General features: G+C 33.9%; 2 pseudogenes; one reads left to right on the plus strand and one right to left on the minus strand.

Moving 5' to 3' along the window:
- Positions 1-11,498: 11,498 nt before the first annotated feature.
- Positions 11,499-13,470, plus strand: LOC149578494 (DNA (cytosine-5)-methyltransferase 1 pseudogene; annotated as a pseudogene).
- A 13,386-nt stretch (positions 13,471-26,856) lies between these two features.
- LOC149578495 (DNA ligase 4 pseudogene) lies at positions 26,857-28,148 on the minus strand (annotated as a pseudogene).
- Between the last annotated feature and the right edge of the window lie 43,941 nt (positions 28,149-72,089).

The raw sequence follows: 72,089 nt of genomic DNA on the forward strand, positions 1-72,089 counted from the left end.
TAAGATTTCTGAGGAGGTCACCAATCCCAGTACTACTCCAACTCTAACATGCTCAACTAAAAAGTTTCCTACATGGTTAAACACACCCTACTTGAAAAATTATTTACAAAAGTGTTGTGTCTCATTAACCATTCATTATAAATCCCCTTAGTCTCATCAATCGATAAGTAGGAGATATTTTTTCCACAAGTCAAATTGTGATATTGCTACAAAGATATTATGAAGATAGATATGTAATCTAAATAATGGAAATTTGTATTAAAATTGCAAAGGAAAGAAGACTCCCCTTGTAAAATACTAACCTATAAATAGGCTATCAAATGTTGAATCTTAGATTTTGGATCTGAAATAGCTAGATTTCCATAACCAAAAAACCTTTTTGTCTTCTAGTAGAGTTGATCTAAGGCACAAGGGTTTATCTAAGGCAAAATTGATGATTTGGTAGGGTTGTAGTGTGTCCCTATGTGACAATGTCTAATAGTTTTTTGAATCTCCAAAGTTCTACAAAAAGAGTATCTAAATCTGCACTTTGTTCTATTTTTTGAAATACACAACCTACAAGAAAAGAGGTTTTGGTTTGGTTGATGGGGGGCTGCCTTGGTCAAAACCAAGTTTAGGAATTAACCTTGGAATTGAGATAGAAAATATAGAGTGAAAATAAGTAGAAGAAATAGATATAACATGAACCAATGAGAATTGTAGAATATGCTTTTGAATTTAAAATTTAATTAAGTATGTTGATGAAATAGTCTTGACTCAACTCTAAATAGCATAGGAAATAAAATAAAAGTAAATCAAAACCTCTTTGAATGAGTATTCTTGAATTTTTTTTAAAGAATGAATGTAGATCTTAAAGAGATGAGTTTACAAGATGTAAAAAAGGATCTTGAATGTATGAAAGAACATATTGAATTTTTCAAATGCTATGATGAATCTTGAAGGAACTCCTTCAATTGTTTCAATGCTTGAATCCTTGATCTTGAATGATGGGTTTTCTTAAATACCTTGAATGCTTGAATGATTATGTGTGTAATTTATGGATGGATTGTAGATAGATTTTTTGGATGTAAAAATGAGGCAAATGGATGGGTTTATAAAGGACTCAAAATAAAATTTCTCTTTTCATCCGATTGGACTAAAATTTAATGCCCCAAATTAACCCAATGTAAGGCCCAAGAAGGAGACCCAAAAAATGGGTCCTTGGTAGGGATGCAGTGTGTCACTGCTAATGAGGTCCCAAAATCTCTTGGATTCCCTTGGGGTCCCATAATAGGCCTCAATTTTGAGAATTCAAATACACATTATGAGAAAACTCAATTTTAGAGCAAAAACAAGATTCTGAGTAGTTGGAGGACGGGAAGGGGGGACCCAATTCAATATGTACCACCTTCATCTTTGCTCCATGAAAGAGGAATACCAAGGAGGATTTATTAGGTCCTAGTTCAATTTTTTCTAGAAGAAATAAAGAGAGATGACAAGAAGGAGGAGAATGCAAATTAAATGCAAGACTCCCACTAAATAGGTGCTAATATGTCTTTATTGAATTTCTTCCAATTTAAGATGCTAGAGTCTTGAATATAACAATGTGAATACATTAAAGCATATGTAGTTGAATGAGGTTAGGAACTCAAAGCCTACTCTTTTAATTAGTTAGTGAATGATTCTAGATGACTCTTGGGCTCCAAATATTATGGTGGATTTCTCATCGTGTTGTCAATGAGTGGGAAACAAGCCTAGTATAAATTATCTTCATTACTTCATTTGGATTCCAAATTTCTATTTATGTCAATGGTTTTGCCTAGCACCAAGATCACTAAGCTAGGATAACTATTATTTTTGAAGGCTTGTTAGTTTCTATAGTGTACAACTTCTATTTGAACTTAGAAAAAATGAAAAATATGTTGAGGTAGATTTAAGATTTATAATAAAGTGAGTTCTCAATGATACTTCTAGTTCCAATGTTTAAGAGGTTTTGATCTTGGAATATTTTTTTAATAAACTAAATTGTTGATGTGATCATTTAAATCTAGGTAGGTCAAGTCAATAGATTGAAAGATAATGATAATAATCTATCTTCCTCAGAAAAAAAAATGTGACCAAAGGATTCAATAGTAGGTGAGAGGATTCATTAGAAAATTAGGGCAAGTCTTCTTGAGAATCATAGTAAGTAGTAACCATGATGGTGGTTCATAGAGATTACTTCAATGATTTATTAAACATCTTTTGACAAAAATTAGTTATATATCCTTTTGTATTTACACAAGTAATATTTATACAAATCATAAATTATTTTGTATTTAAGTCCAAAATTCATGATAATTAAAGCATGATACATAATAACTGGTGGAAGGATAATTTTTTATGTAGTCGTGAATGTGTGATTTTTTGTTGAAACTCCCCAACTAATAAATCTTTTGATTAAGAAAATCATGTTGTGATTATTACTAAGCTAGTGATTGACAATTTATTTGTTCTATTAAATAATTTTACTTTTCTAATTAATAGTAGCTAAATTTTTTTGTCTCTAGAAATAACATGAATAAATAATACACTATATTTTCTTGTTGCAATTTAGATGTCTTTATTGTTAAGGAAAAAAAACCAGTCCACAATGTCTATCAATTTAGATAGTGTTACACAAGGTATTGAATGTTGATTCTTGCACACACTTTCCTCTACTCCCCCACAATAGAAAAAAAATCCAACTCCTCACAAACCTTGTTAGAATTGCAACCCTCGATACATGACACAACCACCAAGCATAAACAATTGAAAGCAAAGGATATGATACATATCACCAAATAAAAAGAAGATGGGTGGTGCTTTATTGTTTTTATTGATATAGAGGAACATAAAGGTAGAGTGGACATGCGATCTTATTCTTGTTAATTATTTAGTCATTTTGATTATTACTTCATATAATTACAATTCATTATGCAAAAAAGTCACCAGACACAAATAAGTGAAGAAAAATAATATAGTACATCACTACACAAAAAGAGGATGGATGATATTCCTATTATTATTTGTAATAATATAGAGGAAGGGTGAAATAAGTAAGGAAATAATGTTAACACCAAAATGAGAGGATTGTATATAGTAAACAACCTCAAAAAGTATTTTTTAATGTAGAATATTTCTATAAACATATAAAATTTGAGAATGGTCATGAAAATGATGCTTAAATTGAAGCATGCAAAATGATAATGTTAAAAAAACTAATCATAAATGAGATTGGGAATAGGTCATGCAATAAAATACCCTATAGAGATTTGTTGATCCCAATTCCCTAACCCTAGACTAATGATAACTATGTTTAATTTTTAAAAATAATTTTGATTAGGGCCTCATTACTCAACATTTTGCAAGTCAAGGTCCACCATTTTGAAATATTTACATGCTCATTGGTCACTAATTTCACTATAAAGTATGGCATTCAATAGCTTTTTCATCTTATGATTAATGAATTGGTGCAACTGCGTGCAATAACTAAATAAGAGACACCATACAATTGACTAAATTGGTCAACCCACTACCCTACTTGTGCAACAAGTCAAACAAGTGTAGGCTAAGTGGAAATTCATTTTATCAAAATGTAAAATGAAATAGGCCAAGGTATAAGGTCTAGAAAGATAGCTCACCATAAATAGTTATGAATTGAAGGATTTTTTCTTATGGTGTACAAAACTTAAGACATTGATTACCTACATTCATTATACAACTATTGTTTGTCTCATGTATCCATATTTTCCTAGGAGAAACAATGCAATAAAATCACACAATCTATTTGACAACCTATTCCAATAAATTATATGGACCATGGTTCATGCACTCTTTTCCCTACTTGCACTAGTAAAAATGATGGATTAGATGATAAAGCAATGGTAATAATAATATCATAATTATTTAATATGATGAAGTCTAAACATTGCAATTAAAGAGATAACAACAACCATATCACTTCTATGGGAATTACAATTTTTTAAGGGTATTGTGCTAGTCTCTTCCCATTGGTCAAATATTTTTCATATATCCCCTCTCTTATTTCGTATATATACTCATTCCTTGCCAATGTCATTTCTTTCTATTGCATTGTAAAAAAATTGCTCTTGCATTCTCCTAATATTATTATTCATCTTCAACATTTATAGTTCTCTTGTGGATGGTAACTTTGTATTGTTAATTTGAACGTATGTTATTTACATTCATAGTTTTTATTTTTGTTCATATGTACTAGCCTTTTGGAATTATTATTCTTTTTCAAATCCCAACTCTTCCCCCTCTATCATTTTAGGCAATGAAACACAAACTTAGTATTGCGGCATCTCAACCTTGCTTAACCATGCAATTGGTGAATTAAATGTACATTTAATATTTTGCACCCTTGGATGAGTTGTATTAGGGGCTTGATAAACTTTAGTAAAGATGATAGTGAAAAGATCTCCCAAAATTGTAAGTTCTTGAAAATGGATACACATAACCCTGTGTGGTCAAAAAAATGAATATAAAACTTTTTCTCAATAAATGTCCTAGTAAAATAGAAGTGTTTGGTTGACCTTAAGGACTTCCATTTTACCTTGTTTTATATTTATTTTCTTATTTATTAAGGATGTACTTCTAGTTGTCATTTTTTTCTTCTTCTTTTGAGTAATAAATTCAACCCTGTTCTATCAATTAACCCTCAATAATTACATAAATGTCTTGATAAACTCATGTTTATTGTCATGATCAAATTGTTTCTAAAGTGGGTGAAATTTTGTGTTATTTTTGTCTCAATAATTTTGTTTATTGCACCTATTTTTGTACTATTTTCATATTTAAACTTTATTTTTTCTTGTTTAGACATACCCAACATAATCAAACTATAATTACATGTGTTGATCACAAATAACATCTAACGATAAGGTTTCAGTAAGCCTTTTAACAAATGTTCTTATTTCCTTGAACTTTTTAGCCTTCTTTGCCTATCGATGTTGAAAAAACTTGGAAGTATAATTTGAGAAGGAAAATTACCACAATATAAATCATTTAGATCTCTGATGTAGCTCTATTTGTAAACTATCACGTATCTATAACATCTAACCTTACTAAAATAACTTGATTGTATTATTTAGCACTTTTACATATTTTGTTAGATTATAGTTTGTGGTGTTCCTTATATCTTCTTTCCATTAATAAAGGAATAAACCTAGTTGACAAAAAATAGAAGAATAGGTGATGATTGAATTTCTAAGCAAAAAAATTACCTTAATTATATATCATCCTTCACACTTTGGATTCTTGATATCTTTTGTGTAGAAATTATAGTTACACTCACTTTTATTTAAATGTGTTTGTTTTATTGTAGTCATTTCATTTTTATAATTTTATATCACTTTGTTTTCCATTTGGATCTATAATAAATTTAGTTCAATATTTTGAATAGATTAATTAGATTCAAAACATCAAAATTTCTTCTTCTTCAAATCTTAGAAAGTGACCAAACAAAATTGGCCAAAAAAGTAAACAAATCATATTTTATCATTGTAGAAAATAAAATAATTAGATAATATAACTAATAATAAGAAAATCATAGTTGTAGATGAACTATACAACTATAAGAATGACAGATTTGAACTTTTCTTTAGAAAAGAACTCAAGGAATGGTGGTTAGGCTTCCTACATGGGCAACTTGTAGGAGAATCCAGGAGGTAAGGTCAGTAGGTTGAAGAGAAATATGGTTGGTAAGGTTAGTGGGGGTAGTGGTTTTGTTGGCAACAAGGAAAAATCATCGGGGTTGGATGCCCCTAAAGGTGATAAGTCAAATGGGGACATGTAGGATGGTATTTTTCCCATTGAACTAGGGGGTCACAGGGGGGGATCATGTACTAGTCTCAAAGGAAATAAATAACTTGAGGCTCATATTCCCCAATTTAAATGGTCTTCCATTTTTTAGGTTAAAACCAGTAGTAAATCCTCTTTTCCACCAATATCTTATAAAATTAACAGCCACAAAGGTGAGTTTGAAATATTCATCATTGATTCTTTGGTTGATCACTCTATTTCTACTATGGATCTTACCCTAATTCAATTTTTTTTGGGACCTAGACCAAATATTGAGATGTTAGGTTTATGGTTAAAGGGAAATGGAAGTTAAAGCACCGGGTTGATATTGTTTCCCTTCTTTGGGGTTTTTTAACTTTCATTTCCTCTAATAAAGAGGACCTAGAATATGTTTAAAATGGGGATCTAGGATGTACGAAAGAAAATCTCTAGCTTTTAAAAAATGGGGGCCTTAGATGGAATTCTATGATAATTTCTTCCATACAACTCTAGTTGTAATTTGTTTCCTTAGTCTTAATATGGAATTTTGTAATAAATATGTGCTAAAAGGCCTAGTATTTTCTTTTGGAGAACTATTTTCCATTGATCCTATGACTGCCACTAAATCAAGTCTAGTTTATGCCCATGCTTGTGTCAATGTTCATCAACTGTCAAATTCACCCAATCTTATTCATATTATTTGCAAAATTGGAAAATGTGCTCAAGAAGAGGAATTTTAGGATTTACCATTTGCATGCTTTTATTGTAAGAAACTAGGGCACTAGGTAAGAAAATACCTAAAGAAGTTGAAACATGAAGCTATAAAGCTAGAGGAAGTTGGGAGGAAGTTAGAGAAGAAAATTTTTTAGAAATAGAAGAACTAGAATGAGGCCTTACTAAAAGTAAATAAATGTCACAAGTATTACTCTCCTTGTTGGGGGTAAGGATTTAGACCCTTTACCTATCACTAAAATTCAAGTTGTTAATGAAAAAAATCCCCATACAAGAATAGTGGATGGAGAAAATAACTCTAGAAAGATAGTTAATAATTGTATAGGGGAAGAAATTTTTAACACTCTCTCTTCTCCTCCTCATCAAACCTCACCTATCTCAGTAGATATGGGTCCAAGGGTTTTGTTTTCCTCTGTAACCTAGGAGGAGGGTGCAATCAAGTTTGATGGGTTTGAAACCCAAGAGGAAGGGGAAATCAAGGAAAGTAGCTAGAGTACTAGAGGATCTCATAGAATTCCATCAAGATTGAATTATACCTTTGGTATTGGGAGAAAAAATCTCTTGGAATCCTTTAATGGAGCTCAATAATGCAGTATGTTTGGGGAAGGGGATCTGACTATCTTGGTTGATCTAGAATATGTCAAATTTGTCAAATCATCCCTTCTTGATAATTAATTTTGTTCTAGAAACTAAAAGAGTATTTTGAAATAAATATCTCATTCATCTTAGAAACAAGATAATATTTTTTAGAAGAATGGAAAAATGAAGAAGGAGAAAGAATTTCTTTCTTCCTCTTCATTAGGGATGGCTACCTAGGGAATAATAAGAGTTGATGTTGGATCTCCCAATAATTCACAAGGAAGAAGACCTACAAAAAAATAAGGGAGATTGAAAGCATGTATGATACAATAGATAGTAATAAAACTATAATGTTGAACTTCACTATAAAAAATAAAAATAATCTCATGAAATATTTTGGGGCTGAATAGCTCTCACAAGAAGGATGCTTTGAGAAATTTGGTTAGGGATGATAAACCTGATGTTGTGATGATTTAAGAAACAAATATATATATATATATATATATATATATATATATATATATATATATATATATATATATATATATATATATATATATATATATATATATATATATATATATATATATATATATATATATATATATATATATATATATATATATATAGAGAGAGAGAGAGAGAGAGAGAGAGAGAGAGAGTTGAAAATATACAAGTTTTTAAAAACTACGAGGTAGTTGGTAGTAGTTCTAAGGGGGCCTCTAGTGGAACTATTGTGTTTTAGAATCAGAATAGAAATTTTGATTTTCCTCTAATAATCACTAATAACATGGTTATTGTTAATTTGCATCATATTAAGGATAATTTCTCCTGGGTCACCTCTAAACTTTATGCTCCAAATAGAAAGAGGCAAAGGAAGAATTTTTTGAACAATTTAGCTATGGCTAAGGATATTTTTTAAGAACATAGTTGGCTAGTAATGGGAGACTTTAATACTCCTATGAATGACAGAGAGACATTTGGTGGAAGTAAAAACCAGCAAGGTGGCCAATTTGATCTTATGGATTTCACCAACCAACAAGCCTTATTGAATGTGGAGCTTAGTGGATTGAAGATTACCTAGTTTAATAGGTGAATCAGTCAAATCTCTTAACAAAGTAGTCCTAATAGGCTATATTGAAATCCTCTAATAAGGTGCTTAATTATGAGTTAAAGTCCTTTAACCAAGAACACTTCTAATAGGGTGTTGAAAACCTTTAACAGGATAAGACCTAATGGTCTTTGTAAGCCTTTAACAGGGTAGACCTTTCATAGGATAGATCATGTTTCATGATCAAACATTGTAACCTTGATTAGATACACTTTATTACTGCAGTAGTGAAGATTTGTGGTATCATCCCCACCCCATTTTTTTCCAATAGGAAACATGTGAACTCTACCTTGACCATACTAACCTATTAGACTTCCCATGTGATCCACTTAGTTAGAGAGCCTTAGGATGGGTCAAATATCTTGAAATTTATATGCAACCTTTAAGTGGGTTTTTAGAGAGTCATATGAGAACCCAAGGCTGAGTTAGGCATTTTTAGCAAGTCAACTTGGTATACCTATGGGTTAGAGTCAATTTTAACCATAGAACAAGCCTTAGTTGACTTGAAAGGCCTTCCAAAAGTAGGTTTTCCTGGATGGACAAAAATCAACTTTTTAAATCATGACCTTGGTTAGGAAACCTTCCATTTTTGTGCAAAAGACCTTTTTCCTTTTCTAAAGCCACCTTTCTATTTTCTAACATATGACTTATAAGGGTTTGGGAAGAGTGACCAATGAGATCTCACACTTTACCCAAGAGTATTATGGGAAAATTTTAGAACCCTTTATAGTGGGTTTCTCCATGGTCGTAAAAATGATTGTCCACTCTCCAACTTTGGAGGCAAGTCTAGGATGTGAGAGAGTTTTGGAGGTCTAGGAAGGGAGATCTTCATAAACTACCTTTCCATAGCTTGGACCAAGGCTGGTCTCCTTTTCATCTATTTTATTCCATGTTCTTATTGCAAAATGGTATTGTAAATGTTGTTGCTTTCAATGCTTATGAGTAAATTATTGAATATGGTTTTTTGTGATGGGTATGAGAGATTTCTTGCATTGTGTTTATTTTTGTGGTTTTTGGATTGACTATTATTTATAGGTGTAAAGGCATCACTCACCCTTGGGAGGTAAGTAGTAGCCTTGAGTGGAGGGGTTAGTTGGGCTTGACACTGTAGTCGAGAGCCTCTTATCATAGAGAAGAGATGAATTTTGTGGAGTATGGGCTCCATGAAGCCATACTAGCCATTACCATGTTTTGAGGGTGATAAGGGAACATTTTGTGAAGGGAGAATGTGTTTTCAAATCCTTTTGAAGGCCTCAAAATTTCATGTAATATTATTGATAAATCATCCCTTCTTGATAATTAATTTTTTTCTAGAAACCGAAAGAGTATTTTGAAAGAAATATCTCATTCATCTTAGAAACAAGATAATATTGTTTAGAAGAATGAAAACATGAAGAAGGAGAAAGAATTTCTTTCTTCATCTTCATTACGGATGGCTACCTAGGGAATAATAAGAGTTGATGTCAGATCTTTCAAGAATTCATAAGGAAGAAGATTTGCAAAAAAATAAGGGAGATTGAAATGATTCTAATGGTTTTATTCATTCTCTTGTAAATTTCCTATGTTCCACCATTGATGCATCTAATACACATTCCTTTGAATATGGAGCTTCAACACTTTTTAACATTTATATCAACAATAATAGGAATAAACCAACAATCTTAGTTGGGGGTATAGTGCCTCTTTTGTTGGAAATTCTTGATTTGGAGACATCTGAAATAGTTGTAGCTATGTTTCTTATGCTATCTAGTTGGGAAGAGAATAAAGATAGAATTAGTAATTTTGGAGCAATACCTACTATTATTAAACTCCTAGATAAAAATTCTAACTAACTTAGACAAGATGTTATAAATGCCTTGCATAATCTATTTACATATGAGGGTAATAGCTCCCAAATAATATTGGCAGGAGTTATTTTCGAGTATGTTTCTCTTATTTTTTATGGTGATGTTGACTACATAGAAAAACACATTACAATTTTGTATAATCTTGATTCCATAGAAGAAGGTGAAGAAACAATTGTTGCATTGGAGCAATTGTATATCTTCTTGAGACATAAAAATCCATTGGCAAAACCAAGCAACAAATCTTCTTTTAATATTGTGTACAAATAATTTTAATGCAGTTAAATGGGTTTGAGGGAGGATGGTATCCCTTCATTTTTGTTAATGGAGGTCTAAGAGGACAAGATAACACTAGGAAATTGTTATAACACTTCAGGGATCAATGATAATAAGAAGTTTTGTGCTAGTCTTAGGATGTGCATTTACCACCTCAGCCATCAAATAATGGTGATAAACCAAAGTAAATAGAATAATAAGATCACAAGTAAAATTAGATTTCAAAACTAGGTGGTGAAGTGGGATGACACTATTGATGGTACCTAAGATTTTGAGGCAGAAAACCCTACCAAGGACCCTTCCCAAGACCACACTTGTATTTCTACCACTTTCAACCTATTATCTCCTACTAACTAGACAAATCCAAAGTTTGACAAAGCCTCCCCTGAAACTATTTATTCCCCTTAAGGCTTGATCGTCTAGATATCTCAAGGGCTCCCACTAACACTCATGATGTGTAGGATAAGAGGAAGTCTCCTATGAATTGCAGTATAGAACTAAAGATAGGTACTATAGAGGAGGTGGTTATTACTCCCAAAGACGTCGTTCACCCTCTTCTCCAAATTCACTCTGAAGGTGACCCATGAGGCAACGACCACCGTCCAACTATTGGCTTACAAGAACAAGAAGGAAGGCCTTGATAAAGATGATTTGAAACTTCTCTACAATTTCCTTGCAGAGGACTGGGCTAAGGTTTTGCTAGCTGGGAAAGGCAAGACAAAAGATGCCAGTTAGTGGCATTTCTAGTGCTTGGTGTTTTTTGGTTATCTGTTGGTTGCTTCTTTTCATCTAGTTTAGATGGTTTTAGTTTTTCTATGGAACTTGGGTTTGGGATGTGGGTGGTATGATACGCTGACCACCTACATGCCTTTTGTTAATCTATAAAACTTTGTTAGTTTTAAGAACATGAACTCTGGTAGCTTTATTTTACTTATGTTTTTTACGTAATTTGTTAAGGGGTCTGTTTGGTTTTCTATTTTTTTTCTACTAGTAGTTTCACCACTCTTGTATAGGGCCAATCCCCTTGTTTTGAATTCTTTTATATATAAAACAATAAATTTCAAAACTACAAATTACTGACCTTTGTATCAAAGACAATAATTTGGAATCCATAGTATAAATTACATTGATTAATTCTAAATCTGACCACAACATGTGACTTTTATTATGATATGGGCTATGACTTGGCTTACACAACCTTTCATCTTTTGTCACCTAAAACCATACCTACAATAGGCAATTCACCATCAGGTGTGTGCAACAAAACATCTCCCTCTAAATAGAATGGACATATTGAAAGAAAGGCACATAGTAATGGAAGATCTACAAAAGTTTGTAGGGTCAAACCTAAAGTTTCTTCTACTAACACAAATGGACTATTTGAAAGTATGGAATAAACAAAGTGAGGCAAATATTAAGAAAAAAAATTCTTTCAAACCTAAGCTAAAGTTTCTTGATGTATACTTTGGATTTTGTGGCATGTCTATTGGATTATGTTTTGGTGTAAATATTTTAGGCATCAACCTTTTCATGAGATGGGCATTAGATTTCAATGAGGTTTCCTATAAGAGTTTGAAGTACAATCATCAAGAAAAAAAGGTTTGAAATAAATTTGATAATCATTTCTTTGACCTACTCAAGGAATGGAAGAAACTCTATCTAAAAAACTATCAATTTGATTGTTAGAAGATAATAAATTGTCAATGAACACATCTTAAGGCTAAGTAAATGCTAGAGCCCAATTTTGATTATAATGTTCAAGAAGGTAAATTTGAAGTAGAATTCTTTCTTTACATTCGACATGTTAATCCAACCAAAGAGAATGAATTTGGGTTGGAATTCAAGGTGCATTGGAAAGGTTATGATAAGAGTAAGGATACACGAGAACCCTTTTTAAGATTAGGGGAATGTGAAGAAAAAATGAAGGATTTTATGGAAAAAGGCGTAAAGAAAAGTGTTTTCCAATTATAGGTGATGTGAATGTTATTTTTAGTGGCCCTCCTTGCCAAGGAGATAGTGGATTCAATAGATTCAAGAACGTTGAAGCTCATCTTGATGATTCAAAAAACTATCACATTGTTGTTTACATGGACATTGTAAACTTCATAAGGCCAAGATATGTTTTGATGGAAAATGTTGTTGATATTCTTAAATTCTTTAATTGATTCCTTAGTAGTTATTCCTTGATCTATTTGATGCATTTGAATTATCAAGAAAGCCTTGGCATTACGCCAGCTAGATCTATGGACTCCCATAGTTCACATGCGCTCTTTCTTGTGGGGAGAAAATACATCTGAGAAACTTCCCCAATATCCATTACTAACATATGATGTGGTTGTTAGAGGTAGTGTCCAAAATGAATAGGAGCACAACATGGTTTCTTATGATGGAAGCCAATATCATAATCTTGAAAAAGCACTTGTTCTTAGCGATTCTATTTTTGGCCTTCTATCAATTTTATACTTAGAGAATCGAGATGAAATGGTATATTCAAAAGCCCCTTGCACAAAGTTTCATAGATTTATTAGAATGCCTAAATAAGTTATGAAAGGTCAAATGCCATGTGCAACATTCAAGAAGATATCATAGAAAGATATTTGTTATGATGATAGGTCACTTTAGTTGAATGAAGATGATTATTAGCATTTCTACCAAAATCTTAAGAGAAAGGAGCAAACTTTAGGGATCTTCTTGGTGTACTTATTGGACTAGACAATGTTGTAGTATTGGATACCTCTATGGAAAGAGTAATGTTGCCATTGAGAAAGCTATTGGTTTCAGATTATGAAATAAATTTTGTAAAATTTTATTCCATAAAACCTTTTGGTCATTTATGGTGGGATAAAATAGTGACAATTGTGATTACCAGGACTGAGCCTTATAATTAGGTTGTTCTGCATCTTTCATATGATCAAGTTCATTCTATTCATAAGAATGCAAGATTATAGGGTGTTCTTGATTACTACAAGCTTTATGGGGGTGTGAAGGACATATATTCAAGTAAGAAATGCTTTGGAATTTCTTGTTGCACGAGCTTTAGGTGTTGCCTTGGGAATGACCATACATAATTTATATTTAGAGGAGACAATCATGGAGCTTCCAAATGGTGCAAGAGAACCTCAATAGCATTAATCATATCATTTATTTATGTTTCAAGATGATATTTTCCCAAAGGACCTATTTGATTAGAAAAATATTTATGTATTAATGTAAAAAGCACAACATTACAAAATTGGTAATTGTGCAATGTTGTGCAAAGCTGTAAGAAAGGGAATATAAATGTGTATGATGGTTATGCTTTATAACTGCCCACAAATAGTTTTAAAAGTAGCAAAATTTGTTTGTACTAAAATAGAGGTAATTCAAAAAGAGATAAAAAGATATAAGCTCTCTTGCTATTGTTAGCCAAGGCCATCCAAATAAATGCTCAATCCAACAAAGAATGACGACAAGTTTCAGATCTGATTTATCATGTCAAATATGAAGAGATCAATAAAGTTTTGATATTAGTTTGGATTGATATCTGATATATTTATGGTTATTTGAAGTTAATTTTGATTCATGTCTGAGGTATCAATTTTTTAAAAGGAGAGTTTATAAATTCTATCATTTTGTTGATTGTGATTATAAAAGGAAACCCGATAGCAATAGATGTTTCACAGAGTGATTTCATTGAGTTATTCTTAGTTCTATGTATTATTTTAATATTAGATTATGTTCTTCAACTTACTTTAGAAATAGTGAGAAAAATAATTAACAATGTTGAAGTGGAGGTTAGTTTTGAAATGCAAACATTTTTTATTCTATATCAATTTCAAGAATTAATTTCAAATCCAACTTGAATGTGTTGTTCTACTCTCATGAATCAAGACTATTATTGTCTAAATGAAACACAAACCAAATCAAGCATCAGTTGATAGTAGGTTTTTGTTTATGATTTGAATTGATCTTGGTATTCAAAAGAAATCAATCATCACTTTCATAAATTCTTAAGAGATTGGGTTTACATCAATTTGGAATGCATTTAGTTTCTTGGTATGTTTAACTAATATTAATGAATTGGGTTTCAATGTACTGGTTGTTTGATTTAGTAACATCAATGTATGGGAATAAGAATTGACCTTAGAATTGGTTTTATCAGAGGTTTATTAATATTATCAAGTTGGTGACATAAACTCCAATGAATGAGAATAGAAATCAAATTTAAAATCCAGGTCAAAAGTTTAGTTTCAAACCATGTGGTCATCTTTTCTTGCAATGCATCATGATTTTCAATTTTTAGATAAAAATGTGTGTTGTGAAGTTGATATCTACATTGTGAAAATTAACACTATTGTAGTCATTGATTATTAATCTCCTATCATAAACAATTATTAAACTATTGGAAAAAAATTCACAGCTAATATCAAAAAATAACACAACTGCAACTTCACCAATAAAATATAGAAAGAAATTCAGAACACAAAGAACACAATATTTTCAGACAAATCATCCCTGGAAAAACCCCAAGGGAAAACCAGTTCTACAGATGGAAAATATATTAACTTTAGTAAATCAAGAGATACAAAATTCCTTGCCTCTCACTAGTAGAATTTAGAAAACCTCCTAATTTCTCCTACTGATATTCCCCCACTATTATCCTCAACACTATCACTACGCCCTTGGTAACATTGCAAGATTGTTTGCTATCATTGCCAACTCATTTGCTAACACTACAAATGCTTCTACAACTCCTTGTTGTTCTTTATTCTATTCTATTCTTCAAATGCCTCCCTTGACCCCCTTCTATACTACTTAACCAAGAGGTTTCTAGTTGCTTCTTGATAAAGAAAACTCAACCAAGAATTTTCTAGTTGTTTCCTAACCAAGAAGTTTATAGTTTCTTCTCAATTAAAACAACCTAACCAATAGGTTACTAGTGGCTTCTAGAAGGAGTTAATTAATTAACAAATAATTATTTTTTATAACTCTAACAATTATTTTCCAATTAATCACATATGGATGAACAACTGTCAAGCTACCTAAAACTAACACTCCCTCTTAGCGAGGAAGTTGTTCTGCATGACACCCAACTTATTTTTGAAGAAGAAGAATTCCACCTTCCACAATGCCTTTGTTAGAATGTCTACTACCTCCTCCTTTGTAGGTATGTATTGTAGCTCAGTAACCCCCCAATATTGTACATAATCTTTGATGAAGTGATATCTGATGTCTATATGTTTAGACCTATCATGAAACACTAGATTCTTAGACAACTTGATGCAAGTCTGATTGTCCTAGTGTATCACAATAGTCTCAACCTTCTGACCAAACAAGGCTACTAACAACTTTCAAATCCATATAGCTTCACATGTCACCATGCTAGGTGCTATGTTTCTACTTTTTCTGAACTCAGAGCCATAGATTTTTGCTTCTTGCTGAACCAAGATACAACTCTAGATCCCAAACTAAAACAACACCCTGAAGTGCTCCTTTTGTCCATTGTACTTCCTACCCAATCTACATTAGTATAGCCCATCAACCTGATACCTTCACCTTGGACATATCTGATCAATCTACACATGTGGGTCTCTTTGTTGTGTGCTACAAAAACTTTTGGTTGCTCTATGTATATCTCCTCCTTTAACTCACCATTAAGGAATATTGTCTTGACATCCATTTGATGGATCTGCCATCCCATCTGTGCTGCAAATGAGATCATAGCTCTTATAGAAGTATACCTAGCCACTAGAGAAAATTTCTCCTCATAGTCTATTACCTCCTTCTAAGAGAACCCCTTGGCCATGAACCTTTCCTTGTATTTCTTGATGCTACCATTTGCACTATGCTTTATCTTATAGATCCAGCGTGATCCAACTACTGCTCTATCTATTAGTCTAGGAACTACCTCCCACACATCATTTTGCATTATTGAAGAATACTCCTCAAATATAGCATCCTACCATACCTAATGCTCTTCAACCTCTTGATAGCTAGAAGGTTCACTATCTACCAACTAACCAACTAATGCCACATAGTCATTGAACTTTTCTAGTTGTCTCCATTGTCTAGTACTCTTTCTAGGAGCTCCCACAAACTCTTGAGTATCCCTTTGTATCTCTTGAACCTCATGGTTCCTACTACCAACTATAGAGGATGAGATATCAACCTCTAAGTCTTCTAGATGCATTTCCTATTGCACATGTTGCTCAAATCTCTATGAAACTTCACCACCTGAGCCTACACTTGTATTGGTAATTGTACTTGTGCTTTGCTACCCTTGACTAGGCCTTGAAGCTTCTGCTTAATGCTCACTCTGATCATCTGTTGGAAAATCTTTGGACCTTCTAAATTCCTTATCTTCCATGAACTTAACATCATGTTTGACAATAATTCTTCTAGTCCCAGGGATAAAAATCCTATATGCCTTTAAGGTCTCAGTGTACCCAACAAAGTACCCCCTCTCTGCAGTCTGATCTAACTTGGTACATGTATCACCTGGAATATGAAAATATGCCAAACTCCCAAATATTCTAAAAAGGCTAACATCAGGCTTCTTACCTATGAAAGCTTCCTATGGTGTCATCCTCCCTAGCACCTTGTGTCAAACCTTATTCTAAATGTAGACTATTGTACTACATGCTTTTTCTCATAAGTAGCAGGACATATCCTGGTCATGTAGCACGGCTCTTACTACCTCTGACATAGAATGGTTCTTCCTCTAAGCAACTCCATTCTACTATGGCTTTTAAGGAATAGTCCACTGTCTCTTGATTCCTTCCCTGGTACAGAGCTCCTGCAAGTTATTTCCTTTGTACTCACCTCCATTGTTTGACCGAAGAATCTTCATCTTCTTTCCTATTGAGTTCTCCACTAGAGCCTTGAACTCTTGGAATCGACTAAAAACCTCATCCTTGGTCTTCAAGAAGTATATATAGCTCTTCCTTGAGAAATCATCGATAAAAGTAACATAGTACTCATATCCTCTGATAGACTTTGTTGACATCAGTCCACATACATTTGAATGTACTAGATCACAAACACCTTTAGATCTGGTGTCACTCCTTGGAAAAGATGTTTTCTCAAACTTCCCCAACATGCATCCCTTACATACATCATCATGCTCTGTCCTCGCCTTTGGAACACCTATCACGCTCTCATGAAGTAATTTGAGTGCTCCATGATGAATATAGACCATCCTCCTATGCCATAGCTCTCCAAGATCTCTAGGATTACTTCTTCTCATGAGTTACTTAAGAGTATTAAACTACAACCTATAAAGGTGACCACTCCTAAATCTAATAGTTATGGGTGATTTCCAATCCTTGTGCTTAATCAACACATGTGTCCCTCTAAAGAGTATGTTATACCCCCATCCTGAAGAACAGATATAGAAATAAAATCCATACCTAATCCTAATACATACAATACATCATGAACTAGAATTATCTTTCCATTCTCCCTTTGAAACTAAACAGTCCCTTTCCCAACTGGGTTGAGCTTGGACAAGTTTCCCATAGAAATCTAGATATTGGTGCTCTCCTCCTTATAACTAGAGAAGTACTTTCTAACTCCTGTCATATGAAATGACGCCCCACTATCTATATACCAGATAGTCTATGAGGTTGAGCTCACCATACAAGCTATAAGTACAAACGCGTCTTCCATTCTACTTGAGAGTTCATCTACACTTGCTGAAGCTACCACCTAATTCTTTGCCTTCTTCCTTTCTAGGAAATCACTGACATAGTGACCATACTTGTGACATCCAAAGCACTTTAACTTAGAAAGGTCCTTCTTCTTCTCACTTTGTGAGTTTGATTCTTTGCTAGATCCCTTCTTTTCTTTCCCTTTCCCTGTTAGGGCAACATTCTCCTGTTCCACTTCACTTTTCTAACTCTTGTTGGCCCCATTGACAAGACTTAGTCTAAACTCTTGAGTTTCCATAGTCGATCCCAACTCAGTAAGGTATCTCATCCACTAAACTTGAACAAAGACACTCCATGTTTAGAAAATCCATTTAGGGCTATTCTCACTAGCTCATCATCACTGGGACTATCTCTAATAGCTACTAACTCATCCTTGACAATCCTAAGCCTGGTGAGATAACTTGTAACATCTTCTCCTTGGTTCATTTGGGTATTCTTTAGCTTCTCTCTAAGAATCATCTTCCTATTGGTGGTAGCATTCTAGTATAGATTTATAATTGTGTCCCACATCTTCGCCATATCTAGCTCTGAGATATGTGGAACAATATGATCCTTCACACCATCAAAGATAATCCTCCTTGCCTTGGCATCATCCTTCTTATATGCTACAAGCTATGTTGCATCCATTTCTATAGGTACACCACTGGTAGCATAATCCTTGATACCATTCTCTTCCAACAATAAAGAAATTTTGGCCTTGCAAACACCAAAATTTGAGGCACCATCCAATCTATCTTGATCTCTCAAACCAACTGAAGCCATCTCAAGGGATTAAAAAAATAATAATTCTAAAGAGATCACAATTTCTTTCCTAGGGAAAAACTCTTCTACCCTCAACAATGCTCTTATACCATGTGAAAATTAACACTATTATAGTCACTGATTATTAATATCCTATCATAAATGATTATTAAATTGTTGGAAAAAATTCACAGCTAATATCAAAAAATAACACAACTAAAACTTCACCAATAAAATATGGAAAGAAATTTGGAACACAAAGAACACAATATTTTCAGACAAATCATCCCTAAAAAAACCCCTAAGGTAAATCTAGTTCTGTAGATGGAAAATTTATTAACTTTAACAAATCAAGAGATACAAAATTCCTTGCCTCTCACTAGCAGAATTCAGACAACCTCCTAATTTCTCTTGCTGATATTCGCTCACTGTTATCCCCAATGCTATCACTGTGCCCTTGCTAACACTGCAAGACTATTTGTTATTACTACAAACTCATTTGCTAACACTCCAAATGCCTGTACAAGTCCTTGTTGTTCTCTATTCTATTATATTCTCCAAATGCCTCCCTTGACCCCCTTTTACACTATTTAACCAAGAAGTTTCTAGTTGCTTCTTGATAAAGACAACTCAACCAAGAAGTTTCTAGTTGCTTCTCAATTAAAACAACCTAACCAATAGGTTACTAGTGGCTTCTAAAAGGAGTCAATTGATTAACAAATAATTTTTTTTTGTAACTCTAACAATTATTTTCCAATTAATCACATATGGACAAATAGTTGTCCAAACTACCTAAAACTAACATAGAGTGTGTGCTAAAGTGCATGAAGTGCAAGGGAAATTCTATTATGAAGCAGAACTTGTTATAGGAATGTGAATGGGTGTTTAACGAAATATATTTGTGGTGAGGATAATGCAATTTTGATTGAATTTGTAGCCAAAACAAGATTGAATAATTAGTGGAATAGAGTTTTCTTCGAGAGAAAATCTAATTATGATAAAAGTTTTCTCTTTCTATCATTTTTGGGCAATAAATAAAAATTGATACAAAGACTTTGGAAATTATTCCAATATTTTCCTTGAAGGATAATGAGAATGTAGATTGAGTTTTGTAGATTTTGATTTTTTTTGGATGCTCTTCATCACCAAATAAATTTTCTTATTTTTTTAGTGATAAACTAAATGGTCAACTCTTTAAATGATGATTTTGTGGAAGAGTTCTCTTTGAAAAAGAAATATATCACAAATTGTTTTTGAATTGAAAAGCAGCCAAAACAAGGGGGCTGGCCCATTAAATAGTCAAACTGGTGAACCACCAGGAGATTACCACCAACAAAAATTACCCCCTTTGACTTTTAATCACAAAAATATTGATCAAATCACAACTTAAAAAAGTATCAACGGGCATAACACAACTATTGCATGTACTAGAACTTATAGAACTCAGAAAGCAAAAAAACAAAGGCACTACCACCTTAAACCCAACATAGTTCAACAACCAACAAAAAAACATAAAAAACTAGGAGCAAAGAATCCTAAGGCTTCTTGGCATCCTTCCTCCCCAGGAGGATTTTAGCCCAATCTTCCACAAGGAAGTCAAACAGAAACCTACAGTCCTCATTAGTCAAATCTCCCTCTCAGTCTTTCAACAAATATAATGTGGTGGCAGCAACATGCATCACCTTGATAGTATATTTGGTCAAGAGACACATTCTTTCCTCCAAAGCAAAGATTCTCTCCCACATTTTATTGCTAGCCATCTTTTGGACCCCCTTAGTGATCTCTTGCTTGTCGCAATGGCAACCATCCACCTACTCCTTAGTGACATCCTACACAATCAAAGGGTTAGGTATAACATTATCTTTGGAAGAAACCCTCATAAGAGAGGAGATCATAATAGGGTAGGGCACTCTATCCATAGTTTTAGGGAACTGGTCTTGAGTTAAGTCCACACATCCCAACCAATGGTGGTTGAAACATACATCACCTCTTTCCTCCCTTTTATCCCTTCTCCTAAGCCAGACCTTGAGGAATTAGAAACCTCCACTTCCTCCTACTCCATGTTCCCCTCACCAAAATTTGAATCCTTCTCTTTAATCCTTTGTTTAGGATGACCCATCTCCTCTGAATTTGACTCCTCGTCCTGTGAGGCTCCAACCCCTGGCTTCCTTCTAGCATTGGATTTTTCAATCCTCCTTGACCTCCTCCAACCACCTCTCCCCTCATCTTCTAATTCCTCTGGTTCCTTCTCTTTGCCTTTATCTGACTTCCCTTTTTAACCCAAGGCAGTGGTCTTCAACTCAACAAGGGACCCACTAGGCAAAGGTTGTGGGGTAGGAGCTCTAGGACCTGTGATCCTAAGGGGGATCTATTAGGGATGGGGGTTGGGGTGAGAAAGAATATCAATGTCAACAATCCTAGAGGGAACCAAAGAAAGGTGAAATTGATAAAGCTAGAACATCAACTCTTGATGTAGAATGGTATAATTAACTCTCTGCTTCATTTTTTCTTTAACATATGTAACTGTATACACTAAATCATGTAACAGAAAGAATAGAATGGAAATAAAGTCATGGTGGCAAAAATGGTTTAGGAGAGGGAAATGATAGTAATAATAAACACCATACCTCCCTTCTAGAGTTAGGTACTTCATCAACATTAGAAAAACTTCATTCCATGGCTCATGGAGCTTCTCTTGCATAAACCCTCCTCTGTGTCGAATATGTTCCTCCCCTTCCAAGAAGTGATATAAACTCACTTTGTCAGCCACCCTTGTTACTTTTTTCCATTTCCTTCCCCTCATAGCAAGTCCTATCACCAAAAGCATAACTTCCTCTGAGATATGAAACAAGATTCCATTAATTGTGACTCTCCAATCCTCTCAAGAATTGACAAACTACAGGGAACAATTCTCATTGTACCCATTCAACACCTCCATAAATAGGATGAAACCTCCCTCCCTTAGCATGTACCACACCAATGACTTTCTAACACTCTCCTCTATCATGGATGGCTCAATTTGCAAAAGATCACCCCCATCTCTACAATTTTCCCTAAAACTCTCTCTTTCTACCAAACCCAGAGGTGTAGTCACTCTTATGCACAAAAATAATGGCCCTTAAGAAAAAATAAAGGCATTTATTGTTAATAATAGCTATGTCCCATCTAGACATAAATGTCATGTGTCGAATGCCTCTATCTCTTATCTAATCTTTTCCATCATTCCCAATACTCCCAAACCATTTGAAATTTGAAATTTTACTCATCACAGCATACAAGGACATGCACAAAAAAATCATTAAAAAATTGTTCATCTCAAACTTCAAAATTCTTTCTTTTTCGGGCCATACAAATTTATTATCACAAGTACCTTTTCCTCCACTCCTTACCATTTGTCCATAGTGACTCTATCCCATCCACCTACTCAGCAACAACTCACTATAATTTAAAAGGTTCCCCCAACTAGATATCATCATGCTTTATTTCTTTATTCACTAAATCTCTTACCAAGTTTGGCAAGGCATTAAATTCCCTCCAACATCGTAGTCCCTTCACATTTAGACCTAAAGCCGCCATTCCATTAGCCACCCCATTTTTGTCCCAAAAAATATGATGCATTTCAAATCTTTTTAAAATAATTAATAAATTTTTGATGTCTTCTACAATACGTTTGATAGCCCACCCTTCCTTCATTATGCCTTTTACAGCCTCTATAATGATTTTTGAGTCACCTTCAATCTCTACCTTTTCCCATCCAACACTAATCACCACTTCAGACCCCAAAAAAGAGCTATTGCTTCTACAATATTATTGGACACTCTCCCTAGTTGTCCAGTATAGACCAAGAGAATCCTACCCTCACTATCTCTAATTATACCTCCACCCACTGATCCCTCCTTTATAGTAGAACCATCAAATTTGAGCTTAACCCAGTTCTCTCTCAGGTGTTTCCATGGTGTCCTTTTCCTTCCCAATAGATTGGAATTATGGTTAATTCTTGTTAATTTTCTTGAAGCTTCTTTATGGAAATATTAATTGACATATTTGGATCATTCATCTATTTTTGGTATTTCTTCTGGAAAATATTTGTTTCCCTCTTTAGTTCATCCACTTGAACATATGGCATGTAAGTAGTTTTAGATAAATTTGATTAACCTTTTTAGTGTTCATTATAGATATTTGACTTAGATATTTAATGAAACTTTTGTGTGGAAATTTGAAATGGCATATGATATCCTAATTTAAGTTTTTTGTGATGTGGGACAAGCCTTACGTTGAAGTTGAGAATGAAGTAGAGACAATCCATCAATGTTTTTCTCATTTACTAACAAGAAAAGATGATAGTAGTGGAGATCATACTAAATATACCATGCCAATGGAAGGAGAGGGGCCACACATACTAATTCAGTTATCCATGACAAGATGGAAGTAAATAAAGATACAGATACAACCAATATCTACAAGAACATGAGTTCTCATGATACTAGATACAACTATGTTTAATAAATTAATTACAATGTGGAGGTGTAGCTAGCAATATGTTGTTGAAGCATAGGGATAATTTTAAGAAACCCCCTTTTGGAAAAAAGTATAAAATTTTGGCAAATCGAACATAAGTTCAGGGGGAAAAATTAATTTCTATTAGCGAATTTTTATTTTTGAAAAGGAATTTGTTAAATTTTATTGGTGATTGTTTTACAATCATATGAAAATTCTATAAAGTGCTTGTGAATCTTTCATTATTGATGAAAATTGTGGAAAAAACTACACATGCCTAGAAATAATGATTTTATTAGTATTATTATTATTATTATTAAATGGAACCTAATTAATTATCAAATATTAAGGTTAAATTCAACCCACTTTTATCATTACAGTTTCCCTCCAAATTATTGAATGGTGGTTTGGGGGATTCACCCCTATTATTTTTAACCATTGGATGATCCTAAATCAATGGCCTAAATCATATTTGAAGCTAAATTTTTAAAAGCATATAAAGTCTTAAAGAGAGTTCCCAAAGTAAAGACGTGTCCCCAAACAAATTTATTTTGTGACAAAGTGAGAAAGAATAGAAAGTTCCATGAAAAGTCTTCAGAATAAAGATACATGTCAAATCTACATACTTAATCTGTAGTCTAAGTTACATTTTTACCAAATATTGGCTAATATGACTATCAATTAAGACAAGCATTGAAAATTTTAGGTGAAAATATTTAATTTACTACATAGAAAAACTAGATTCCATAGGCAAAGTCATCACTAAAATATAAATACTTATGTATTATTATTGGAGATTAGCTTGAGTATGGGACCCAATTTTGGTAAAGTGCAGGTGACATGGACACCCCAAAAGTGAAAAAAAATAAGCCAAATCTGGGGTCCCCAATGAGTGAGATTAGCCAATTGGTGAATATTAGCCACTAAAGTTATCCTTGTTGCAGCATAGGCTTTTATATCATGGCCCATATGAAATTAAATCCAATTTTAATATAATCACTTTTAGTTTTTGATCAATTATTAATATACTAAATATTTTAAAGAGTTCATTTAGAGAGAGATTAGTAAAGTTAAGATGGTTACGCAATTACCAATAGGATGCAACACATGTACTACTTTAAGAAGTCTCTAGTTGAGTAGAAAACCAAAACTACAATTCTGGCATTTATAATTTATTGGAAAATGATATCATATCTTTCTAACTTTTTATCTTATCTTGCTTATTTTTATAGGAGGATGATATTTTTGTTGCTCATATTGAGCTTGAACAAACCATGGCCTTGGAGGAAGATGAAGATGATAATGATGATGATGTTGAAGAGGTGAAGCTTTTTTTAAAAATATCTAGCAAGTTATATGGATATTAAATATGTTTGTATCTCTTGCTACTATTTTTTGTGTTTACCATTTTGTCTACTTTCATAGATGTTTATGGAGGGACCAACTTCATTTTGTGTTGTGGAACGAGTGGATAGCGTAGACTTGACAGATCTTAATGGTGGAGTTGTAGTGGCTTCAACAATTACTGTTACATGTTATTGATATCAATCAAGATTGCACCTATAGCGAGATGCAAAATCTAGCTATCCTATTAAAACATGGAAACTCTCTCGAGTGGTGGATTGTCCTAAAATGAGAGATGAATCTCTGGAAGTTAGGTTGGTTCCTATATAGTGATCACTTAAAAAATTAATTGTATGTGGGAAACGTGATGAGAAGTGAATGAAAATAATGAATACTAGAAACCTAAACCTAAAAATATGGCATGTCAATCTCATCAATAACCATGCAAAAATGCATAAAAAAGCCTCCAAAATAGACTACATGCAAAACTGGTTGTAACTATTCCATATCTCACCAAAAATAGCCCAATAATTGACTCCAAAGTCTTGAGTCTAAACTACAAGTCCAAAAATAGCCACTAAACTCCTTACCCTTGCATTTGGGTATTCAAAAAATGCAATTCCCTTCTTCAACCCTTAGTTCTAAAAGTAGCCTAATCAACCTTTCTATTACTAGTCACATTTTTTTATTATTACATAGTTGATTATAGTCCATCAATCTATAATAATAATTACAATATAAATCATGCAACACAATAATAAATTATTTAATCAAACTAACAATATAGACTTTTAAACTTAAGTCCTATACTATTACTTTTAATTAAATAATAAATTATTTCCTCAAATGAAGTTACATACCCAAAGAAGAATTCAATTGGCTTGAGGTAAACATAAAATACACAATATTAAGTCTTTGGTTTATTTTTTCATTTGAAAGCCTTGGAGTGAAAATAAAATGGGAGGAGGAAATGTTCACAAGGGTTTTCAAACCCTAACAATCAAATTGAACATTTCTTCTGCATTTCTCTATGCTAGAAATCACTATTTACTATAGCATCTTCTCTATTTTGTGGCTCTGGGTTTCTTTGTTGTTATAGTTTAGCCTATAGTTGTGGTCTTTTTCTCCATGTCATGTCTATTTTAGTTGTTGTTTTTCATGGGTTATTTCTTGCTATAAATGCTAGAGATCATTACTATAAGTTCTTGACCTCCATTTTGTGGCTCGTGTACTTGGTGGGTAAAAGCACAAACCTGTGTCACCTTTTATAAAGAAATGTGATATCAGAATGTGATAGTTCAACATTAACGACAAAAAAAATGGTATTTGTATTTAAAATATGAAGATGATGTAAACTGATGAAATGTGTAGAATTGTATGAATTTTATGCCTATAATTTTAATTTTTTTTTGACTGAGAATTTATTCATTTTATTTTATTTTGAAGTCCCTTTTTTAACTATAAAAAATATAGGATGTAGTTCCCGTCAAACAAGTATGTGCAAATCATCTTTTTTTGTTCTGATTTGAAAATATTTTATAGATGACATGTATAGCTAGTGAACAAAAAAAGAAATAATTATTTTTGATGTATATTTTCTTTGTTATAACTACTCAAGTTCGACCTTGTCAGAATCCAACAATTTTTTCCTCTCGTTAAAACTTCCCTATCAAATCTATACCTTCTTGAAAAAAATTACATATTCGTGAAGAGGATTCTCTCCTCTAGTGATAAATATTATTTTTTTATTTTTTTGATATGATTTACTTTTTTTTTTTCATTTTTTGAGAGAGCATCTTCTGAAATATTGAAATATTGACTTATAATATTTTGAGATTATAACATATTATAACTAATCAAAACACTCAAAAAATTATATAATGATGATATTGAATATGAGATCTATAAAAGGGTATTTTTAGTTTTTGAAAAAAATTGGGTTTTGATAGAGAAATGAGATTTGACCAAAATAGGTTTTTGTATCACAAACGGTGACACAGATCTGTGCTTTTACCCTGGTGTTATTTGGAAGAATAGCTGTGAGTGTTGGTTCATACCTATTTTGGTTATTTCTTTTGGATCTATTTCTTCTTCTCTATTGGGTTATTCCTTGTCTTAAGTTTCTTTTAATTCTTTCTTTCCTATTGTAAGCTTCTTGATCTATGAAGCTGTGAGTATCGTGATAGCTATTGTGACCCTATTGTTACTCTTTTCTGTGGCTAATATTCCATGTACATGGTCATCATTCTCCATGAATTTCAATTTCCATCTTTAACCTTCTTAATAGGAGTCCTGAAACTATTTGAGAATTTTCATTTTATGGAGTGAATAATGCAGTGAAAATTAATAGAGCAATTATGAAACTAGTATCACTTATTACTTGGGCAATACTTCTTTTTGTAATCTCTAGTGTACATAACAGAATTTATAAGTTTAGAATCTTGTAGGTTGTTGAAAAGTTGTTTCAGATCTATAATATCTAAATCCCACAAGTAGTGATCACCAAACTCATCAATATCCTCTTTCATTTTGTCCTTGGTTGACTTTGAAAGATTGAGAAAGTATTTTGCTCGTAATGGCAACGCAAGAGAGACTTCTATTTACAGCAATCAATACCCAAGAGTAATGAATGACATCTTCATGCTTTATCATTTCTTGGTATTTTATTCCTCTCTTCTTAATTTGTAATAGCATGAGTAACTATAACATTATGGTTTAACAACAATGAACACCCCTTTTCCACCACCATTTTGTGAAAACTCTCCAGTGAATATTTAGGAGGAAAATTTACAAAATAGAACAAAAAATTCTTTAAAATTAAGGTCTCCCTCTTAACATCAGATACATCTATCATTAGCATATGGGATGGTACTATAGTAAGAATCCTCTTTTCTCCCTTTGAAGTGCCTTTGATATGTTTTGGCTTTCGCTGATCCAAACTTGTATAGTGATCAACTTTTTGTATTATCCCACTACTTGATTGTACTAAGTCCACAAATGTTTGTACATCAAGGCATTCATTTTGAGGCTTGTCATATCACACCCTCTATATGCATGGGAATCTCAAACTATAAGGAGAGGATAAGACCTTTGACTTAATCATCCACACATCACTTTTTATCTCTAATATACTAACTTTTTAGGTCTTTTAATCCAAACATCAGGTCTCTCCTTGCCATTATTTGTCATTGTATAAAAGCTTGGCACCTTTGAGTTCTTTTCATTTTACCTAAAATATGGTTTCATTTTGTTCACAAGAACACTACATTCTTCATCAGAAATGCCTAATCCAACTCTGCAAAATGAGGGAAATCTTGTAGGGTAGCCAACATGTGTTCAATTCTATGCAAGACTAAGTAAAAATTGTGCAACCTCTCCTCCATGGCATAAAAATCCATAATAACCTCCTATGATAAGAACATTAAGATCGGATCCAATATTTATATAATCCAATTTAAGCTTTTTCCATTTTCCACTTCGATCACCTAGTTCCCAATTTGAGTATAAATCCTTCAAAATTACACCTTCATCTCTTTAATTTTTTCTTGTAGCTTATGTTGCTTAGTTAGTTGATTCCACGTAGTTGCTTCTATAATCATGATATTTTCAAATCTACAATTTTTCTTTAAAAAAAAGGTTTCAAGCCTTAAATTCTTGTCCCTTTAATGTTTAATTGATCTGATCTATATATCTATATAAAAACAAAAGGTTTCATGTAGATATGATCATGTCCCTTTAATACTTTTTTCTTCAATTGTCCTTAATTTCTTCATTATTTGATTGAAAGGTTTTATAGTTGTAATTGATGTACATCCCTTTAAAAATCTCCTCAAATCTTTAGTTAGTTGCTTTGGGTCAACCATAAGGTCCCATACTTGTAACATATACATACCCCCTCAATGGTCTCCCCAATGTCCTTGCACCTGCATGACTTAGTTGAAAGGCTTCATGTGTGTATCTTATGCATGATCCTTCAACAACCTCAAGCTTCATACTTGTATCTGCACATGACACAAATGTATTAGCATAAAACCTACTTTTCTTTTAGATACTTCTCTTGCCTTTGCATCTTTTAATGCATTTATCTAAATAATCATGTTGTAAGAATAGTAAGTAGTGCAGAGATATTTGGAATGGCTTCTATTGCTTAGTTTGTATGAACTAGCCCTCCTCTTTACATTTTGTAGGTCTATTCAAAGATGAATATGTGGGCTCAAATCTTCTTAAAAATCAGATCAATGACCCTTCCATTCAGGAAATGTCTATTTCTCTATTATTTTTCTATTTTTGCAATGTATTTATTCAAATAGTGTATCAAAAGCTACCATGACTTATGTAGTATGTGAATGCATTGTATCAAGTATTGTCTAAAATTTGAACATTTTGTACCTTATCAAAATAGTTCTGTAATATATTTCAATAAAAGTATACTATTTTGGTACTTGCATGTAATTTGAATAAAAATGATCAATTTATCTTGTTTATTGATTTTTGTACTCCACATTTTGCATCCAAACCATTCTGAAATATGCATGATCAGCAACTAAAACACATAGCACAGTATATAAGCAATTTTAACATAGCAATTTAAGAGGTAGGCTAAATTGATAACATTTTTGAAGATGCCATAAGGGTGTTTACCTACTGAATAGTAATAGATTAGCTACCTTCTACATATCCATTGGGCACAAAGTTATCTTTGGCATTAGAAAATTGAACCTTCTCAAAAATTTACAAACCTATCAAACTTGAAAAATTGAAACACACTTTGCTGAAAGAACATACCACACCACACCAAACTAAAACTAAAAACTTGAACTAGATCTGTAAGCTGACATAGGATTCTGTAATGGGCACCCTTGGATGTCCCAAAAAATTAAACCAAATTGCTAAAAGAAATTATGTCAAACAGTTTACATTCAACTTCTTAAAACCCCTTATAACTCCAAAAATCAAACATTTATTTGTTGTTGTGTTTTGTGCATGGAATTGGTATCATACAACATAAACAAGAAAGAAACTACAATAATATGCAAAGTGGAAATGAACGGCTGCTAATAAAATGTTATTTTCAGAATTCATAAAACCAAATACATGGCAGATTTATCAACTCACTAATTACTTCAGCAATATTGTCATAATACTCCAGCCCATGCTTACGAACTTGCTGCTACAATACTTTGTCCTCCAATCAGTCCACTACCTTTATAATACCATTCCCTCCAAGCGGCATAAGCGTCGGACAAGTAGTGAAGAAGATATGAGCAAAATATCAAATCTGCCTGTAGCCAAAAATGCAACTAAACTGCCTGATAATGAAGCCAATAAGAAAGAATTCCAAAGGCCAAACCCCAAGGGAATGACATCTAGAATGTTACAAGAGAGGATAGATGTCCTCAAATGCCAAGAACAAAGCTGCAACTCACACACCAATTTCTTCTCATATTCAACCTGTCTAATGAAGCCACAAATGCTTCCTTTTATTCTATTCCCACGGGTCCGCTCAAATCATATGGGAAATGTGGGATAAAAGATGTATAATATAAAACATATATTAAAATACCCCTTATGTCTCCCTTGGATACACATCGCCATAAAATAAATATTAAAGTAACACTTTAATATTTTACAATTAAATTAGACGTTACTTTAATAAAACTTCAGGCATTAAAATGTATTAGCAATCGGACTCCGAATAATGCGATTGATAGCTCATCGGAAAGTTCTCACCGAGGAGTATCAAATCCAATCACCAAAATTGACCTGCACTATGTCCTGCCGACTTACTAAAAATAGTAAGTATTCCTAAAACTGAGTAAATCAACTTCATTTTGGCCCAAACTGGAAATGACTAAGCCAAAACACTCCAAGATCCCATTAAACCCTTCGTTAGCCCTCGGGACCATGTAGAACAAGGCTAACGCACACACACTTGGTCAACTACTAAAATGGGGACATTACAGTCCGCCCCCCTTGAAATTGCTTGTCCTCAAGCAATCTCAGTCCAGCCTACTGAATAACCTGCTCACTCTCCCATGTAGAATCTTCCTCCAGCAGGTCTTTCCATCTGACCAAATACTCCTTCACTATCTTATTTCTAAGCTTCCTTTCTTTGGTATCTAGAATAGCCTCAGGTACTAACACAAGCTTCCCCTTCTCATCCAAAGGGGGTAAATCTGCAGAAGGCACTACACTCTGACCAATGGCTTTCTTAAACCTAGACACATGAAACACATTGTGCACTCGATTGCCCTCTGGAAGCTCAAGCTCATAGGTGACTTTGCCCACTTTGCGAATCACCCTATAGGGACCATAAAATCTAGGTTTCAACTTTTTAGCTCCGCTCGTCTTGAGCGATGACTGTCTATATGGTTGTAGCCTCAAGTAAACCATATCCCCTACCTAGAAGCTACACTCTATTCGGTGCTAATTAGCATACAATTCTTGTTGATTCTGGGCCTATTGTATATTCTCTTTGAGCACTTTCAGGATGTCCTGACTATCCTACAATAAGTTTTTGGCTTTGGGCACTCTACTGTCCCCAAAAACTAAATCCATGAAGCTAGGTGCTTCATAACCATAGAGTGCCATGAAAGGAGTCATCTTGATGGACATATGATAAGTGGTGTTATAACAATACTCTCCCATATGCAACCATCTGATCCAAGCCTTTTGTTGTGTAGTTACATAGTTCCTCAAATATCCTTCCGCCCATTTATTCACAATCTCTATTTGCCCATCTGTTTGCGGATGATAACTAGTGCTAGGTGTAAGATCTGTACCACACAACCTAAAAAACTCTTGCCAAAAAAACACTCATAAACTTACCATCCTGGTCGCTGACAATGAATCTGGGCAGCCCATGTAACCTGAATATCTCTTTAAAGAAAAGATCTGCCACCTGTGCTATTGTGTAAGTGGACGGAATAGTAAAGAAGTGAGCAAACTTCGTCAAGCAGTCCACCACCACATAGATGCAATCCCTTCGCTGCACTCGTGGTAAACCAGTGATGAAGTCCATCGAAATACTTTCCGATTTCCTATCAAGAATGGGCAAGGGTTGTAATAAACCTGCAGGAAATGTGTGTTCTCCCTTATTCTGCTGACAAACCACACACTCCCTGACATACCTCTGAACATCATCCTTGAGCCCTTTCCATGAAAACTGCTCTCGGATCTTCCTGTAGGTCTTGAGGACCCTCGGATGTCTAGCTGTGGGTGCATCATGAAATGCCTTCAGTATCGCCTCTCTCAAATGTGATGACAGAATCAAATTAACCCTGTCCTGAACTCTGATCAATCCATCTATCACCTCATAGCGATCATCCTGTATGGTACCTGAAATCAATCCAGAAGCCCAAGCATCTCCGACATACTCTGTTATAATCCGATCTCTCCAATCTCCTGAAATCTCTGCCAGAGCACATAAGTGAGGTCTTCGAGATAAGGCATCAGCCACCACATTTTTCTTACCTTTAACAAACTCTATGTCAAAGTCATAAGCGTACAATTTAGTCACCCATTTTTGTTGCCGGTCATTAAGATCACGCTGGCTCATGAAGTATTTAATACTATTGTGATCAGTCTTGATGACAAAATGTCCACCTACCAAATATGATCAAAATTTGGCCAATGCATGCATTATGGCCAACATCTCCCGGTCATAGATAGAATAACTTTTCTCAACTCTTTGGAGCTTCCTACTCTCGAATGTAATGGGATGCTTCTCCTGCATCAATACTGCTCCAATCTCATCACCTGATGCATCACAATGAAGCTCAAAAGGCTTCGTGAAATCTGATAGAGCTAGAACTGGACATGAAGACATTACCTACTTGAAATGCTCAAAACACCTCTGTGTTGCCCCTGTCCACACGAAGGTTCCTTTCCTGGTAAGATCTATCAAGGGTGTAGCAATCTGTGAGAATCCCTTAACAAACCTCCTATAAAAACCACATAAACCAAAGAATCCCTTAAGTTGTGTAAGGTTTGTGGGAGTAGGCCACTCTACAATAGCTCTAATCTTTTTGAGATCAACCCGAACGCCATCTGCACTAATGATATGCCCCAGGTAAAGGATCTCAGTCATGCCAAACTCACATTTAGATTCCTTGGAATACAATGAATCTCTCTCCAGAATAGATAACACCTCCTCTAGATGATGTAAGTGCTCCTCCCAGGTCTTACTGAAGACCAAGATGTCATCAAAGAAGATCAAGACAAATCTCCTCAGCTGCTTCCTGAATACCTAGTTCATACAACTTTGAAATGTAGCAGGTGCATTGGTTAGACCAAATGGCATAACCATGAACTCAAAGTGGCCATAGTGACATCGAAAGGCTATTTTTTCAATGTCCTTTGCTCTCATCCTGATCTGATGGTATCCGGATCACAAATTAATTTTGGTGAAGAAGCATGCCCCATGCAACTCATCAATCAGCTCATCAATCCTAGGAATGGGATACCTGTTTTTAATTGTTTTCTTATTCAGTGCCCTGTAATCGATGCACATGCACATCGTCTCATCCTTCTTCTTTACCAATACTACTGATGAAGCAAAGGGGCTCTTACTGGGCCTGATATGCCCCATCTCTAACAAATCCTTAATCGCCTTCTCTATCTCATCCTTGTGTTTCTTAGGATGATGATAGGGAGTAATCATAACTGGTTTGGCTCCCTCCTTGAGCTCAATAACATGTTCCATCCCTCTGTCAGGAGGAACCCCATGAGGAATATCACTAAATACTTTAGCATGTCTATCAAGTATCTTCTGGACATCTAGTGGATGACTCTTTTCTTGTGGCTCTGGTGAAGTTGGCATAATGTGGCACTCTGCCGCCCACTCTATTTCATCATGACGAAAAAGTCTCTGCATTCTCCTCAAGGACACTACTCTGCAACCTCCATCTGAAAGCCCTCTAAGTACCACAGTTCTGCCCTCATGTTGGAATCTTATCTCCAATTTCACTAGATTGAGTGTGAACTCAACTAGTGTAGCCATCCATGTCATGCCGAGGATGACATCATAATCTCCCATGTTCACAACATAGAACTCATCCTCCAACTCGTAGCCATCTCCAAACCTGATGCGAAGATTATATATCTTCTGAGTACATAATAACTTATCACCATTAGCCACCATGACTCTAAACCCATCATGCTCCTCTGTCTGTAACCCTCTCCTGGCTACCAATTGTGCATCTGTGAAGTTATGTGTAGCCCTAGTGTCAATAAGAGATATCACTTTCTGCCCCTGGATAGTACCCCTAACCTTAAATGTGATTGCCTTTTGGGCCCCTGTCAAGCGTGCCAATGATCTATCATCCTTAGGAATGTTGCTCTCCTCTATAGTGTTACCCTCATCTAAATCGGAGTGTTGATCCTCCCCTTCTGACTCTGACTCTTCTGCTGAAAAATACTCCATTTGATTTGCCTTAGCCTTGAGAGAACATTTATGAGATAAGTCCCAAGGCTCTCTACAATGGAAGCACAGCTTCTTCTTTCAAATTTCATTCAAGGTTTCATTGTCTAGTCCTTTTGATCCTTCTTTGAGTTTTCTATACTCTTTCTGAAACAATTTTTTATCTTTGTCCTTGCGGTAGGAAGAATCTGTTGAATGGTTTTTTCCTTTGTATACCGAAGGGGCTAAATCTTGTGCCTTTTTAGTTGCTTCAACTAATGTGAGTGGATCATGTCCCTTCACCCAACCTCGTAATGGATTAGCAAGACCATCACAAAATAACACCACCAATCTCCTAGGAGAGATATCAGTAACAAGTACAGACAAGCGCTGAAACTCGGCAATGTAAGCATCCACAGAACCTGACTGTTTTAACTGTGCTAGCTCCTTGAAATGTAACTCAGGATCCTTAGTGTCAAATCTCCCAATCAATGTTTCGATGAATTCCTCATAGGATGTAATCTGATTATGCCCCAAAGTCACCATGCCATGATACCACCATTCATGTGCAACGTTATCCAAGTGCATAGCCGCATACTTGATAGCCTCCTCCTCAGGCATAGGATTTAGCTGCAAGTATGTATCTACCTTCTGCACCCAAGCTCATGCAGTCATCTTCCCTAAAGCATCATAATAAGGTAAAGAAATTTTTCCAACTTTCTTCCTCAACTCAAAGTTTTGATTCCTCCCTCCTACTTTAGGGATGTGTCTCATCCTCAAGTCCATATAATCTCTAAGAGAAATATCCACCTGAAACTCTAGTCCACTAGCCTCTCAGTCCCTCCTGAACTGATCCTGTAACTCGGTAATCTGTAGTTCTTTTACTGGTTGAAGCGAATCTCTGGGTGGGAAAGTGGGTAGAAGAGGTCTCGAGCTCATAGTCTGTGTTGGGCGTGCAACGTGTCTAAAGTTATCAGCCTCATTCCCATTGTTGCCATGTCCATTATTACCATTAACGTTATTCTCAGGACCATTGTTGTTTCCTTGGACTTCATGGTTATTGTTTCCCCCATTGTTATTGTTTCCCTCATTGTTATTGTTTCTGTTGTTGGCATCACCTAGATTAATATTGACACCCATCTGTCTAGCCATGAGCTGCAACATCATGTCCATTCGCCTATTTTGCTCCTGCTGCATACGCTGCCCCTACTCTAATGTATCCATTAACTGTCGAAATAGTAACTCCCCCTGATCTGGACCAGCATTTCTGCCTCCGCCTAATCTTGTATTCCTATCATCTCGATCACCCATATTATTGTCCTAATCACAGAATATCTCCTATGTGTCTATATGGTTGGATTCAATGTCCACCTGCACGGATGTACTAGACTATTTGCTTTGCAAGTCTGAAATCCTATTTTGTCTTGCTCTGGTATCGCGGAAATTATAAGACCCCTGTCACATACTCAAACATAAATGCTTAGCCTGTGTTTTTATTTATTTCTGATTTTAGTGTTTTGACATTTCGTCAAACACTTTTTCCCTCTATCCGGCTATTCCAAATTCCCTATAAGACCTCCACAGGATGGCAGGACTTATAGCTCTGATATCACTGTAATGGGCACCCCTGGATGTCCCAAAAAACTAAACCAAATTGCTGAAAGGAATTATGTCAAACAATTTGCATTCAACTTCTTAAAACCCCTTATAACTTCAGAAATCAAACGTTTATTTGTTTGTTGTGTTTCGTGCATGGAATTGGTATCATACAACATAAACAAGAAAGAAACTACAATAATATGCAAAGTGGAAATGAACGACTGCTAATAAAATGTTATTTTCAGAATTCATAAAACCAAATACATGGTAGATTTATCAACTCACTAATTACTTCAGCAATATTGTCATAATACTCCAGCCCATGCTTACGAACTTGCTGCTACAATACGTTGTCCTCCAATCAGTCCACTACCTTCATAATACCATTCCCTCCAAGCAGAATAAGCGTCGGACAAGTAGTGAAGAAGATATGAGCAAAATATCAAATCTGCCTGTAGTCGAAAATGCAACTAAACTGCCTGATAATGAAGCCAATAAGAAAGAATTCCAAAGGCCAAACCCCCAGGGAATGACGTCTAGAATGTTACAAGAGAGGATAGACGTCCTCAAATGCCAAGAACAAAGCTGCAACTCACACACCAATTTCTTCTCATATTCAACCTGTCTAATGAAGCCACAAATGCTTCCTTTTATTCTATTCCCATGGGTCCACTCAACTCATATGGGCAATGTGGGATAAAAGATGTGTAATATAAAACATATATTAAAATACCTCTTATGTCTCCCTTGGATACACATCACCATAGAATAAATATTAAAGTAACACTTTAATATTTTACAATTAAATTAGACGTTACTTTAATAAAACTTCAAGCATTAAAATGTATTAGCAATCAGACTCCGAATAATGCGAGTGATAGCTCATCAGAAAGCTCTCACCAAGGAGTATCAAATCCAATCACCAAAATTGACCTGCACTGTGTCCTGCCGACTTACTAAAAATAGTAAGTATGCCTAAAACTGAGTAAATCAACTTCGTTTTGGCCCAAATTGGAAATGACTAGGCCAAAACACTCCAAGATCCCATTAAATGCTTTGTTAGCCCTCGAGACCATGTAGAACAAGGCTAACGCACACACACTTGGTCAACTACTAAAATGGGGACATTACAGATTCTGTAGCTGTTTGTTTTAATTTATGATGTAGTTTTATCGTAGTAAAGAGATGAATATAGTTTCATTTTATGATTTATTTTCTATGGCATAACAACTATATCTTGGTTGTGAAGGCTAATAGTTGTTGTCTATTATGACAACTTGGAAATTTGATTGAAAACATACTTAAAATAACTATAAAACTCAACTGTAGAACTTGAAACTGTACCTAGCATCATAACAACATCCTAGTATTTTGTTTATGGTTATATTGGGGTGATATACTAGTTGTCTTGGAGTGATCACACCTCCTATTTTTTGGTATCTTTATGTTTTTATAGCAGTATATCAGTCAAATATTATGATGAATAATAAATCATATTGCTATTGTGCCTCAAGATACTATTTCAAGTCAAATATAACTCAAAAATCAAAATTGGTACTTGTTTTTTTTCTAAGATTGACTCAAAAGAATTTGTACCAGCAATATGCATGAATGTTTTTTCATTTATTTATAGTTGAATGGATAAAAACTATGTCATGTCATTATGAACCTGTTATGAACTCATGAAGTATGTATGATTCAAAGCATTAGAATCTATTCCATGCTTTGTGTGATATGTACCTCATGCATTGATGGAAAATTGATAATGACGTGTTGTAGTTTTTCAGTTTTATTACTAACAACTAATAACTTACACACTGAAACTTGAATCTGAATGTGATGAAACTACACTTATTGAAATCTGAAAAAACTGAGTCACACCTCTATTTTATTGTGCCAGGGCACTTATTGAATTCTAAAAAATACCTCAAAAGCATCGCTTGAGGTGAATCCCATTAACTGAGAGTCTCAAATCCTCTCCTTCAAGTGTAGACAAATGGAAAACATTGTTTGGTGTACTACCTATTATGATATATGAACCAGCCCCTACATGGCATTGAACTTTGTATGCTTCCTAGGCCTACTTTTCAATTCATCACATTTCAATAATATATCTCCTAGTTGGAAATTATTTGGAGATGCTTTCTTATCAAATGTTTTTTTCATCTGAGCTTGATGATGCTCAATCTTTTGCAAAGGACCCCTCCTTTCCTCCTCTAATTCAATAAGTCAAGTCAGCCTCACAAACATAGGCTCTTCATCAATCATGTTTAATTGATGCATAAAATCTAATGTTGGAAACTCAACTGAGATAGGTAATCTAGCTTCTTTACCATAAACTATCATATAAGGAGACATACCAATTGATCTTTTAGGAGTTATCCTATCAGCTCACAGTGCTAATTTCAATTTTTCATGCCAAGAACATTGATTCCCTTCCAATGACATTTTTATAATATGAACTAGGTTCTTGTTAATGGATTCAACTTGTCTATTACCCTATGGGTAGTAATTTGATGAAATATTCAAATACACACCTTTTTTAACAACCCATTCTACAATTTTTTTCCTATAAATGCAAGTGCATTATCTAAGATAATAGAATCTAGTATGCCAAGTTTGCAAACTAAATCATCATAGAAATTTAAAACAATGGTCTCAGTTGCATCTCTAAGAGCCACTACTTCAATCCACTTTGTAAAATAATTAGTAGCTATAAATACCCACTTATGACCTGCACTTGAAGTTGGGTTAATGATGCCAATAAAGTCTAGACCCCATTTCATAAATGGTCAGTCCACCTGAATGGGCTACAAGGGTAGCACAACTAATTTCTCTTTATGAACGAAAATTGAACATTTCCTACACTTTCTTACCCAAGAATGTGTTTCTTTAAACAAACTTGGCCAATAATAGCCTACCTTCATCACTTTAGGAGTTGTAGCTCTTGGTGAGAAGTGGCCTCAAACTAGCCCTTCATGCAACTGATGTAAAAATGCCTAGTTTGATTTGATTTAATACATCTCAACAAAACACCTTGAAAATTATTCTTAACTAGAATACCATTCATTAAAAAGTAAGGAATAGCCTACAATCTATAATACCTTCATTTTGACCCTTCCAACCCTTTAGGACAGCATTTTGTTTACAAGAAATTAGTCATATCATCCACCCAATCATTCTGAATCATTTAGTAAGGCCAAAACAACATCAGTATCACCAATTAAATTATTATCTCTATTTCCATCAAGTTTTTCACATAAACCCTTTCCTCTTACTAGCTTAGTTACTTTGATCTCAATGTCATATTCTATTGCTTCTGTGATCCAACTTGCTCTTTTAGTGTTCAAATAATTGTTCAAAAGGAAATCTTTAACAAAAGGGTGGAAAATCATTAGCTTAATTTTATTATTCAAAAGCATATGACTAAACTCTTTCAAAATTCTTATAACATCAAGAACATGTTTCTCAACAAACGTATAATGCAGTTCATAATCCTTTATCCCTAACTGCAAAATGCTAATCATTGTTCAAAACCTTCATCATTTTGATGTACTAACATGGAAATAATGCTATCAATTTCTCCATAGGCATATAATATGAAATCTTTTTAAAAATTTTGGATTTAACAATGTAGGAGCAGCAGCTAATGCTTCTTTTATCAACTCAAAACTACTTTTACCTTCTTTTGTCTAGCTGAAAACCATACCCTTTCTTAACATAGTTGTTAATGGAATTAATAATTTAACAATATTTAGAATGAATCTCCTCACAAAGTTAATTCTTCCCAAGAAAATTTGAAGTCCTTTCTTATGAGTTGGAAGTGGTAGGGCAAGAATGACACTTACTCTTTCAAGTTCAATGGCAATGCCTTCTTTAGAAACAATAAATCCAAGCAACTTACCCTCATGGAAAAAAAAAACACTCTTCTTTGGATTCAATGAAATGTCATATTCCCTGCATCTCTCAAATATCACTCTGAAATGTTGAAAGTGATCTACAATGTTCTTTGAAAAAATAATAATATCATTAAGATAAACAAGTACAAAATTATACATTAAGTTTAAGAAAGCCTTATCCATTTCTTTCTAAAAGGTTGCACCTACATTTGATAAACCAAATGGCATCTTCTATTAAGCCATAGTTTCCCATTTGGTAGTAAACATTGTTTTATATCTATCATTTTCCTTGACCAAAATCTAGTTAGAACTAGAGAAACCATCCAGCAATGAAAATCATTCTGAATTGTGGAACAACTTGTAAAATTTGTTCCATTAAAGGAAAAGGATGTCTATCCTTCAATGATGCTCTATTTAAATCATGGAAATCAACACACAATCTAATTTCTCCATTATTTTTTCTAACTAGAACCAAATCTGATACCCAAGAAGTATGCTTAATAGGGAATATAATATTGCTCTTAATTAACTTATTCAATTCCTTGATCATAAGAGGCTCTAACTTTGGATATATTGGCCTCTATTTCTGCATAACTGGTTTTGCACTAGGTTCTAGTTCAATGGTATGTTGAAAAATATTAGGATCAAATCCCTTTAGATTTGAATAATTCCAAGCAATAATATCATAGAATTCATGGCATAAATTAACAAAAGTCTGATGCTCTTTAGGAGTACATACCTTTCCAAGTTTCAACATTTTATCCTTTGCAACTTCAATTTCTTCATAGTGATCTTCTTTGATCTACAAGCTAGATTTATCCTTTTTAAATTGATCATCAGTACTAAAAATAAATTCTAATGTAACTAAACCTTTAGGTAGCATGTTTGTCCTTAATTGAATGATTTGATCATCATACTTGTCCTACAATTTTTGCTGGTTAGATTGAGAAAATTTAGCTTCTTCTTTTAAAAAAATTAACAATATGTTGGTTCGATTCAAAAACTTGCCAAATTTCAGCATTATTTGGTACATCAAGTCTGACAATAACTTTTACATGATTATTTCCTTTATCTTTACTGATTTTAGATGATATATCATATTGTGCACCTATTGTTGCAAGCCTACCAACATACTTGTTTTGATTTCTAGGAATAGATTGTAAGTTAAAAGCTCCAAATCCTTCAATTAAATCCCACACAACATGCTTATAACTTTTCAATAGATCATTTTTAGTTGAATGGATGCATCTAACATGGTTAACTATCAATTCAAAATCACCAAAAACTTGTAAACAACTAATACCTCACTTTATGGCCCATTTTAATCCATTCACAAGTGTTTCATATTTAGCAATAGTATTGGTACAGGTGAAAGTAAATCTAAAATATGCATAATACTTTTCATTTGTTGGTGAAATCAGCATACAACCTCCTCATGCACCTATTTTGCTACATGAACCATCAAAAAAAAACTTCCAAACAACATTGTCTTGTTATCTTGAACTTAAATCTGCACTTTTCATGACATTTGGCAGAAAATCAATAGTCTCATGAATAATATAATTGCCTAGACTTGGTTCTTCAACCTATTCCTTTGTAGTTTTAGCATTTTCAATAGCTTATACATCCAATAATATATTAGGAATATTTTCTATCTGTGTTTTAGGCTCATGAATAATAGTAATTTCATCTTGATCAAATAAAATAGCTATTGTGTCATTTTTAGTACTGATAATATGATGTTCAATGCAATCCTTTGCTATAGGTTCAAATGGAATTGTGACCTTAGTGTCGTACCTAGTGCAAAAAATCATATGAGACCAATCTGCAAATAAATAACTTCCTATTTTGGTAGTGAAATCTCGTGATAAACACAAGGAAAAATAGGGAGATAAGTCAATGATGTAAATATCCATAAGGACTGAAAAGCTAGGACAAGAATGAAAGGTCAAATCCAAGTACCTTATAACTCCAACTATCTCATCTAGTTGAACCACACCTTTCTCAAGTGGCTCATATTTGAGGCCTAGTTGGTCTACAATTTTCTTTGGCATAAATGAGCTAGTAGCACTTAAATCTTTCATGAAATTATGAACAAGGTACTTTCCTATCATAACAATGAAGTAAAAAGGTCAATGTTTGACTATCTTAGATGGTTGTTAAGTTGTATTAGCATTTGCAACCATTAGGACTTTAGGATTTTGGTGTGCTAAAGCATCATCAGACAAGGTATGTGATTGTAATGCTTCTTGTAGCATATCTTTTTGACCTAGGGGTGTTAAAACATCCCACATAGAAATAGGAACATGAATCTTCTTCAAATGCTCAACAATATTGAAATTTTGTGTACTAACCTTGGACTAATGCTTTGGTACATCAGGCTCCTTTTGTTGTTGTGATGGTTGTAAAATATTATTTTGAGCTTGCACTTGTTGTCCTTTTGGCACTTATTATATCTTTTGCACATGTGAAAGTCTTGGTTGAGTATTAATAGTGTTAACCTACTATTGTTTTTCCTTATCAACTTGTTGTTGTGGCTTAATAGCAGGTTTTTGTACCTTATCAGTTTTTTGTTGATCATTTGCATCCTTGGCCTTTGACCTTGTGCATGCTGCTACATGTCTCCAAAATTGGTTTGGATCAAAATTCTTTGCTATAACAACTTCATCTTCATTATAATTCATTAGAGCATTAGGGGTACCTTGTTACTACATTTGATCATGATGAACTTCTCCTTCAACATTTACTTGTCCTTTAAGAACATCTTGTCTTCTTTCCTCAAGTGCATGTGCACAATCAAGCCAAAAATGACTAGCATTACAAGTATTGGACCACTCTTCATCATGTGCATAGTTTTTTTGAGGAACAATTTCCAACTCTTTAGAAGTACTAGGAGTTGCATAATTGTAGAGCTAACTAGCTCTTTGACCATAAATTCTTTGTTGTCCTTGAGCTTTCCTTGGCTAATTTGATCCTGAAGCTTGATTTGATTGCATATTTTCCTGATAGGAAGCTTAAGGAGGTCTATTGTATTTACCTTGTTGCCTCTTCAAGTTTGTTATTCAATTTCCATAACTTTGTAAAGTTCACAACATACTAACACTTTTCTCCATTAAGTCCATTTTTTTCTCTTTTAACTCTCTGATAAGAGTTATAGTAGTGTGTTCTTCTATTGCAACTTGCATATTAAATGTTGGTAATGTTGGCATAAGTGGAATGACAACTAATGGTAGTATAACAGTTGGTATGACTGGTTATATTTCTATAAAATAAGGCATTGGAGGCCTAAGATGTAACTTACTAACCTATATCAAGCTATTTTCAGCTTTTATAATGATATCAAATGCATTAGGAAAAGTATGCCCTCTCATAGATTGTATCATAACTAAAATATCACTGTTAAAAGCCTTCAAATAAATTAAGAATGCATAGTCATTATAAGGTTTAACAGATGCTAAAATTTTGTCCCAAGTTCATTGAAAACAAAAATTAAAATTAGAAATATGCTCATTAGGATACCTTTTGATGGTAGTCAATTGTTCAACTTATGAGAGATTATCATATTTATCCTCAAACTTGTTGATTAATAAGCTTCCTAATGTGTCCCATGTAGCAATTGAATTTACTGCTAAACTTCAAAACCAGATTTATGTTTCTCCTCTAAGAGAGGCTGCTAATAACTTTAAGGCTACATCCTCATGTTGAACTTGATGTAATCCACAAAGAGTGGCTATATCTCTGATATGGTCAACTATTGAAACATGATTTTCAACAGTAAAATATGGCACACTTTTTAATGCTATTGGTGGAATATCATGATGAGTAGTAATTTCTAAAGGGCTCCTAACATTGAAAGCTACTAATGGTAAGTTTTGGGCCATTTGATGAACTGGTGATACTTGTTGTACTAAAAGTGGCAATAAAGGTTGATTAGGCCGATTTACCTTTCACTGATATATTTTTAGACTTTGAATAGTAGATGGAGTACCACTTGTAGATGCTACAGAATAAAATTGATCCCTTGGTAGTTCCTCAAAAATGAGCAATTCAGATTCAGAATTATCAAGAACACTCAAATCTTTAGGAAAACTAATATCTACAATAATTACCTTATATTCCTTGGAACTTGTGGATTGATCCTCAAATATAAGATTTTCAAATGTAGATAATGAAGAAAACCTTCCTCTTGCAGCCCATGGTGTTCTTCCTCATCTTTCTTGATTTGTTTCCTCTTCTACCTGGCTGCAATTCTTGATATATAAATCCTTCAATGTTTGATCTTGTGGGAGTTCTTCTCATTAAGAGAATCACCAAATCTACAACTATATCAAGATTCACTAGGTGTTGATAAAATACCTTCAAAAAAGTTGGAATACTACTGTTCGGACCAAAATAATAGTAAAATCTTGTAATTCAGAGAACTGTAAAGCAGTTTAGGTCCCACCAAACATGCCAAAAATTATCCTCAATCAAGAGTATGCCTATAGAGAGATGCAAAATCTAGCTATCCTATTGCAACATGGAAACTCTCTGAGGTCGTGGGTTTTCCTAAAAAAATAGATGAATCTCTAGAAGGTAGGTCGGTTCCTATATAGTGATCACCTAAAACCTAATTGTATGTAGGAAAAGGGATGAGAAGTGAATTAAAATAATGAATACTAAACCTAAATGAGGTTCTAGACCAATTATTTGTATGCAACTTCAATTTAATTAACACCAATTACCTAAGATATAAATGATTCACAATACCCAGACAAGTATGCAACTACAAAAGTGATTCTGTGCAAGGACCCATAATCTTTTTCTTTGAAAGGAAAACATAGGTTTTACCAATTTTCTACAAAATTAATAAGGACACAAACAAAGAGCTATAATTACAAGTATTGATAGTCTAACATGCAATGAGGAATATACCTTTAATGAAGGACAAACACAACATAAAAGTAGAACCCACAATATTGCACAAGAATCAATGAGAAGGGACCATTGAATCTATTTAATCAATGCAAAAAAAATCTCTGCTACAAAGTGCTCCTACAATCAACTCAAAAATTTTACAATGTGCTAAAAATATGAGTAAGAAAGAAGAGACCCCAAAATGAGTTGAATGTACAATAAATAGAGCTCAAAACCCTAACTTAGATATTAGAAATATGCATGGAAAAAATGAGTCAAAACTAATCCAAACTATGAAGAAACCCCTAAAAACTATCCTCAACCACTTGTCCAACTAATGGTCAACTAAATAGTTATCTCTATCTCCTCAAAATCATGCATAAAACCCTAGGTCAGATTTCAAAGTCAAGCTAAAAATATAACATGTCAATCTCATCAATAATCATACTTTTAGTTAAGAAGTTTATATTAGCTAGAGTTGACCAATTTTATTACTATTTCTTCATTTGTATATCTAAAAGAGATTGATATTAATGATAGTAAATCTTTTGATGTTTTTCATCAAAGACAAATCTTGGAGTCTATTTCAGGGGATAAGAAAGAGGATATATCATCCTTACATTATTATAGTGCACAAATTGAAGAAATTTTCCTTAATTTCACTCTTCCTAGTTTTTTGGACTATCCCTCAAACCAGGACAAAGTAATATATTGGTACATCATGGTTCCAATTTCTATCCATTTTCTAAATTTATTAATCTCCTTAAGCCAATCTCATTTTTATGTACTTTATCATTTTGTAGGTCACCATAGATAACCTAGATGAATATGTTTTATTATTAGTGGATGCAACTAATAAGATAAGAATTATGCCACAAATGTGTTAGAAATAAGAACGAGAAAGTAAGTTCTAAGAGGGGAGTGAATAAACTCTTAAAACTTTTGCCTCTTAAAACATATCACCAACATCCATCTCATAACTTAAAATGTAAAGTGAAATAACATAACATGCATCACATCCATAGAATTAAGTAAATAACACATAGCACAATAAATTTTGTTACTTAGAAACCCTCCAATGAGAAGGTAAAACTAGGGTGGGGATAACACCTGGCACAAATCTTCACTACTATAGTTATAAAGTGTGGCCTATTATGGCTACAATAAGTTTGATCATAATCTATGATCTACCCTATGAGAGGTATGCCCTGTTAAAGGATTACAAAGACTGTTAGGTCTCAGCTTGTTAGAGTATTTAAACTTACAATTAAGAAATCACTCAATTAAGAGATTTACAATAGCCTTGTAGGACTACTTAGTAAAGAGATTTTCTCTACATCACCTATTAGAATGATTCAACATTGTGATCCTTCAGTTAGCACCTTACTACTTGATGTCAAATATCCTCCCTAGTATTTAAACCTTGATCCTCCTGATCAGATATGTCTCCTCTTTCCTTTCACTTCTTTACTTTTTTCTTCTCAAATTAATTTTGCAATGCATAACTCTATTATAGCCATCTCAACCACTATGAATGCCCTCTAAACTCTTAGAATTTGTCTCTTTGCACACATACACTAAAATTCTTAGGGTTTAGCCTCCTTTAATAAAAATTGGTGGTGATGGATCAGGTAAGAATCAATGGCTAAGGTTGATCCTCATTGTCATCTAATGCTTCCATAAATTTGATTGGTTGCATTTATTGCATAGGGATTAGTATGATGACATCATACTTATCTTCTACAAATGTAAAACATGATTATGTCGTCCCAAAAATGATTTACATAGAAGTTTGTGCCATGACAAACATCTATGTCATAAATTGTTCACTTGACATCCAAAGGCTCTGATGCTCAGCCTCCATTGTGCTCTTAATGTTGTAACTTGGCTTCTGAATAGCTTGACACACTCTATTTTCTCATCACCAAATCACTTAGCACATACTATTTACTTGGCTCTCTCAGTTGGCTCGACACTTGAATGACTCATCACACATTGACTACTCAACACCTACTAGTGCTTGACACTAATTGTCATATTACTCAGCATGTACTATTTGACCAATTATGCTCAGCATGTACTTTTCTTTGTTGAATAATGACTACGTGTTTTGTCACTACTTTGTCAAAACCAATCTGAGATTAACAATCTCCCACTTTGACATGACTGGCAAAAACACTCTTTCATGGCATATACATTCTTATCTAATGCATAAGTCAGATAATGTTTCTTCATGACTCAGCTTCAATACAAAACTTCAAATTTTCAAAATTTGCAAAATTGTTGTCTATCCTTCATACCTTATTACTCCATTACTCCTCTTGAGTAAATGCTTCATTTATGTTTTTGTTTCTTCATTCATTACTCCTACTGATTAGATATCCAAAACTTCATATCCCTTCATATCCCCCTTTTATAACACTTATGCCATTTGGGCTATACACTGATAGTGTGTTTATCCATAAATGGTTTATGTAGCTCACTGATAATCTTCAATGTTGCATCTAATGAATGAATCTATATTTCAAGATTAGTAGCTAGGTCAAGTAAGCCTTCATGAGTAGAAAGTTGAAAATATGTCTTCATCAAAGTATCAACAAAGGCTAGTTCCTTGTGTAACACTTCCATGTGAGGTGTTAACGTTGATTGGATACTAGTCATATTAGATTTGATATTAGCATCTTTTTCTTGCAACTTGGAAAGCCTACTCTAAGTTGTCAATAACTTCTAAAAGTGTATCTGACTATTACTAGGAAACAGTTATAAAGTACTACCTATGAGTTGGATATCTCCTTCCAGCTAGTCAATAGCCTATTGATTTAACTTAGGGAATAGGTCAACATTGCATAGCTTTGTGTAGAGAGTGAAAATGTTCTCTAACACCTTCTTCACACTTTCCATTTTGGTTGCAAAATCAACCTATCTTAGTGCAATAACACTAGATATTTTCTCTAAAACCTTTGTATTAAACTTTCTTTCTAACCATTCTAATAATTTGACATTAGAATCTAGGTCCTTATCATTTATCTTGTCTACAATAGTGACAAGTTGCTATATTATTGGCTTGTCTTTGTTCATTTCTAGGAGACTAAAAGCATCAAAGAATATGTCTTTGATCTCATGCAAAAATTTCTTTTTCTTATGCTCCCTCTTCAATATTTATTGCCTCTTTTTCCTCTGTAGAGCATCTTGAAGAATGCTCATCTCTTCAAATGTGATTGTATCCAGATCAAAAATTAGTAACTTAATCACTTCATCTAAATTTACATTCTTGAATGATGTAACTTTAGCACTCTTTGGTGTGCTAGAACTCAGCCTTGATATTTGTAATGGTGTGACATTTTCACTCAAACTCTAAGGAGTGTGATTACTGAGAGGAGATTTAGAAACTGGTATTGTCAAAGTTTGTATTGCTATTTTCTCCTTAGGCTCAGTAGTCAACTTCAACTCTTTAGTCTTGTCTCCTTCCTTATGTAATTCACCCTGTAATGGTGGAATAGGTATAGGACTTGCTTCCTGACCCTTATGCACTTTTGTTCCATCCTTCTCAATAATCACTACAATTGATAAACCTAAATTGTTTAGGCTTGGCATTTATGTGTCTATTGTTTGTGTTTTTGCCTCTTTCATCTAAATGACAATTGTTGGTATTATAGATGGTGTCTCATTTGTATCATTCTTCTATTCTAGGTTTATATTTTGATCTCTTTGAAGATCCTATTGTTTCCTTATCCTTAATCTTTGCAGTTGGCGGGGGCATATTTGATGTATCCTTTTGTGTCTCCCTTGCAGATGCAGCTTCTTCTTGTTGAATTTCATCCACTTTCACCAATATAGGATTACTACATAAGAGTGATGCATTGGTAGATTCTTGCATAATTTTCTTCAAGTCATATTCAGTCAAAGGATTGATATTGTGTGTTGTATTATCAGGAACATCCTTGATGCTCATTGAGTCATGTTGACTCTCTTGGTCATCACATGGGGGACTAGCACTTGACATCTGTGTATCCTAAACATCTTATTACTCTTCTTTAGTTGTTACCTCATATGTTTTTTCTTTAGTGCACTCCAAATTACCTTCCTTGACTGGGTTTACCTCTTTGTTTATCTCTTCCTCATTCGTCTTAGGTTCTTTCACTTCTTGCTCACCTTTCTCATCTCCTTTTTTCTTAGGTGCTTCCTCAACTTCTTCTTCCTTGGTACCTTCAACATCTTCACCTAAGCCTTGGGTAAGTTTCAATGGTACTTGGCCCTATTCTTCTTCTTCTTCTCTGGCAACTTCACCAAATCTCTCCTTAAGCTTTTGGACAAGTTTTTTATTCTTTCTCAAAATTGTAGCTATTTTCAAGTTAATGGTTATTCTAGATTTGGCTTCATCATAGTTTCCAAAAGATGTAGCATTTTTATCAATTTCCTCTAGCAGTAAGGCTTTGATTATTGTAGAGGCTTCATCCACATTGATCTCATATGGAAATGGTTTTAGCCATCTGACCCTAGGTATTGTTTCTTGCAGATATTTATGATTTGCATTAACTAGGAAGCACACATCATTGTAATGTTGTTCCAATAATGACACAAGAATCCTCAATATTTATTTCATGGATTTCTTAAAAGATTCAAAATAACTAGTCATAACTAACTCAAAATTATCTCCAAGTTTCTCAATGAACTCTAAAATCTATTATGTAATTGACCTATTGGTCTAAAAAGAAATATTTCCAAAGGTGGGGAATGTGTTTTGCACATAGAAACATATGAAAACAATCAAAGAACTAAAATTGAAAGATGCACTTTTGGCTTTCCTAATGGCTTCCAAGTTTTATGATAATTGTTGTAGTTGTAAGTAGGCAAGGTCACATGAATGATCTCTCTTGACAATTTTGTAACCTAAGTCCACTACCATACATGAAACATCATTTAGTCAGATTGACTGAAAGAACTTATGTGTAATGACTCTGACTACAAAGGCAATAATGGGATTTGAAATAGAGTCTACTGACATCCCTCTCTTATTCCACATGTCACCTATATTCTTCTCTATAACCTCCTTTGCATCACTTTTCATGCTCTTAGGTCAGTCAAGGGTAGGATACAATGTTACCCTATGCAAAATCCTTTTAGAGATCCTAATTGGTCCACCCTCTAACCACATCTGGTTATCATCTATGTGGCTTAGAAAAATCTAAATTCATTCAGTTTTAAACATTTGAGGAAAGTCTAGGGCATGTGTTAACCCTTTTTTCTCAACAATCTTATTCTCTTCCCTCAAAACTCCATTGTCACATAGCATACTATAAATGTCTCTAATATCCATGTCTCCTACCTCTTCAATCTTTCTAGGATAGCAATATCTCACATCCTGGATCATGATAACCTTTGGTGATATCATAGATAGGGAACTAGACAAATCTCCCTTATATGCAATCTCAAGAATTGCTTAGAATGGGGGTTTCCTGCTATCATTTCTTATCAACTAAACATTGAAAACCTCTTTCCCCTCTTTTCTAATAGTAGATGAAGAACTAGCTACCATTTTACTTTCCTAGGGTTTGTGACAAATGAAACAATGTAACTAGGCACAAGATAAATACCTCTTGAATCTATAGAATAGTGTCAACTAGTAGTTAGATCTTATCAAAAAATAATAGAATCTCCTTTTGCAATTCACCTTTGTTCTCTTCATGATCTTCAAACTCTAGTAAGTGAAAATGAGTCAAAAATTGACTATATAACCCTTCAAATTTGGCATTAATTTCTTAGTGCTTATAGAGCTATAAGCTCAACCAATATAGGATTTTCAACACACTCGATTAACATAGAATTCCCAGTATGCTCGGCATACATAGAGAGCTTAGTTCATATTAGCCTTGACTCTATGACTCAGCAATAACTATAATTTCTCCCATGCTCAAAAATATCTATAAAATAACTCTTACTCTTAAATTCTTCATTGCACCTTGATTCATGCATAATTATTCTTTTTAGATATAAGATATTTGGAACTGATGCATAATATAACTTTTTAATTGTTAGTTCCACACTTATCTTTTATTACCTAGTTGGGGTTGATGTGATCACCTAATTTATTGAATGAAGTGACTTCATCTGAACTTGATGTACTACAATCTCCCTTCTTTCTCCATTTCTTCTTCATCTACACCTTCACTTTCTCAACATTGACCTTTGCTTTACTTATATTGGTTTCATTGCTTGGTGTCAATGACTTATTTGGACAATTTCTACTTGCATGACCAGTCTTGAGACAACTAAAGCATGTATTCTCACTCAACCATCCATTATAGTTGCCTCTAAAATGTGTCGTTATGAATTTTAAGGAACATGTCCATATTCTTGAGAATAGTGACAAATTTACCTTGTGTTTTAATCCCAATCATAGGAGTTTTCATTTTGGTTTACCTTTGTCTATTTGTTTTATATTCACTTGGTCTTAGATCTACATTCATATGCTTTGTGTCCATACTTCTAAAAATTGTAACAATATCCTCCAAATCTCTAAGGGGTCATGGTCTTGGTCTTACATTCATTTACCTAATGTCCTTATTTGTTGCACTTGTAGTAGTATCCTCTATATTTCTACTTGGGGATCTGGTTGACAGTTTTGTTCTTGCAAACATTTTTTGTATGACCCAATTTTCCATAATTATGACAATTAGGTTTGTAGTACTTACCTTTATTATTCCTTTGCTCACCACTTATAGATGATTCTTTTTTATGGATATTAGTGTATCCCAATCCAATAGTATCATTATTAGGTCTTGGCGATTCCATCAATTTCTCAAAGTATTTTATGGCTTCACTTGGTTTGTTAAATCTTTCAATGATTTCCTTTTCTACTCTTAGTTCATTTTACAATAGATCATTCTATGGTTTTAGGGTTATGATCTCAATATCCTTTCCATTCAATTCATGATTTGCAAGCATCAATTGATTCATTGTATCCAGTTTCATGTTAGAAATCTTTTGCACGTTTGATGTCTTCTCTTCAAGTCTGTTAGTTAGTATTATTTTGTCTTCTTCAACCATGACCTTTTCTTCCTTATCTTTCTTTTTAATTTCAATTATCTCACGTGGCAATATTGATTGTACTTCTTGTTCTCTTTTGAGATTTTTGGCTTCTTCAATTAGGGTATTATTCTTTTCAATAAAATCTACAACTACTTCATCAAATTCATTTGAATTTCCATCCTCAAACAATCTAGTAGTGTCTTCTTCTTGGTATTGAGTTTCATGTTGCTAAATAGCCAATTCCTTTCTTTTCTTCAATGAATGTTGCAATTCATCTCTTTCCTCCTTGAGTTAATGTAGGGCAAGCTATATTTCAATCTTATGGTTCTCAATAGTCTTTCCCAACTTCTAGACTCCCATCTTCAAGATCTTACCTCCAAAGTTGTAAAACATTCCTTTCTACAGAACAAGGCTCTGATACCAATTGTTGGAAATAATAATGGGAAAGTAAGTTCTGAGAGGGGGGTGAATCAACTCTTAAAACTTTTTCCTCTTAAGATATATCACCAACAACCATCTCATAACTTAAAATGTAAACTAAAATAACATAGCATGCATCACATCCATAGCATAAAGTAAATAACACATAACACAATAAATTTTGTTATGCAGAAACCCTCTAATGAGAAGGTAAAACTAGGGTGGGGATGATACCCACATATCTTCACTACTACAAATTTTAAAGTGTGGCCTATTATGGCTACAATGTATTTGATCATAATCTATGATCTACCCTGTAAGAGGTATGCCTTGTTAAAGGCTTACAAAGACTATTAGGTCTTACCTTGTTAGAGGATTTAAAATTACAATAAATCAAGCACTAAGTTAAGAGATTTACAAAAACCTATTACAACCTATTAGGACTACTCAGTTAAGAGGTTTTCTCTATATCACCTATTAGAATGATTCAACACCATGATCCTTTGATTAGTACCTTGTTGCTTGATGTCAGATCTCCTCCTTACTATTTAAACCTTGATCCTCTTAATTAGATATGTCTCCTCTATCCTTTCATTTATTTACTATATTCTTCTCAAACTAATTCTACAATGCATAACTTTGTTATAGCCATCTCAACCACTATGAATTCCCTCTAAACTCTTAGCATTCATCTCTTTGCACACACGGAAAAATTCTTAGGGTTTAGCCTCCTTTAATAAACATTGGTGGTGATGGATTAGGTAAAAATCAATGGTTGAGGTTGATCATTGTTGCCACCTAAGGCTTCCCTCAATTTGATTGGTTACATGTATTGAATAGGGATTTGTACTATGACTCCATACTTTTCTTCTATAATCAAAAAATATGATTATGTCAGCCCAAAAATGGTTTACATTGAAGTTTGTGCCATTATGAACATCTATGTCATAAACTATTCACTTGACATCCAAAGGCTCTAATGCTCAACCTCCACTATGCTCTTAATGTTGTAACTCAGCTTTTGAATAGCTCGACACGCTATGTTTTCTCAACACCAAAATCACTCGGCACATACTATTTACTTGGTTCCCTTTGTTGACTCAACACCTAAATGACATAAAACATACTAGCATCTTGGCACCTACTAGTGCTCAACACTAATTGTCATATTACTCAGCATGTAATATCTAACCAATCATACTCATCATACATTTTGCTTTGCTTAATAACGACTAACTGTTTTGTCACTACTTTGTCAAGCCAATCTAAGATTAGCAAGATGGAGGCCTTGTGATCAGGATTCAATCAAATGATTGAATTTTGGTGTAGTATTCTTTTTAGCATTTCAAATATTCCATTGCAAATGTATTTTCATTTAGATTATTTTCCTATCCATTTGATTTTTGGTTGTTAATTTTCTTCTGAACATTATTTTTAGGTGCTTTGTATATCAACTCTACAAGTATTTTTAGAAAATGAGACAAAAACTTTCTTATATGGTGTGCATAACTTATGGGTGGTATGTACTTACATAAAAACATATCCCTTTTGAAGTATTAATAATTATAGAGCATTTTTGTAGTGAGATTGACTTCTGATATGCTTTAGTAAGCTTGACTTATGCGTGTTTTTTTCCATATCTTTATCCTTTTAGTACATCCTAGTAGTATCCCTTGGCCCCTCTAGTACTAAAGTAGTAAGAGTATTTTTTAAGATGAGAGGAAAGAAATGACAGAAGGGATAAGAGGAGCACCAAAATATTATATGACTAGAAGAGGTGGAAATAGTAGTTGAGAGGAAAAAATAAGGAAGTAGCATGGAGACTTTAACAGAGAAGAGGAACATAGAAAAGAGAGGTATCAAAACTATTGGGAACATCAAAGGTGTCTCTTGACTATTCTAGGGACAAGCAGATGCTCCTAATGGTAAACATATTTTCTATAATGTTAAAAAAATCAACCATGATATCCATCGCAATGAAGATAGTTGAGATAAATATATCAATGCTTGTATATAAGCTTGTGAAATTTTTCAATTTTAAACTATAAAGATTTTTGTATGGTATATAAAAAAATGGAATCTTTCCTTGCAGAATTACCATCTAGCAGTTTGATGGATCCCATATATGATGAAATTTGAAGTTAGAGTAATTTAAACTTAGAAGTGCATATTGGCAAGAGCTTTTCAGTTATAAATATGTTAAATGAGTATTTAAAGCTAATGTTACACTTCTAGGATTTTATTAGATTATAACCATACATATGAATATTTTTTGGTGAACAAATTAATCTATTATATTTTTTATCAGATCACCTGCGAAAGATGGGGTACATATCCTTCTAATGTATAAATTACCCTACTAACATGATAGTGGCACATAGTTTCTAGATTAGATAATGATGCTCAACAATATTGGATTAAAAAAAGTAGGTGCTGACACAGTTTTTCCCTCAAATGTTTAAATATGAAAATGTGCATTTTGTTTTTGCAACTAAGCTTCATGAATTTGGTGTAGTATCTTATGCAGTTGAATGAATCAAATTCCAATAATTATTGTCAATTGTATCTAGTTGTAAGTTTGATCTTGTGTATAGCTCAATCAATAGTGAGTTTCAAATTATACTTGTGTATTAAGAATGGAGTAATCTAGTATGTTTTAATATAGGTGTTACTATTTAAGTTCAAAAAATTTTCAATTTTTCATGATTGATTGAATTCATATCTGAAGAAACCAACAAAGGTATTCCCTATTAATTTTGAAGGATCAAAATCCATATACTATGCAGGTGGACTACCTAAGTTGATCAATTTATACGTTGGAAATATTGTCTTTTAAATAATAAGGTTTTGCCTTCTAAGATTTCATCTCTAATAGATTTAGATAAATCTTCATGTAATAGAAAATTGTCTAAAAGGGGGAGAATACCTACCTAGAAAGGGAACATCTTGTTCCATCATTCTATGATACTTTCTGTATATTGCTTTGAGTCACACCAATGTGCCAGGATCTCTAGTTCTTCATAGTGAACGCAAATGTGTTTGAGGGATTTGGAAAGAATAATCAAGGCTATGGTGTTTGACCTAATAAGGAAAGAATAATAATCTCCCTTTGTATGATTGTAACTCAAAGGATTTGACCCTTATCTAATTTTCTTGATATTTTGAGATCAATACTTTTACCTTAAAGATTGGTTTAGTACAAAAATGGAGGGGAAACTATATCTTACCCCATACCCTAGCATATTTGATTTAAATTTAGCCAATAGTGGCATGTTGTGATGGTTAAGTTGTTGAGTGGCTATCCTTGCCATCAAGGTTCAAATCTAATGGGGATGAGGTCCCCCATTTGTGGCCTCATTGGTTCATAGCTCTAGGTCAAAGCGTTTACCCCTCTTTAAAAAAAATATATTTGATTTAAATTTCTTTATACAAATGGGAAAGCCCCGTCCCTTACTTATGTTAAACTTGTATCTATTAGAAATAGATAATACTGAGAGGGAGGGGCAAATCAATATTATACAAACTTTTTCTCACAATTAAATATTGTTAATTACTTTATAACTTGCATATTAAAGTAAACCAACAACATTCTATAATAAATATAACCATGCACATAGAGAACTCATAACACTATTATTTTTTAGCTAGGGAAAACCTAGCTAAGGGAAAACCCTCGTGGGGATGTTATCCACAAGATGATTCACTAAACAAAAGAATCTTGTTAAGGATATTGACCCTATTAGGAGTCTATCAAGTACATATAGTGTCTTAAGTCCTTGTTAGAAGACTAGGCTTTATTAGAAGCCTCAAACCTTTTAGGAGTTGGTAGATCAAATACAATGTATGCAAGAAGAGCCCACTTCCCTAACATGAATTTATACAATAAATTTCTTCACAAGAATAGATGTACATAAAATACTTTATTATTGTTGTAATTTGCACTTGATCTAGTCATACATCAGATCTTGCATCACATAGTCTACATATCATCTCATCAACTTCACATCTATCAAAAATATTGCATAGATCACACAATTATATGTGCAAGATAAGATCTCTACTTATACTTCACAAGTTAGAAAATCTCTATTTAGTCGACCTTCATGTCTTTACATGTTTGACATAGTATAAAATAACTTATGGATCAACATCCACAAAGTTGGCTCAACATGACTTGGTAATTATTTTGTTACCAAGATAATTCCTTAAGTTATACAACTCAGTTCTCGACTATGCTTAGTTCTACTCTATCAAATACCTGCACTGGTATTTCAATCATAACTCGTGTCATATTGTTTGTACACATTTGTGCACTGCCGCATGTCATCATGATACTATCATAGAGCTTTCCTAAACTAAACATAAGCTAACTCTCAATGATTCTTCCATACACATCACAGTTATCTCTATGTTGTTGCAAACTATCTAACACTTAGATAATTTCCTAACTCTAAATGGATAAATGAAATGTTGAATATATGTTTCCATAAATGATAACTCTCAAGAAATCTATCTAATCATATTGCCAATAATGTCTCCCTTTTGCATTGATGGCAATATTTGGAAAAATTGACAAAGTCCCAAAATGATGCCATACATTAATAAATAAATAAAAGTAACTACTCAACATTTCCTTCAGAACATAATAATTGTATTCATGTTTTGATGGATTAGTACATTCCTTATCACTCCTTTACATTGATACATAAGTGCACTCCCCCTTACATATATAATTCCTTACTCCTTAGTACATACATACATACAATTTTCCTTACATATTACTCCCCCTTTGACATCAATGACAAAGGTGTCAAAATTGTATCCACAAAAACTGTGTTTCCTTATGTTGATTAGCTGCACGTTTTGGATATACAATATGCAAAATCATGTTTTAACATGTCAAGTTCCTTCTTCTAGTTCTCTTTGATTGTATCAGATATATTGATCAGTGCACATAGTGTCCATTGTGCTCGAGTCAGTATAGGAAAATTTATCATAGGAAGTCTTAATTGCTAGAAACTCCTCCAATTGCCTCTAAACAATGACAACTTTAGGTGATAGGTAGTCTTTGAGGATAGAGAGTCTCCTTAATAACTTTTCCTTGTCAAAATCAATGCCTTTGATGGAATTTTGAATATTCTTCATCTTAGTTTCAAAATCTTCAATTCTGGCCTCTAGTTGCTACAATCTGGTAGTGAGTATCTAAATTTTACTCATTTGGCATTTGATCTTATTATCAAATTCTAATATGTAATTGAATGACATTGTGAATTTTCCATACAATTTCTTGCCTTCATCTATGCTCTTCCTCAAATTTTTTATGCACACATCTAAAATTTTCAAATCATTTATAATATTTGTGCATACTGTATCAAACAATGATGCATGATGCTTAGCTTGAGCTTGTGCTAACGCTACCTCAGCTAAATTTGTGAATTCCTCATCAAAGGTCTTCATCACTTCCTTGGCCTTTGCCTACAAGTCTAGAATGGCCAGAGTTGTGGTAACTTTCTTCTACATCATGTCCAAGACTTCAATCAGTGTCTTCTCAAAAGACTTTACTTATTTATTCTTCTCAAACAATTTTCTCAATGAGCTTATCAATCCCTTTTGATCACCATCATCATCAGATGGTATTGCTACTATTTATACTACCGCTATTGCCAGAGGAGTTACAACTAGAGTGGATGTAATTGCAATATCCTTTTCTTCCTCATCCTTTATCTTTTCTTCTTCCAATTTCTCAATTGCTTCTTTAGCTTTGTTCCTTTTCTCTTATTCTTCTTTCTTCTTTCTTCTTTCTTTCATCTTCCTCTATCTTCTTCTTTTCCTCTTCCTTCTTTCTCTCATCTTCTTCTTTCTTCTTCCTTACATCTCCTTCTTTCTTTCTTTTATTTCCTTCGTCTTGTAGCTTTTTATTTTCCTCCTTCCTCTTTTCTTCTTCTTCCACTTCTTTTCTCTTCTTCTTAGCCTTTTCCTTCTTTTTCTCTTTTTCATCATCATCAGTGTTGGTATATGATGTGATATTTCCAACAATGGTTTGACCAAATTCTTCAGAAGGATTCTCCTTTGCATCCACAGTTATTTGAGTATTGTCAACTTGTATATATCCAATACCCATAACAATGTGCAAAGGTGAGAGTTCCTATTGTGTCTCCTCTGCTTCTTCCTCATCATTGTGTTGGTTTTTTTTTAGACTACTAGGTACCTCAAACCCAATACTAGAGAATATAAGACAAAAACACACCTAAGGATTAGCCAAATCCTATAATTAGTATGATCATTCTTAGCTTCTAGACCAACTTCAAAAGATTATAAGAATACTCTCTTCACTTTAGGCTCTGCAGGGCCAAGGTGGGAAAACCTTATGGATTTATTTGATAAATATTATGATACTCTTCTCTTCAAAATTATCCCTTATAGTAGAAAATGGTCATAATCTTCTTCTTATATTTTTAATAAACTTCTTGATTACAATGGATATATATAATCAACAGGACGGCAATCATAAATAAGAGTTGACTAGCAACTTTTAGTTCTTCATTACATGAAATGGAAAATTGTTTATGATTGATGTATATATATTGCAATTATATGAACCACCAACTTGCAACTGAAATTAAATGATCAATGTCATATCCATCATCATATAGAGTCAATACCAGTAGTCTTGGACCTATTTAACTAACTTGTAGTTAAATTTGTCAAAAGTGAACTCCAAACTTTATTCTTATCATATCCCTCTCATATACCCAAAACTCTAGCTCTTGTTGAAAGCAATTATTTAATTCTTTGAACTAAATGCAATCAACATGAGATATACAATCTATCTAAATTGTATTGAACTAAAAGAACATTTCTCATTTCAATCTCACAGATATGTGAGGAAGGAGACAAAATTTAGATACACAAATATGCAAAAATTTACTTTTGTATTAACTTCCTTTGAAAATACACACAACACTAGATATAGACTCACAATATAACTCATAACCTAGCTATTCAATCATGTATATTCATTATTCTCTCAAGACTGGATAAACTATAAAATAACATAGACTGAAAAATATGCAGGCTTCTGACGTCAACTCCTCATCTTGGAAATCCATATATAGGGCTGCAACATGCTACAAATGGGAGGAGGAAACATGTCAAAACTTGCATGGATAAAAAAGTGGCAAGACATTCCCAAAAAGTTATACAAGACATTCCTTAGTGTTCAATCAAAAAAGAGGAAGTAGTTGAAAAAGTTAGCAGGTGAAAATTTATGTCATGCACTTTGATTTGACTCCTCTTTGTCTTCTTTTAACATCTGCATCCTAAAAAGCTTCAAGATTTGATATGAATACTTATGAGAGTTTTATCCTTCTGATAAAGTGATCAATGTATCGGATCTTATCTTTTAATCTCTCATTTTTCTTTAACCTTAATTATGTTTTAGCTACTGCCTAGAGGTAAGGCCTTTATTTCTCCCACTACTTCCCACACATAGATCTCTCACTTGGTGGGCCATTCTATAGTTTTGACCTCTTCTAGGTCCTTAGTGGCTTTAGTCCACCCAACATCCATTATGGCTTTAGACTCCACTATGAATTTATTCAAATCTATTTTTATTTTGAACAAGGAGTCAATCAACTTATTATAAGGGGTATCAAATTTGTCTTCAAAATTGTCACAGTGGCCTCCTGAGTCAAAATGGCACTAAAGGAATCAAACCATTCTTGCCAATCCCTCATTGTATTAGTGGCATCCAAAATTGGTGGTATGTGGGGCTGAATTCCCTAAGATAAAACTTTTATCTTCCCCTATATGAATTGCAATTTTCCAGTGAAGAAGACAATTAGTTTTTTGATTACCTCTAAGCCGTCATTCACTGTGATTATCTTATCAAGAAAGTGTGGCTTTTTAGCCATCAGTACAATAAGCCTCTCTAAGAAATTTGTATATGGCCCTCACAAATTGAATAAGTGTGATAGCCATGAAAGTGCCTCATTACAAAATTGTTCAGCACTTTATAAAGCAACATAAAATTTATGAGCCTATTGTGATATACTCCTTAGAGTTTCAACCCTGTGGCTCATCAAACTCTTAAGAACAACTATCATTACCTCACCTCCTTGCTAAGTAGGTGGAGCATTAGTGCTCATTCTCCTTGGTTCTATTGCATCCTTTGCCTCTAACTCATCTATTTGTGTTAGGGCCTCAATTATGTCCTTAGTTAGTTGCTTTTGACTTTTCTATTCTTGGCTCTGCTTTGTAGTAACCACTTATTTTGCATTTACAAGTTTGTCTTTGAGAGATACAGCCTCAACTTCTAGTGTTTGGAGCTTAGCCTCAAGCTCCTTAATTTTCTCCTTGAAGACATGACTTTTCCTAAGCCCATCCTCATAGATTTTTCTCACATCAATGTAATCATGTACATACTTGGCAAGTCTGGTCTCACGCAACCTCAGCCTCTAGTGCTTGGACCTTAGCTTCAAGCTCCTTAATTTTTTCCTTGTAAACATGGTTTTTCCTAAGTCCATCCTCATAGATCTTTCTCACATCAATGTAATCATGTACAGACTTGGTAAGTCTAGTCTCAATCTCTTCTACCTTGGTCTCATTCATGAATGAGAAATGCTTCATGGCCTTTGAGATTTCCTTACTAGAGGTGCCTTGCAAATTCCACACAATCATGTTACCATGTTCTATGCTCTGCACATCCATCAGCTTAAGCTTATTTGATGAAGGGTCTATACTCCAAACTGCCATAGATTTGGTATCAATGTTGAACCTTGTTCCTCTTTGCAGTCCATCAACACCATATGCCTCTTATGAGATGGCATTTTCCTATCTCCTTATCTAATCAAGCATAGATACTTGCTTTGAATCCATCCAGGTACCAACAACATACCACTCCTTTGCATAAGGTCTCTTGCCTCCTCTAGAGTCATGATTTCACTCTCATGATCATAGGCATGTAGCTTCTCAACCAATTCTAACTTCTACTTGTTTGATTCTCCTAGTTTCATTTTTAGCACCAACTCACTTTGTTTTATTTTATACAAAAAGCTCTTGAACTCAACTGATTTGATGAATTCATCATCCTCTATGAATTTTTGGTCTTGAATGATCCTATCATCTAGCCTTGATGCTACTAATTCCAAATTTGTGAGTGTGATTTTGGTTGCATTAATTCTATCTTGGAGATAGTTTTGCCTTAAGTTAGCAAAATACTGACTATTGCCTAGTAAAATTTGCAAAGTCCTCTATTTTACCTCTACAGGGATATGGACAAATTTTTGTCTCTTGTTTCCTCTGATAACCCATGATGCCTTAGCATGTTCATCTTCCTATTCTTCATCATCTGGAGTCACATCAGGCTCAGGGTTGTTAGGACATACCCTCTCTTCTTCTCCCATGGATCCCACTGGCATTTTGGCCATCATATCAGCATGGTTAGTGACCATCTTCCTAATCCTATGAGGATAGGGGATATCCATGTAAAATCCCATGAAACTAGGATCTACTCTCTTCATTTCCCTTTCTACCCTTAATACATCATCAAGCTTGACCAGCTTATCTACTACCTCCCCCTTTGCAACAATATTAGGAATAACATCTTCATGGGGTAGCTCCTTGGTGTTAGGCAACACTTAATTCCTTATATCCTTAAGCATGTTCTTCATCCAATTATCAGGATCATACATCCTATAGGGACAATTTGATAGGTTGAAATGGTAAATGAAAGAGTGAATTTGATCTATGGCCTCTTTTCCAATTAAAAAGTCCCCAAACCTGAAACATATACACAAAAATGTTCCCTTATGAACCTTAGGGCCTAAGTACTCTCTATTGACCATAAACAATTGCCACATAAATTCAATAATGGCCAATCTAGGAGGGATGAATTTTGGCAATATGTGGGGTGGTTGGGGACAAATATACACTCTCATCAGAGAAAAGGTTAGGAATAGGAAGATATCTCCCCAATTATGATCTAATATTTTACTCTCTGGGAGTAGGAAAGGTCTCAATAAACCCTTTAGGATGTTAGGTGCCCTAAATATCCTAGGTCTAGCATTTTCATAATAATATTACTAAAACTATTGAAGAAGGAAACATAATCAGAAAAGTGGTATAAACTATCCCATAGCTGTGTCCATAGCTGAATTGGTAACTCTCCATTTGCATCAATAGTATGATCAATGGAATCAGGGATTATGTACCCCCACATTTTTCTACAAGATTAGGTGCATCAGCAGTGAGTAGTAATGGAATTTGAAATCTTTCATTTCTCTACTCTGAGCCAAGGCAATGTTTTACTTCATCACCTCCAAAATATACTCAACATAATCATACTCCTCTCCATGGTATGGATCTTGCACATCTCTGGCTATGATAAATTCAGCTCCATACACCATGTCTGATCCATCTTTGCCAAACACCTTGTGGACACCATACACTATTTTCATAAAATAATTCTTGAATTTATCCAAAGACATCATCTTTTCCACTTTCATAATGTAATCACCCACACTCTTTAGGTCCATAGGGATATGTTGTAGCATAGACTTCCTTGTATAAGCTTTTGTATTTCTTTCAAATTTCTTCTATAGATCCTCCAAATCTATAGGTTGGACCATAGCACCATCTAATCCAAAAGTGTCAATGAATGAGGCTTGGTCTAGAGTACATAGAATAGTTCCATCTCCCCTATGGAATGATTTGGTCGCCAAATTATATGACTTGATTAAGGATTTCACCAAATCCACATCAGCGAAGACCTCTGAAAATATTAATTTTGCCAAGTTCTTCTTCCAAGGATTGCAAATAGGGATATTCTTCTCTCTATTATGGTAGAAATACTTGAATATGTCATAACTCATGACTCTAGGGCATGTAGCATCTCCACATAGAGCATATGGGTCCATGAAAGCATGGTCATCTACAATATTAGTGTTTGAGGATCCTAGCAATAATTTTAACCATTCTTCAACAAATTGATTAGGTTTTCTTTGTCTTGTCTTCCCTCCCTTGGAAGTTGAAGTTTCTGCAACCTCCATGTTTGATGCTTGAATTTATTCTACCTCTTTATCAGACATCTTTAATGTATGCTAGAAAAAACTATATAAAATATGTTCTTATACACTAAAAACAACTATTTGCATGTACTAAAAACTCTGCAACTACTTAGATTTTCTTCTTTTTGTGAATGGTAAACTATAACTTAATCAATAGAATGTCTTTATAGCTCGATGTACATGATCAACATTTATCTTTGCATTTATTCTTAGCATGCTCAAGCCAAAAAATCATCTTATTCTATCACCTCAGGGGAGCGTCACCATTATTATCTAGCAATGCACTTTTATACTATACTCAAATCTCATTGGTCAAGAAGTTCGTTGTCGTTTCTAGCTCATAAAAGTGAATAGCACAATTCATGTCAACCTAGGGTTTACTATCTTATGATTGACCCTGAAGTAAAAACCTTCATAATATCTTAGGCAGGCAAAAAAAGCCCTTCGATCTTACAATTCCAATGAATTAGACCTTTATCAAATCATCGTAAGCCTTTGAGAAAGTTTATATGATCTTACAAGATACTAGCGATTGTGACATCTATGCTTGTTTTTAACATCTTTACAATCTTATAAGAGGTAATTTTCATTCACCATCATAAAATCTTATATCATTTTGCTTAGCCTTATGATCCTATGATCGTAGCTCAGTTGACTACTTCGTAACTTCAATGGTCATCTTCTTTACCCCTATGATGCTACGAGAGACCACCATCTTCTTTTACTATAACATCATTGACATCAACTTTTACCTCTACAATCCCATAATTCATTGCATATTGTAGCATCATAGCATCCTTTCACTACCCTTAAGATCCTATGGGACACTATCTATCGTAGCATCAAAGAATGGGATCTACTAGATCACAGGCTTGACATGGCATCCACCTTGTATGTGTTGCATCATTTGACCAATCAGGATAGTAAACTTGTCACATTATTGACACTAAACTACCAACCTACTTTATTGTTTACCTTCTTTATGATCTTTTGATCATTACCCCATAGCATCATGATCTTTAAAATCCTCTTCCTTGAACTTACGACTAGGGAATGTAGCGTAACATCTTAAAACTTTATGAAGACCTTCCTAATGTCTCAATCACCTCCTTGTTGTAGGATTAGAAAAAATAAAATTCTCCCTTGTGTTTCACACTTATACGATCCTATGCCAAACTACTTGTTGCATGGTTGTAAGCCTTTCGAACTATCTTTATGATCTTTCGATCACCTATTTTGTCATAGCATTGCACATTGGGCTAAAAACCTCTTCAAATTGACACATGATCATATGATACAAAGGGAACTATGAGATCAGGTACTTTATCTTTTTCATTTGCAATATTACGACACATGCATATCTTATGATCAGGGAATTGAAAACACTGCTCTATGATCCTATACAACCCTTATGTCATAACATTGTAGGAGACTATTTTCTTTTTTTTTTTAAATCTCGCTTAGATATAAAACTTAGGCTAAGGGCTAGACTTTTATTTTTCTGAAATTCCTTGTGGAATAGGATGAAACACAAGCCTAGGGCATCACTTTTCACACTAGGGAAAGGGAAATTATGACTAGATTAGGGAAAAAATATTATGTTAGGGCCATCCTTTGAAAATGAAAACAAATCAAACATGAACCCTAACATCACAACACTCTTTTTTGAAACATTTTCACCACAAAATTTTGTAAATTTTGCTCAGTGAAAATAAGGGTCATCACACTGGAAGATGTACTAGTTTGTACATACGTTGGACTCTCAGCTTTGGGTTGCACACTCACCTTTGGTACTATGGTCATGAATTTTATAATTTTCTCCTTTGTTTCCTTCTTGACATCTTGATAGTTGCCTCCCATAAGAAGAATTGCTCTCCTTTTGTTCCTCAGAAAGGGCTCAATACCCTTTAAAATCCTATCTAAGTCTTCCTTGGAGTTAGTTTCACACAACTTATTTATTATTGTTATTCTCAAATTGTTGTCTTCTTCTAACACTCTTTTCTTTTTGTTTAACAACCTATTGAGTAGATCTTCTAGAATCTTACTTTATATACTATCAAACCTCTTGTTCCATAGTATCATGTTCCTTACTATGGAATTTCTAACTATCTTCTATCCATATTATTGTACAAACTATAATACTTGTTCAACTGTACAAAATTGTCATCATTGATAATTTTCATGTTAAGGTTTTCTACCATTGGCTTTCATGCTTTCTTTCCTATTGAAGTTCTACCTTCCTATATTGCTTGCTCCATTGGTATATCTTTAGCTTCATCCTCAGATCCTTTAGAATCACTGAGGTGTCTTTCTCCTCTTTCCTAGTCTAATGGTGGTCTACTTGACTCTTTTCTTGGTGGATGGTGTAGGGTTTTTTCTTAACCTTCACTAGTCTCTCTTATTTCTTTTATGAAATAGGTGTTTCCACCTCTAACTACTTTCTAGGCTAATCACTTCTTATTTTTGTTGATTGCACTTGCACAACTATTGCATATGGTCTAATAGGGGCTTGCGTACATGATTGTGCAATGGTTACACCTTTTGAAGGTCCTACAATAATAATTGCTACTATCAATTTAGATTACCCACTTGTCTTCATCTCTAATGCAGATCCCTTTACCTTATTGAACTCTTCTTGTTTCATACCTAATTCCTTAAGGATGGAATCAATTACCTTTTCTACTCTCTTCTTTCTTTCCTTGCTGTGTAATCCAAAATGAACTATTCGCATCTTCTCATCATAGGTTCCCCATCTAGGGCACTCGATATCCTTTTTAGATTGAAGTATGATCTACACATACCCTTCTATGAGCTCTATGCTCATCTCATATCCCATGGGCTCTATGAACTTAACCCTTGGTTCCACAGCTTTCATGTATGTTTTATCTATCTCCACCATGAAGCATATATCATCCTTGTATTTCTCTACCATGGAGGGAGGTATTCTATACCTCTATTTCATTTTAGTCTAGAAATTCTTCATCATTTTATTAATATCGTCATCTCTAACATTCTCCAACTTTGATTTGTAGCATTATATCACCAAATTCATTGCTATCCCAATTTTTCATGCCTGGGAACTTCCTTGTTGCATAAAAGAACAAATGAATCAATAAGGACTATAATCTAAAGACTACGCTCTTGGTCTTCTTCAACTTTGTAATGTTATCTAACAATATAATATGATAATCTTACACAAATTTACTTTTCTTCCCTGAATTGCCATTACATAAGCTGCATGTAAGAATCTAGATGGTACTGAGTTAACCCTTGAACCATGGTTAAACTTGTACCCTAATATATTACTCAATAATTTCACTCTTTTGTCTTGAACTGAGTCTACCTTCATGTTCCTTCCATCATTCTTGTAAATAGGTTGGTCTAAAACCATCTTCCTTACATTCTTCTCGTTTATGGGATTACATCCCCCATTACTCAATCCTATGACCTTATGAATTAGGTCATTGTCAATTTCTACCTACACATCACCTAACCAAAACATATAATCATGTACCCTACTCAGAATGATTTGGGTCCAATCATGGTTGTCAAACTCTGTATAAAACATATACTTCACAAGATTTAAACTATCTAGGTGTGCATACTCAAACTTCAAGGTTAGGTCATTGTTGCGCATGACTCCTAAGTCCTAGTGTATATCATCATCACCTATACTTTCTATCTTGAAATGAGTATAGCTTATGATATCTTCAATATAAAGAACATTCTCTGGAACTTGTGAAAATACACCTAACGGGTCATTCATAAGGGAAACAAAAGGATGTTTCTTGAATACATATCTCATCCATTCACTCACATCATAAACAGCCTGACTAGCCATTGAAATTAAATTGTATGCACTAAAAAACTTAGTTTTAGCTCCATAAAATACCTGAAATTCTTGTTTTAGGGCTTCTACAACTTTGCACTTCAAGAACTTCTTTTTGCGCTTCAAATCATTGTCAAATCGGTCTTTAATTCTCTCAAGACACTTCACATAAAAAAATTGTACACGCAATCTTGTTCACGATCCTTAAATCATTTCAAATTGAACTATGTATTAAATGTGTATCTACCACAAATTTAAATATTATCTATGTTCACTGGTAAACTTGTTTTTTGAATTCCCTCTCACTGCAATCATATCTATAGGGGGTAACTATAGTGAGAAATGCCAACCACTATAAAGTTATCTTCTCATCACCCTTTAGACATTAGTATTTAAAGTTAGGGGTGAGAATAGATCACCTATCATCCCTACACACAATTTAGGTAATCATTTCCCATCAAATATCTAGACTTGTGCACTTGACCAAAGCTTATGTTCTATGTCATCTACCTTCTATTAACTGCACAACTTCCAACTTGCTCTCTAACATTAGTTATGACCAACTAATGCTCTGCCTCTTTTGAAATTGCTTAATTTAGTTAGAATGAGTCACAAACAATTGTTGACTTAGTGTCTCATCGGGTGCATCAAAATATTCTAAAACTATATAAGAGCTTTCTAGATCCTTAGCTTTCACAAATGCTTCTTTGAATTCATCAACATGTTCCTTGATTGCTTCCTTCTAATTATTATCACTACCATTTCCATTTCTTCTATCATTTCTATTGTTGTTCCTTCTGTAGTTAGGATTCCTATTGAAGTTTCTTCTATCCATTTTGTAATATCTCATTGTTTGTTTAAAGTTATTACATAATTGACATACAAGTACATTTCTTCTTTGATTGGCTCCATTCTGACTTTCAAGTGCTCTACAATTTCTTATAATGTGTCCTAGTTTGTTAAAATTATAACACACAAACTAGTTCTTTTCTCCATTAGGTCTCTCTCCATCATTTGATCTACTCTTTGACCCTCTTTCATTACCTATAGGTTTAGTGTTCATAAACATTCTACTATTTTTATTATTACCATCAAACTTAGGTTTCTTACAATCTACTACTTTATGTCCATAAACATGAGAATTATAACAATAGAGATTAGTAATAGGTTTAAAAGACTTACCTATGCAATCTCTTTTCATATGACCAACTTCGTTGCATATGAAAAATCTACCTTTGAACTCATGTCTTACTTTCTTGGGTGGTTTATCTTGCTTAGGTTTATCAACTTGCTCTATTTTAGTAGGTTCATCATGTTTTGCTAACAAACCAACTAATTCAATTTCTTTTGATACTTCAGTAGTTGTGCTTGATTCTACCTTACTTAGATTAGGTTCTTTAGGTCATTCAAAAATTGGATCTGGTTCTCTTCTAATTTCAACTTTCTTGGCTAATTTCTCTCCAATAAGATATCCAAGTCTTGTGTTATCATAAGAAGGTCACTGGTGAAATATATGTTCATCAATCTTCTCACTACTAGAAAAAAGTTTCTCTAACTATTTCTTAGCTTGTGTGAATTCTCCTTTCACAATGATATTGTACTTTTCTAATTCGGCATGCTCAATCTTGATAGAATCTAATTTAGATGTTACTTGACTCAATCTAAGGTCTACATTCTCAATTTTCAGTTCGGGTTCACTCTTACTACCATCTTTCTTAAGACTCAACTTAAGTTCAACAATTTTCAATTCATGTTTCAAGATCTCATTTTCTTTCTTGAGATTTACTACTTCATCATTGTTACTAGTCTACACAAATGATTCCTTACCAGATTTTAGATCATCAATCTTATCTTTTAGTTTGTCAATGTAGACTTTTGCATCTTCATACCTATCTTTCAAGTTATCTATTACTTTTGTAAGAAGGTCAATCTATTCAAGAGCTTCTTCAAGATTTTTCTTTAACTATTCCATATTCATAAGGATCTCACTCAAGCTATTAAACTTCTATAGAGTAATTGCACTCTGATACCAATTGTTAGAAATAGATAGTATTGAGAGGGGGGCAATGAATCAATATTATACAAAAATTTTCCCACAACTGAATATTGTTAATTACTTTATAACTTGCATATGAAAGTAAACCAACAATGTTGAATAGTAAATATAACCATGTGCATAGAGAACTCATAACACCATTATTTGTTAACTAGGGAAACCTTGGCCAAGGGAAAACCCTAATGGGGATGTACCCACAAGATTATTCACTAAATAAAAGAATCCTATTAAGGATATTAACCCTATTAAGATTCTATGAAGTACATATAGTATCTTGAGTCCTTGTTAGAGGACTAGGCCTTGCTAGAATCCTCAACCTTTTTAGGAGTTTCTTCAACCCTATTAGGAGTTAGTAGATCAAATACAAAGTATGGAAGAAGAGCCCACTGCCCTAACATGCATTTGAACAATAAATTTATTCACAAGAATAGATATACATACAATACTTTTTGACTGTTGTAATTCACACTTTCTCTAATCATACAGCAAATCTTGCATAACATAGTTCACATATCATCTCATCAACTTCACATCTATCAAAAATATCACATTGATCGCACACTTATCTACGCAAGATAAGATCTCTTCTTATACTTCACAAATTAGAAAATCTCTACTCAATCGGCCTTCATGTCTTCACATGCTTGACATAATATAAAATAACTTATGGATCAACATCCACAAAGGCTGCAGATGATTAGTGAAATGCAACTTAAGGAAATAAAAATAGAAGGGGACTCCAAATTAATCATTGATCTAGCTAATGGGGTGTCCCAACTAGGATGGAATATCCAGACTATAATTATGGATATTAGACATATTTTAGATTGGATGGAAATAGTCCACCTACAACACATCTACAAGGAAGGAAATAAGGTGGACGATGCGGCAGCTGCCATGGGGTTTAAATCTATGGCATTCACATGCTGGAGGAATATGGAGAATCTTAACAAAGACATTAAGTCCTTGATAAGCAAGGAAAGTAGAGGGGGTATCATGTAATAATGTCTATAATATTTAATGTTGGGGCCAAATTTGGCAAGTGTGAGTTGAAGTGTGCTATAATTTAGAAAGGTTTTAGGGAAATGAGGAGATGTGGTTGTACAAACAAAAATATGAGTGAATGCAAACTAAGAGGAATGTCACTTCATCATTATGGCAACCCATTGTGGAATTCAAATTTCTGCCCATTTAAAAGTACGAATGATATCATTTATTAGATTATCAGAGATTTTTTGGGTGTTAAAATTATGATACTAGACAATCATGAATCCCATAATGAATTCACATGGGATTTTGAGCTTATTAGGCATGGGACTATAAAACTTTTTTGCTCATCGTTAAAAAACTTAGGGTCAATTGTAGGTGCAGTGCTTTTGTAGACAAGGAGGTTCACTAAAGTGGGGGAACGAGAAATTGGTGGGATAAATATGGGTGGGGACTTGAATAGGTTGGAGCCTACAAAAATGGAGAACTTCAAAGATAGGATGGCCACTTGGTTTTTGTTGAAGGAGGGGGGCTTTTTGCCCTACATGCAGTCAATGGCAGGGTATAACGAGAATTGTGCACTTCAGTTTGTCAATGGGTGGAATGATTGTAAGGTCACCATTAATGGAATCATTTTTAAAGTGAATGAGGAGGTGATAGCCATGGCTACTGGTCTTTCAATGAGAGGAAAGAAATGGAAGAAGGTCACTAAAACTATGGATGAGGCCAATATGAACAATTTTTTTGTGGACGGTGAGGAACCAGTGTGCTATAGAGGAGGATTTAAGAGGGACAAACTACCAACTCCATGGGATGATGTGTACCTAGTTCTTATGAAATATCTAACAGTAGAGGGAAAGTTAGGTGTTTGCTACTACTATCATTTCCCTTTGTTGAACCACATTAGGATTAGGGATTTTATTTATATCTCATTTTTTCTACTGCATTCTCTTGAAGATATGGTCAATGATGTTAGGGAGAAGAGAAATAAAGGGAAAAACTTTACCATTATCCACCAAGGACTTATATTTTTCCTATACCAATTCCACCTTGCCCTTTTTCCCCCTAAGGTGGTGGTGGTTGACAACCAGTGCCGCCATCAGAATTCACCCTCAAGCACCAATACTAGAACAAAAATTCATACCCTGTGACCCTCCTCTAGTCATGAAAATAAGAAAAATAAAAAACTTGATATGGTTGGGGAAAAAAAGGGTAGTGAAAAATTTAAAATGGAAAAACTTTTGGTTGTGGAAGAGGAGGAATCAGAGGAAGAGGCTAAGAGAAAGGCTAGGAGAAGGTCTGGGAGAATTGCCCAATCCCAGACAAGGCACAAACAAAAATCCAATAGGTTCAAGGTTGAGGAGGTTGAAGAAGAGAGCATAGAAAATAATGAAGAAGAAGGGGAGGAGGAGGATTCCAAAGGAGAAGAAGGAAAGGAGGAGGTAGAAAAAAGTGTTAACTCGGTGGACAATTCTGTTGACAATGCCCAGTTGTATGCCGATAATACTCAAGTATCAGCTGGCAATGTTGCAACTACAGAGACTACCCATGTTTCTGCTAGCTTTACCCTTCAACCCATTACCTTCTATGAGGATAGTAGTAAAGTGGACACTCCCCCCATCACTATCTCCTCCCTAGCCAAAGAAAAACTTAAGGTTTTTACTAACCCAAGGGTTTTGCAAGATGATAACTAGGCGTAGAATGCTAAAGAGGAAGCTAAAAAGGTGGAAGCGGATAATAAGGAAGGGACAGAGGAGCAATTGGAGGCATATGCCAAATTGGAAAAGAGGGTTAAAACTTAAGAATAAGGGTTCTTCTCCTTCTCTAAATTTTCCCTTAAGGTCACCCACGCTACTACCACTACCCTCCAACTATTGGCTCAGAAGAATGAGGACACTGGAATGGATATGGAGGATCATAAGCTCCTCTCTAAATTCCTTGCTGATGACTGGGCTCAGATTATGCTGGCTATGAAGGGAAAGGAGAAAAATTTTAATTAAGTTTTTTAGATTTTGGGGATCCTTGGATCCAAGTTTTATGTTTATATGATGTTTCTAGTTTTGCTAGTTTTTAGTTGTTGCTCAGAGTTGGGTTGGCATGGTTATGTCAATAGTTTTTATGATGAACTCTCATAGTTTGATAGACTTATTCGACTGCTACTATATTTTAGATGATTTTGTTCATAGTATTATGCTAGTTGGTAACATGCATAAGTTTTACTGTGGTTAAGTGGAACTTTAGTTTAATTTGTTAAGGTCCTCAGTTGGTCTCTGCTGGTAATGTGATGGTATTGG

The sequence above is a fragment of the Cupressus sempervirens genome, chromosome 1, assembly GCF_028749045.1.
Source record: "Cupressus sempervirens isolate cs-2001-9-10 chromosome 1, ASM2874904v1, whole genome shotgun sequence".
NCBI classification, from domain to species: domain Eukaryota; kingdom Viridiplantae; phylum Streptophyta; class Pinopsida; order Cupressales; family Cupressaceae; genus Cupressus; species Cupressus sempervirens.